The sequence below is a fragment of the Gossypium arboreum genome, chromosome 7 (assembly GCF_025698485.1).
Source record: "Gossypium arboreum isolate Shixiya-1 chromosome 7, ASM2569848v2, whole genome shotgun sequence".
NCBI lineage: Eukaryota > Viridiplantae > Streptophyta > Magnoliopsida > Malvales > Malvaceae > Gossypium > Gossypium arboreum.
In genome coordinates, this window is record NC_069076.1 from 103,273,872 (window position 1) to 103,335,915 (window position 62,044).

Sequence of the window (62,044 nt, forward strand, 5' to 3'; positions counted from 1 at the left end):
CAAGATAATTCTTCCAGAACCCGAGTAGTATTTTCTAACCAGAATTCAGCCCGTTCGGCGTCATCATCAACTCTGCTCGAAATTCTTCTACCCATATTTTCAATTTTATCTCTGGAGCTTTCCTTTTCTCGATGATTCAAGACACATACCTTGTGTGTAATACCCTACCCGTATTCATTGCTCGATATTAATAGGGTACAAGGCATTACCGAGTTTACAATTAAATTTTTTTTATATTCAATATAGCCCTTTTATAAATATCTAACCTTCCCTGTAATATTAAATCGAGACCAATCCACATCAACCAAATCAATTCAACATATTTTCATGATAGATTCATGCATTTATATAAGATAACGTCATCACATATCTATAACCAGGTTTGTTAACCATACTAATGGCTAACTTTACATTCATTTCACGTTAACATTTACTTTGTTAGCTTATACATGCCATTGATTTCCAAAATAAAGTTTCTTTATATACCGAAATCCACGAGGTTGATGATGTGATGTGTCTCCACCAAATCGACCTCCGAGCTCTTAACACTACAAAACAGGGAAAAAGGAAACGGGGTAAGCACTTTGTGCTTAGTAAGCTCATGTAACAAGAATTATACTTACCTAATATTTTCAATACAATACAATAAACATCCATATATCCATTCAATGCATTATTACCCTAATATGCACAAACTCAACATTCAAGTTAGTACAATAATTTCCATGTACCAATAATATATACTATGATTGATGAGCTTATCAATACCATGATTTCCATTTCCTTGTTATTTTTCCATATTTATCCCATTGAATTTATCGAAATTTCAATGGATTGTCAGAGGTACACATTTATTGTACAATTCCAGGTCCGTCAATTCATATTCATGTGCGCACATATCCATTTCAGAGAGCACACTCCCACGAACCTCAACCTTGCAATGGATTACCGGTCGAGCTAAATCCTTGCAATATAAACTCATAGAGTATTGTCGGGATTACCAATCCGAGCTAAATCCCGCAGCGACAATTACTCTAATGAGCTTGGATCTGAATTACCAGTCCAGGCTAAATTCAGACCCTAATTCGGATTACCCGTCCGGGCTAAATCCATTTTACACATATTCTTCGGGAGGGCTATATCAGGATAGGATCACCCGTCCGGGCTAGATCCTTTTTACCGTCAATTCCTTTTCAGAGATCCATCGAATTTTCCTTTCATTCAACCGGGATTTCTTCCCATTTTATCAAATATATCAATGTTTCATAAATTTCCATATAATGAACATTCAAATCATATTCATATCAAAACATACAATCTCAAGCATTTAAGAATATAATTCAAGTTACGAACTTACCTTGATACTTGTTTGTAAACAGTAAAATCTACTAATCCCGAACTTTTCCTTTCCTCGATCTAGCTTCAGTATTTGAATCTTCTGGATCTAAATAAATAAATTTAATTATCAATTTAATACATTTCATGTTCATATGCAACATTCTCTATAATTCAACTATTATTTATAGTTCATTCAAAGCTGTCTACTTGAGTCATAGTCACTAAATTATTTATAACTTGAGCTACGGAACTCCAAATTAAGATCCGTTAATTTTCCTGAAACTAGACTCATATATATTTTTACCATAAAATTTTCAGAATTTTGGTTTAGCCAATCAGTACAGTTTATTCTTCAAAGTCACCCCTGTTCTGTTGTCTAACAGTTCTGACCCTTCTTCACTAAAAATAAATTATCTCTTTATACAGAATTCAAATGATGTTCTCGTTTGTTTCTATTAAAATAGACTCATTCAGAATTCTATACATATAAATTTAAGTCCCTAATTATTTTTATTCAATTTTTATAATTTTTCAAAGTCAGAACAGGGAACCTGAATTCATTCTGACCTTGTCTCACAAAATTCATTATATCTCAAAATTTACAAATCCATTGCTTACAATATTTCTTCTATGAGAAACTAGACTCAATAAGCTTTAATTCCATATTTTTTCATCTTCTAATTCGATTCCTACAATTTTTGGTGATTTTTTAAAGTTAGTCTACTGCTGCTGTCCAAACTGTTTTAGTGCAAGCTGTTTATTACCATTTTTCCCCTAAGCTTTTAATAAATGATAATTTCGTCCCTACTCAATTAGCCTCTCAATTGAGCTGATTTTTCTCAATTAACATTTTATTCTATCACCTTAAACTAGTTTACAACCTTTAGGAATCAGAATTTCAGCAATAGACTTTAATTCCAAACATTTTCACAATTAGGTCCTAAAAATCAATTTCCATTGAAATTGCCTAATAAAATCATCTCATAAACAAATTAAAGCTTTAATTTCATTCTATTTCATCATAAACTTACAGCACTCAACCATGGTGACTTTCAATTTCATCCATGAAATCAAAAACTAATGAATTTAATAGTAGGACCTAGTTGTAAAAGTCTTAGAAACACAAAAATTACAAGAAAAAGGCAAGGATTAACTCACTTGGTGCAAAATTATGAAATACCAGCTTAGAGAACCCTCCTATGGCGTTTTTAGCTGCTGGAATTGAAGAGAAATGAAGAGAAATCTAGATATTTCCTATTTAGTCCTAGTTTTATTTAGTTAATTTTGCAATATTCCAATTTTACCCTTAATTTATCAATTTTTCTGCTGATTTCATACCCTTGCCGTCCAGCCCAAATAACTTTTGGGTCTAATTGCCTTTTAAATCCTTTCTCATTAGACTCTTAAGCTATTTAATCACTCTAGCAACTTTTACACCTATTACAATTTAGTCCTTTTCATTTAATTGACTACCCAAACATTAAAATTTCCTAACGAAATTTTAATACCACATTAATAACATTTCATAAATATTTATAAAATTATTTTTGACTCGGTTTTACGAGATAGAGGTCCCGATACCTTATTTTACCCAATTTCTTCAATAATTTCTTTTTCTAACTAATCACTAAATCGATAAAATTTTCCTATCAATATTTTCATACGATTTTCCTATCATATCAATTTTCAAGCAAAAATATTGAAATAAATTTCTCTTTAAATCGGATCTATGGTTACGAAACCATTGTTCCGATAACCTTGAATTTAGGCCATTACAACTCTCCCCCCCTTTTAAGGATTTTCGTCCTCGAAAATCTTACCAGTAAAGAGGTTTGGGTATTGTTTCCTCATTGCCTCCTCCGGTTCCCATGTTGCTTCCTCAATCCCGTGCTTTTGCCACAATACTTTCACCAAATTTATCTTTTTATTTCTAAGCTCTTTTGTCTCCCGTGCCAATATCTTGACCGGTTCTTCACTGTAAGTCATATCCGGTTGAATCTCTACTTCTATCGGAGAAATAACATGTGAAGGATCTGATCGATATCGTCGTAACATAGATACATGAAAAACATTATGGATTCTATCAAGTTCTGATGGTAATGCCAATCGATAAGCGACCGGTCCAATTCTTTCTATGATTTCATAGGGCCTGATAAATCTTGGACTCAATTTACCTTTTCAACCAAATCAAAGAACTTTCTTCCAAGGAGACACTTTCAGAAATACCTTGTCACCGACTTGAAATTCAATCTCTTTTCGCTTAAGGTCGGCATATGATTTTTGACGATCGGAAGCTGCTTTTAGACTATCTCGAATAACCTTTACTTTTTCTTCTGTTTCCCGGATCAAATCAACCCCATGTATCTTCCTTTCACTGAGCTCTGTCCAATATAACGGTGTTCTACATTTTCTACCATACAAAGCTTCATACGGAGCCATTTTAATACTAGACTGATAATTGTTATTGTAAGCAAATTCAATCAAAGGTAGATACCTCTCCCAATTACCTTCAAACTCTAGTATACAACATCGGAGCATATCTTCCAATACTTGAATTACACGCTCAGATTGACCATCCATGCGAGGATGAAATGCAGTGCTGAAATACAACTGAGTACCCAAGGCTTCTTGCAATTTGTCCCAGAAACGAGACGTAAATCGGGGATCTCTATCTGATATAATGGAGACAGACACTCCATGTAACCTGACAATCTCAGATATGTATAGTTCAGCTAGTTTATCTAAAGAATAATCCATACGTACCGGAATAAAGTGAGCTGACTTTGTTAATCGGTCAACAATCACCCAAATAGCATCTTTTTTCCTCGGAGACAAAGGTAGCCCCGATACAAAATCCATAGTGATTCTTTCCCATTTCCATTCCGGTATAGTAATTGGCTGAAGTAACCCCGAAGGTACCTGATGTTCAGCTTTAACTTGTTGACATATTAAACACCTTGATACAAACTCAGAGATATCACGTTTCATTCCCGACCACCAAGACATCTTTTTCATATCATTATACATTTTATTACTCCCGGATGTACGGACATAGTACTACGTGGGCCTCGCGTAGAATCTTCTCAGATGAGCTCAATTACGAGGTACACATACCCTACCTCGAATAATAAACAATCATCGAACCAATCAAATTCGAATCATTACCGACTCACACTTGTGTCCGTTTAACTCAGAACTTCTCATCATTCTTCTGAGCTTCACATATTTGTTGTAAAAATGTCGGTTTAGCTCTCAATTCAGCTAGGATTGAACCATCATCAGTCAATGATAACCGGGTATTCATAGCTCGTAAAGCAAACAGAGATTTTCGGCTCAAAGCATCAGCTACAACATTAGCCTTACCCGGATGGTAATCAATAATCAAATCATAGTCCTTTATCAGTTCAAGCCACCTGCGCTGTCTCAAATTCAAATCTTTCTATGTCATCAAATATTTCAAGCTTTTATGATCAATATAAATATGACATTTCTCACCGTACAAGTAATGCCGCCATATCTTGGTATAAATACAATAGCAGCTAATTCAAGATCATGTATTGGGTAATTTCTTTCATGTGGTTTAAGTTGTCTTGAAGCATAGGCTATTACTTTACCTTCTTGCATCAAAACACAACCTAAACCATTTAATGAGGCATCACTGTAAATAACAAATTCCTTACCCGGTTCAGGCTGCACTAATATAGGTGCTTTCGTTAATAGGTCTTTCAATCGGTTGAAACTTTGTTGACATTCATCAGTCTACTCGAACTTTACATCTTTCTGCAATAATCGAGTCATTGGAGAAGCTATCATAGAGAATCCCTGTACAAATCTCCGATAATAACCAAATAAACCCAAGAAACTTCTAACTTCGGATACATTCTTGGTGGACTCCAATTGACAATAGCTGAGTTTTTACTTGGATCTACCCTGATGCCTTCGGCAGATACAATGTGTCCAAGAAAACCCACTTCTCGAAGCCAAAATTCACATTTACTGAATTTAGCATACAACTGCTTCTCTCGTAGAATTTGCAACACAATTCTCAAATGTTCTGCATGTTCTTCTTCATCCCGAGAATAAACCAAAATATCATCAATGAATACTACTACAAATCTGTCTAAGTACGGTCTGAATATCCGGTTCATCAAATCCATGAATACTGCAGGTGCATTAGTTAGCCCAAACGGCATAACTAAAAACTCATAATACCCGTACCTAGTTCTAAAGGCTATTTTTGACACATCTGACTCCTTTACCCGTAACTGATAATAACCTGATCGAAGATCAATCTTTGAAAACATAGTAGCACCTTTCAGCTGATAAAATAAATCATCAATCCGGGGTAACGGATACTTATTCTTTATGGTTACTTTATTAAGTCGCGGTAGTCGATACACAATCTCAAAGACCCATCTTTCTTTTTCACAAATAGAACGGAGCACCCCAAGGTGAATGACTCGGTCGAACAAAACCCCACAACAAGCTCTTGCAACTGTGTCTTTAACTCTTTTAATTCTATAGGAGCCATCCGGTACGGAGCTATGGAGATCGGAGTAGTTCCCGGAATCAAATCTATAGAAAATTCCACTTCTCTTTCTGGTGGCAATCCTGGTAATTCTTCTGGAAACACATCGGAAAATTCACATACCACTGGAACTACCTGTATCTTTGACTCAGATACCTTGGTGTCGAGTACATAAGCCAAGTAAGCATCATACCCCTTTTTGACATACCTCATGCGCCATTATCGAAATCATATCAGATAACCCCTCTGTTTGATCAAATTTAACCCGGAGCAACTCACCATTCTGACATTTTAGCACAATATATTTTTGTTTACAATTTACTACCGCATCATGCTGGGTTAACCAATCCATACCCAATATCACGTCAAATTCATCAAATGGCAGTAACATCAAATCAGCCGGGAAACAATAACCTCTTACCATCAGTGGACAATTTTTACAAATTTTATCCACAACACAAACCGCCGGGGGTTCGAGACTTTAACCACAAATTCAATAGGTTCAACAGATAAATTTTAACAATTGCAAGTTTAACACATATATATGAATCGTAGAACCGGGATCAATCAATGCAGAATATCGAGATCAAGTAAAGAAAATGTACCATAATAACATCGGTCTTTGAAGCATCTTCTCTGGCACGAATGGCATATGTCCTAGCAGGTGCTCGTACCTCAGGCCTACCTATAGTATCTTTTGTAGCTCCTCGACTACCACTAACATTACCGGATGGTCGAGGTGGTCTGCCTCTCGAAACTAGATTACTCGGCTTCGATATATGTTCAACTTCTTTTTCAACCCTTTCTGGACAATCTCTGAGGAAATGGTCAAAAGAACCACATCGGTAACAAGCCCCACTCTTAAATCGGCATTCACCAAAATGAGCTTTATTACAGTACTGGCATCTCGGTTTAGGAGTGCCAACACTGCCAACACTGGTCACTGATGGAGTAGAAGGCCTTGGATTAGTGCGTTGAGAACCTCGCTCTTTGCCCGAATACCCAATGGCTGAAGTAGAACGATCCTGATATTTCTTCAATTTCTTTGAAGCAGAAAACTGGGATTTTCCCATCGGTCTTTTACTAAAAATTCGAGCTTCCCTCTCAGCCTGTTTCTTTTCTTTGCTCAATTCTTCTGCTTTATAAGCTCTCTCTGCCAATGTAGCAAACTCTCGAATTTCAAGAATTTCGATCAGTAACTTAATGTCTTCATTCAACCCTTCTTCGAATCGTTTGCACATTTCAGCTTCTGACTGTACCCATTCTCGAGCATATTTACTCAATCGAACAAATTCTCTTTCATATTCAGATACTGATCTATTGCCCTGTTTTAGCTCAAGAAATTCTTTTCTTTTCTGGTCAAGGAACCTCTGGCTGATATATTTTTTTCTGAACTCGGTCTGAAAGAATTCCCATGTAATTTCTTCTTTCGGAACAACTGAAGCTTTAGTATTCCACCAATGGTAAGCTGTATCTTTTAGCAGTGAGACGGCACATTTCAGACATTCTTCTGGTGTACAAGATAATTCTTCCAGAACCCGAGTAGTGTTTTCTAACCAGAATTCAGCCCGTTCGGAATCATCATCAACTGCTGCTCGAAATTCTTCTTTATATTTTTCAATTTTATCTCTTGGAGCTTTCCTTTTCGATGATTCAAGACTGTACCTTGTGGGATCTCGGGAACCGGTGGAGGAGCAGGAGGGAGAGCTTGAACTTGCTGCACTACAGGGTTAGTTCTTAAGTATTGATTAAACCATTCATTCATCATTTGAAAGAAGGCTATTTTTGCCTCCTCCCCTCGACCCTCTGTCTCGGGCCTTCTACTGCTAGTTTCTTCTCTTTGTACTGAAGCCGGAGCATGACTCCCAGCTTCCTCAGATTGAGCTCGGTCGGATGACATTACTATAAGAAAAACACATTTTAAATGGTCAGGAGATATCACACTATCAATAATAATTTAAATGGCATGTATAGCTAATCCCGTATTTGCTACATCGGTCCTAGAACCGGCTAAACCGTAGCTCTGATACCAATAAATGTAATACCCCTACCCGTATTCATTGCCGGAATAGGGTACGAGGCATTACTAGAGTTTACGAATTAATTTTTTTTATATTCAATATAGCCCTTTTATAAATATCTAACCTTCCCTGTAATATTAAATCGAGACCAATCCACATCAACCAAATCAATTCAACATATTTTCATGATAGATTCATGCATTTATATAAGATAACGTCATCACATATCTATAACCAAGTTTGTTAACCATACTAATGGCTAACTTTACATTCATTTCACGTTAACATTTACTTTGTTAGCTTATACATGCCATTGATTTCCAAAATAAAGTTTCTTTATATACCGAAATCCTGAGGTTGACAGTGTGATGTGTCTCCGACCAAATCCGACCTCCGAGCTCTTAACACTACAAAATAGGGAAAAAGGAAACGGGGTAAGCACTTTGTGCTTAGTAAGCTCATGTAACAAGAATTATACTTACCTAATATTTTCAATACAATACAATAAACATCCATATATCCATTCAATGCATTATTACCCTAATATGCACAAACTCAACATTCAAGTTAGTAAAATAATTTCCATGTACCAATAATATATACTATAATTGATGAGCTCATCAATACCATGATTTCCATTTCCTTGTTATTTTTCCATATTTATCCCGTTGAATTTATCGAAATTTCGATGGATTTTCAGAGGTACACATTTATTGTACAATTTGGTCCGTCAATTCATATTCATGTGCTTTATTTCCATTTCGAGAGAGCACACTCCATGAACCTCAACCTTGCGGCGGGATTACCATCGAGCTAAATCCCGCAATATAAACTCATAGAGTATTGTCGGGATTACCACCAGAGCTAAATCCTCAAACGACAATTACTCTAATGAGCTTGGATCTGAATTACCAGTCCAAGGCTAAATTCAGACCCTAATTGGATTACCCGTCCGGCTAAATCCATTTTACACATATTCTTCGGAGGGCTATATCAGGATAGGATCACCCGTCCGGCTAGATCCTTTTACCGTCAATTCCTTTTCGAGATCCATCGAATTTTCCTTTCATTCAACCGGATTTCTTCCCATTTTATCAAATATATCAATGTTTCATAAATTTCCATATAATGAACATCCAAATCATATTCATATAAAAAACATACAATCTCAAGCATTTAAGAATATAATTCAAGTTACACAAACTTACCTTGATACTTGTTTGTAAACAGTAAAATCTACAAATCCCGAACTTTTCCTTTCCTCGATCTAGCTTCAGTATTTGAATCTTCTGGATCTAAATAAATAAATTTAATTATCAATTTAATACATTTCATGTTCATATGCAACATTCTCTATAATTCAACTATTATTTATAGTTCATTCAAAGCTGTCTACTTGAGTCATAGTCACTAAATTATTTATAACTTGAGCTACGGAACTCCAAATTAAGATCCGTTAATTTTCCTGAAACTAGACTCATATATATTTTTACCATAAAATTTTCAGAATTTTTGGTTTAGCCAATCAGTACAGTTTATTCTTCAAAGTCACCCCTGTTCTGTTGTCTAACAGTTCTGACCCTTCTTCACTAAAAATAAATTATCTCTTTATACAGAATTCAAATGATGTTCTCGTTTATTTCTATTAAAAATAGACTCATTCAGAATTCTATACATATAAATTTAAGTCCCTAATTATTTTTATTCAATTTTTTATAATTTTTCAAAGTTAGAACAGGGGAACCCAAATTCATTCTGACCTTGTCTCACAAAATTCATTATATCTCAAAATTTACAAATCCATTGCTTACAATATTTCTTCTATGAGAAACTAGACTCAATAAGCTTTAATTAAATATTTTTTTCATCTTCTAATTCGATTCCTACAATTTTTGGTGATTTTTCAAAGTTAGTCTACTGCTGCTGTCCAAACTGTTTTAGTGCAAGCTGTTTATTACCATTTTTCCCCTAAGCTTTTAATAAATGATAATTTCGTCCCTACTCAATTAGCCTCTCAATTGAGCTGATTTTTCTCAATTAACATTTTATTCTATCACCTTAAACTAGTTTACAACCTTTAGGAATCAGAATTTCAGCAATAGACTTTAATTCCAAACATTTTCACAATTAGGTCCTAAAATCAATTTCCATTGAAATTGCCTAATAAAATCATCTCATAAACAAATTAAAGCTTTAATTTCATTCTATTTCATCATAAACTTACAGCACTCAACCATGGTGACTTTCAATTTCATCCATGAAATCAAAAACTAATGAATTTAATAGTAGGACCTAGTTGTAAAAGTCTTAGAAACACAAAATTACAAGAAAAGGCAAGGATTAACTCACTTGGTGCAAAATTATGAAATACCAGCTTAGAGAACCCTCCTATGGCGTTTTTAGCTGCTGGAATTGAAGAGAAATGAAGAGAAATCTAGATATTTCCTATTTAGTCCTAGTTTTATTTAGTTAATTTTGCAATATTCCAATTTTACCCTTAATTTATCAATTTTTCTGCTGATTTCATACCCTTGCCGTCCAGCCCAAATAACTTTTGGGTCTAATTACCTTTAAATCCTTTCTCATTAGACTCTTAAGCTATTTAATCACTCTAGCAACTTTTACACCTATTACAATTTAGTCCTTTTCATTTAATTGACTACCCAAACATTAAAATTTCCTAACGAAATTTTAATACCACATTAATAACATTTCATAAATATTTATAAAATTATTTTTGACTCGGTTTTACGAGATAGAGGTCCCGATACCTTATTTTACCCAATTTCTTCAATAATTTCTTTTTCTAACTAATCACTAAATCGATAAAATTTTCCTATCAATATTTTCATACGATTTTCCTATCATATCAATTTTCAAGCAAAAATATTAAAATAAATTTCTCTTTAAATCGGATCTATGGTTACTGAAACCATTGTTCCGATAACCTTGAATTTAGGCCATTACAATAAGACTTTCAAGGAAACCCTAATTTACGGTAAAGATAAACTCTCGTTCGAGGATATAAAGGGAAACTCAACAATGAGCTAGATTCGAATGGCAAGATAGATGGGCAAGCTTTGATTTTGGTTGTAAGAGGTAGACAACAGTCTAAGGATTCAAGTCAGAGCAGGTCTAGGTCAAAATCGAAGCCAAGGAATTGAGGAAAGACATGTGGTTATTGTAAGAAGTTGGATCATATTAAGGTAGAATGTTATAAGTTACAAAATAAAAACAGAAGGGCTACTGAGAGCAACGAGAAAGGAAAGTAAAAAAGTTGAGGTAGCTGATGCTAGTTTAGCTGAGGACAAGGATGATGGTCTGTTGTTAGTGTCTACAATCGAAAGGTCTAAGCTTACATCCGAGTGGATCTTGGATTCGGGGTGTTCTCACCATATATGTGTCCCAACAAGGACTGATTCTCTACATATAGTTAAGTTGAAGGTGGAGTTGTCTTCATGGGGAATAATTCACCCTGTAAGATAATCAATACCAGTATCATTCAGATCTAGAAGATGACGAGGTTATCAGGACATTGTCAAGTGTCAAGCATGTGCCTAATTTAAAGAAAAAGCTCATATTTCTGGGTATGTTAGTCTCAAACAATTATAGAATCACCATCGAGTTAAATGGCATTAAGGTATCTTATGAAGCTCTTGTTTTGATAAAAGGAAAAAAATTTCCTCGTCTATTACGGAGTTGGAGTCAACTTGGTTGTGGCATATGTGACTTGGTCTAGTGAATGAGAAATGTATGAGCGTTTTGAATAAGAGTCTTCCAATCTCGAAGTTCAAGCACCGTTTGGACTTGGTTAGTATCTTGCAAAGATCGAGTTAGGCCAATAATGGGGCTCGACAATGGAGGCATGTTAAAATACGAGTCAATGTGGAGATTTGTGGAGTGTGTCTCACATTTTTCGGTCAAACCAAAGTCAAAGTAGAGGCAATGTCATGATGACGAATCATACGACATCATAACGACACAACGATGTTCGAAATAGAGGCAAAGCAGATGTGACGCCACAATGAGGAGCCTGGGATGTCGCGACGACACGATAAATTTCAAACTTAAAGTAATTACGTATTAGACCCTCATAAGGGTTGCTTTTCCCAGTTAAACTTTAATTACACTAGAGATATTATAGTCATATTAGAACTCTAATCTTAGCCTATTTAAAGGGTCTTAGTAACCCTAAAGTAGGAGATAAATAACATACAACATTAGAGAGAAAAATCAAGAGAGAGTTTTAGATAACTTTAAGGAAATTTTGTGTTTTAACTAGAGAGTTTTGAGTTCGGAGTTAGGGTTTGTTTTAAATTTCTTTATTCTGTACTATTCATTTGTTTGCTCATTAGCGAAGTCTTCTTTACCTGTGTTTTATTATCCTCTTGATTGAAAGAGGAATTTTTTCACTTATATTGGTGTGCCCAATTTTCTCTATTTCTTATTTCCCGTTGTTTATACGGATCCTCAACAAATATAAAATTAACTTGGAAATTGTCACATGTCACTAATTGATTGATCCATCAGTTGATTTAACATGATCAAAGACTGAAATCATTAACGAAAGAATTTAATTAATTTTTTTAATTAACGTGAATCTTGTGGAAATAGTGAATTGATTTTTTAATTTTTTTTAAGTATCGATTTTGCCTTTAAAGTCTTCCAAAATTGTCTTTCTAGTTGCTGCCTCAAAGCCTTACTAGTGGCTAGCTAAGCCAACTATAAAAGCCATGTTGAGCTTCGGCTCAAGTCAAGCTGCCCATCTTAGTTGACTATTCAACCATGATTTTCACAAAAAGGCCCTGTGTTGAAACTAATTTACGAAGCTACCATTACCTACAATCGCAGGCTTCTCATGGTCGTACCATGGTGCACGTTGTTTCAAAGTCAAATTTGTAGTCAAAATTTCCGTGGAAAAAAAATGGTCAAACCTGAAAATCTATGTAATGAAGATTTATGTCAGAAGAAAAGGACTAAAATGTTAAAAATGCTTTTAAACAAATTCTTTATATATACTTTTGAAATTTGAAATTTAAAATTTTTATTATTGTCTTAAATAAGTTTTGATATATTTATATTAAGAATTTTGTTAAATATAAATTAAAGCTTTGGTTTATTTTAGCTACCAATAAAAGATTCTGAAAACAATTAAAACAATACCTACCTACAAATTAAAAATTCTAAAAAAATACAAGTAATTGATCAAAACTTCTTTACCTACAAATTAAAAATTAAAAAATTAATTACAAATTTTTAAAAATAAGAATATTACATTTTATTATTGTAATCAAAACTACTAGAAGCACTTAAAAAAAAAAAAAACTACTAGAAGCAATCATAGGCCATCGTTTAGAAAAATCAAAAACAAAAGAAAAAAAATATTCGTGTTACAACAGAACTCTTAGCACGTGACTTGACTTTTTTTTTCATATTTTTTTATCATTTTTGAGCACGTAGCAAAAGGAAAAATAATTCCATTATAATTTTTTTATCAATGGGTTGATTGTATAAATTAATAAGAAGAAAAATTCAGTGTATATTATAATTATGATTAATGTATTAAAATTATAAATCTACATTAAAATATAAAAACCGAAAACTATTTTAATATTAGGAACACTATTAATGTATAAAAATATTTTATTAATATGATCAAAATCAAAGTAGAAAAAAATTATTAAAATATCATTACATAAAAATACAAATAATATATACAAAAATTAAAATTCTAGTTTGTTTCAATTTTGAAATCTTTCCATTACGATGCTGAAATAAAAAAATATTAAAAACAACATAATGTAGAAAAAATGAAAAAATAAAAATATATATTATACCTCCAATGAAATTATTGTAATTGTGAGTAAGGACCTATTTGTAGGCTGAAGAGAATTAAATTACTCACAAAGCCATATAAATTAGGAAAATAAATATTTACAAGGACCTATTTTTAAGGGATAAATTAATTTAAATAATTTATAATCCATGTTAGTTGAGAATTTAAAATTTCAGGGTAAATTTTAATAAAACATTGTTTGATTTTTACTATTATTAATTTCAATAAATTTTTAGATAATAATATTTATAAGCGATAATAACAATAGTTTAAAATTTTAGAGAATTTTTTAAAGATTAAATCACTTTTAATTAATTTTATTTTAAAAATTGATGATATACATTATGATTTTATTACCCAATTAAAAATATAAAAATTAGATAAAACGGAGATCGTCACTTGTTGCAATATAAATGTTTATGTATCTTGTTATATATATGATTTAATTTTTATTTTTATTTTATTTTAATATAATTTCATCATATTATTATTAACGTTATATTTTTGTTTAAATAAATATTTTAAAATTTATCAATTGTGTTTTAATTCAGTTAGTATCGTTGCTATTGTTATAATAAGAGGATATAGTTTGAACACCATAAAACACGTTTTTCTTTTGATTTAAAACTTTAAAATATAAATAAAATTAGATACTATATTTTTTAAAAATTCAAAATTATTTATATAATTTCAAAATAAATTATATGATATTTAAGTAAAAATTATAAATTACAAATAAAAAGATTGAACAAGTGTTTAATAGGAATAAAATATTCATTATCATTTCATATATATTCATTATTGATAAAATTTTAAATAAATATTTTTTCACTAACATCGTAATTATACCAAAATTTAGTTTATTATAATAAAATATTAAATTATCTTATTTGGGTCAAGTAATAAAAACTCGATAATGATATGCAAAGTTTAAATTTTGTGTATTGTAAATAAAAAACAAAAAACATTAAAACAGCTTTACCCTACAACTAGGGGTACGAATCATAAGCAGCAGGGAATCGAGGTAATGGCAAAAACGTAAATAAAGATACATATACCAAACAAAGAGTCAAAAGACAAAACAAATCTAACTAAAAAAATTATAAATAAAAAAATATATCTCAAAACAAAATCAGTGACTCGCTCCCTCCAAACTCAGTCACAAATGAAACTTTGAAAACCCGCAACCGTTAAGAATAAACCCGATCAAATTCCCCGGCGAAACAGAACCAAACCGGAACAAATAAACGGCCTTAAAGTTCGGTTCCCATGTCTAAAACCCGGTTCACATTTCTCTTCTTCATCTTCTTCTTCATCACAGTGATTTATTCACAGTCCATAAACCACAATGAACGAACCCTTCTTCTCAACGTTAAGCAGCAACTGGGCAATCCACCGTCCATTTCTTCATGGAACTCATCATCTTCGCCGTGTGATTGGCCGGAGATAATCTGCACCGCCGGTTCCGTCACCGGACTCCACCTCCGTGACAAAAACATCATGACAACGATTCCGCCGTCGATATGTGACCTCAAAAACCTCACTTTCCTAGACCTTTCCTTGAATTTCATCCCCGGGGAATTCCCTAGTACGCTTTACAATTGTTCAAAGCTTCAATACCTAAACATTTCTCAAAACTATTTTGTCGGTGAAATCCCTGACGATATTCACCGATTATCAACTCTTGTTTCCCTTGATATTAATGGTAATAATTTTTCTGGGAATATTCCGCCCAGTATTGGGAGATTACCACTGTTGCAAACGTTATATTTACACCAAAACCTTTTCAATGGAACATTTCCTAAGGAAATTGGTGATTTGTCCAATCTTCAAACTCTGGGTCTGGCTTATAATGGCTTTTCCGCCATGGAAATACCTTGGGAATTTGGTTTCTTGAAGAAATTGGAGTATTTATGGATGAAGGAAGTCAATTTGATCGGTGAAATCCCGGAAAGTTTAAACAATCTTTCGAGTTTAGTGCATTTGGATTTGTCGAGAAACAATTTGGAAGGTCCAATTCCAAGTAATTTGTTTACTTTCGAGAATCTAACTTATGTGTATCTCTTCAAAAATCATCTTTCAGGTGAAATACCCAAAGCCATTGATGCTTTGAATTTGATTGAAGTTGATCTTTCCCAGAATAATTTGACCGGCGAAATTCCACAAGGGTTCGGCGAGTTGCAGTATTTGGATTTTTTTAACTTGTTTTCGAACCAGTTGACCGGAGAATTGCCGGAAAGTTTCGGTCGACTGTCTGCTTTGAGGGATTTTAAGGTGTTTGACAACAACTTGACTGGAGTTTTGCCGCCGGACTTCGGGCTTCATTCAAAGCTGGAAGCATTCGAGGTGTCGGAGAATCAATTCAGCGGCAGGTTACCGGAGAATTTATGCGCCGGTGGTGTTTTACAAGGAGTGGTGGCTCATACAAACAATCTCGAAGGTGAAATACCGAAATCACTCGGGAATTGTTCGAGTTTGCTCACTTTTCAACTTCAACACAACAAGTTTTCCGGCGAGATTCCGTTAGGGTTATGGAATACTTTCAATTTATCGTCTTTGATGTTAAGCAACAATTCGTTTACCGGCGAGTTACCGAGCGATGTTGCATGGAACATGTCGAGAGTCGAAATCAGCAACAACAATTTCTCCGGCGAAATCCCAGCTGGAATTTCATCATGGTCGAATTTGGTCGTCTTTAAAGCCAGCAACAATTTGTTTTCCGGTCAAATCCCCAAGGAGATAACCAATCTTACTCGACTCATCACATTACTTCTCGACGGCAATGATTTTTCCGGTGAACTACCGTCGGAAATCATCTCGTGGGAATCGTTGAATACATTGGATGTATCCAACAACAATCTATCGGGTCAAATCCCTGCTGCAATCGGATCCTTACCCGATTTAATCAACTTGGATTTATCCGAAAACCATTTTACTGGTGAAATCCCATATGCGATTGGCAACTTGAAGCTCACTTCCCTGAATTTATCATCAAATCAACTTTCCGGGAAAATCCCATATCAGTTGGAAAATCCTGCATATGAAAACAGCTTTTTGAACAATGTTGATCTATGCTCAGATGATCCAAAACTAAATCTTCCAAGCTGTAATTCCATGGTGAATGAGCCCAAGAGATTTTCATCTAAACATGTCGCCATGATTGTACCACTTGCAATCCTTGTTTCCTTGGTTATTGTTGTACTGGTGCTTTTCATTGTTAGAGACTACTATAAGAGGAAGAAGATTGGGCAATATTTAGAAACATGGAAGCTGACCTCATTTCAGAGATTGAACTTCAGTGAAATGAACATATTGTCCAATTTAGTAGATGATAATCTCATTGGTGTTGGCGGCTCGGGGATGGTTTATCGGGTTGAAATCAATCGTTCCGGGGAATTTGTTGCGGTGAAGAAAATAGGGAATTGTGAGAAACTTGATCGCAAGCTCGAACAAGAGTTTCTATCAGAAGTTGAAATACTGGGAAACATTCGCCATTGCAACATAGTGAAGCTATTGTGTTGTATTTCGAGTGAGGATTCGAAGCTTTTAGTGTACGAGTATATGGAGAATCAGAGCCTTGATAAATGGCTTCATGGGAATAAAAGGTCATTTCCCCGTGGTGTTTTGGATTGGCCGACGAGGTTGAAAATTGCTATTGGAGCCGCACAGGGATTGTGTTACATGCACCATGAATGTCCTACGCCGATCATCCACCGTGACGTGAAGTCGAGCAATATTCTGTTGGACAAGGAGTTCAAGGCCAAAATTGCAGACTTTGGACTTGCAAAAATGCTAATAAGGCATGCATCTCACACAATGTCAACGGTTGCAGGGTCTTTTGGTTACCTTGCCCCAGGTAAAAAGAAAAGTTCAAAACTTGATGCTTTAAACCTTTTAAATAACTAGCACATTTCTTTTAACACAAAAGTTATCATTTGTGTTGCAGAGTATGCGTACACAACGAAAGTCAATACAAAGGTCGATGTCTACAGCTTTGGAGTGGTACTACTCGAATTGGTAACCGGAAGAGAAGCGAATAGCGCGAATGAGAGCATGAGCCTAGTGCAAAAGGCATGGCAAAACTTCTCGGAGGGTGATAAATCCATAATTGAAATACTTGATCCAGAGGTAAAAGAATCATGTTGCTTGGAGGCAATGGTAATGGTATACAAGGTAGGGATCGTTTGTACACGCGCATCACCTTCAACCAGGCCTTCGATGAAGGAAGTTCTGCATGTACTCCAACGCTGGTGTCCTGAGGATGGCTGGAGTACCAAAAGAGTGGGAAGTGAGTTTGACATTGCTCCACTACTTGGCGGTGCCAGTGCCGGTGCCACATATTTTTCCAGCTACAAGAATAGTGAAGAGGGATCCGAGGAAAGAGTTTAGAATGCCTGGATTAGATTAGCAGTGGTGATTCTCAACACAAAAAAAAAAAAAAAAACTGTGGGAATCAGCTTTGCTCGTTATATCCACATTAACATGGGATTTCTCAGCTAAATATTCCACTGACCAAAAGCAACCATGGACTATCGTATAGCTGTAAGTGTGTGCACTTGTGCTACTGTCTTTTTAGAATCTTCCATATTCGTTTTAGACTTCATGTTAAACTCATCTCTTTCAACTTGAACTTAAAAGAGATTGTAATATATTTTATCTATCTTACTACTGTTGATTGTAAATATCAATATATACTATCCGATATATGTTTCTGTTTTCTTTCTAAATTTTTACTTTCTTCATGAAATTGAGAGGTTCTTGAGAGCTCAGATGCAAGTATTCTTCAAAACAGAATGTTTCCAAAGAGTAATAAATCTACATTTAATACACTGACACCTCGTTAAAAACTACTCAAATAATTCAACTTTTTAATACAATATACTACCCTAACTAATGATACAACTAATTTCTGAAAAAGTTAATATTTATATGTATAAATTTATATTTTATATTATTCTTTGTAAAATAAACAATCAAAATTTATTTTATAATAATAAAATATTTTGTAATTATCAATGTTATAATGCTTAATTAAAACTTAATTTAAATGACATATATTACATATATGACAGTACATATTGACACATTAGAGTTGTAAGTAATAAATGAAGTTGAGCATTATTTAAACAAATATTCATATTTATATAACTAAAATATTCATATTTTTATATTAGGTTAAAATATGTTATTAGTCTTTATACTCTTCAAATTTAAAATTTTGTATTTTTATTTTTAGATTATCCCTACTTTTTAGATATCAAAATTTAGGTTGAGTTATTAGCATTATTAAAATATTCTGTTAAATTCATATTCATTATAACCCCATTTTTTACTTACATGAATACTAAGTATTTTTATTTTTAAAAATGTGGCAACAAAAAATAATAATGTTAACAATTAAACTTTATTTTCAAATATGAAAAGTAGAAGGATTAAATTCTTGAAAATAAAAATATAACAACTAAATTTTAAATTTGTAAAAATACAGACTTATAACATATTTTATCCTTTATATTACAAAATATTTATTATTAATATATTTATAATTGTAATAAGTTTTATTAAAATATTAACATTGAATATTTTCAATAATATATGAAGAATATTATTCAAAACTATTATTTTAAATTTTATTATTAAAATAAAATAAAATTATTTATAAAAATAATAAGTTATATTAATAATATATTATATGACTAGATATAAATAATTAAATATGTATAATAATATTAAAATTATAATATTTTATATTAATATTTATTAATTTTAAATATTTTAAAAATAAAAATTATTGTAAATGTAAAATAAAAATTTATATAAAAATAAAATCATGACTTACGCTTTTTATAAAACTAATATAAGAAAATGCAAAAAAGTTATTAACATTGTTTAATTTGAAAATATAAAAAATTCAAACTCACTTGGATAATTGCCAAACCAAACTCAAACTATCAATCGAGCTAAATTTAAACTTACTAACACTTTAACTTGATAACTCGAACAGCTTGCGAACCTTAATAAAGTTTTTACATTTTCATATTATTAAATTACATTATTATCCTTATAATCTATTATTAACCTTAAATTATTGAATTCAAGCTTGAGCAAACTTCAATCGAGCTCGAAAGACTCAAATTATATCTTGAGCCAAAATCAAACTTCAAAATTGAGCTCAGGCACAAGCTCGGCAATATTCAGACTCGATTACACCCCTAATTACATGTATAAACCCACAACCTCTGGCACAATAACATCAACGTCAATTAGCTTACACTCAATTACCAAAATGGAAGTTTTTTAACAAAATTGGCTATCCAGTATCCAACTGTGGGCATCCATGCAGGGGCGTTCCTATAAGAGAGAGATGCATATACAGATAATGACTTGAAAGCACTGAAAAACTGTATCTCAAGTGTACATAGAATTACATAAGATTAAGAAAAAAAAAAGAAGGTCTAACTGTTACACGGCAACACTCCAGTTTGATTTACAATTTTCTTGATGAAGAGTTGTTCATTCTTGAATGGGAGGCAAGAAGCATGCGACAACACTTAAGTAGCAAATATATATATAAAAAAAACAGAGATGGCAAAGTCTTACAAAGAACCAGAGGCACTTTAGTAGCTTCTTGGCTCTCCTCCAAAGCTAAAAATAAAACCCAAAACACCACAACCAAACCTAAAAGTATAAGCCAAACAACGCAGCTCTCCACCGCACGGGTCGAACATGCTGCCAAGTCCACTCACACTCGGTATACCTGTAAAACCATAATGTAAGCCAGCAAATAATGGGACACTTACTGAGGTGTACTGGCCTTACTCCTTGGGGCAACAAATGTTTCTCCCGACGCCTCATCTACAACACATTATGCCGTTGACTTCAAACTCAACCTGCTATAAATAAATCAAAAAAAAAAAAAAAGAACAGCATAAAGAGATCATAATTTGCATAAAGAAAATAGAAGTTCCAAAAAACACATGCCTCATCACTGGCTTCTGCAAAGTTTCTGACCTAGCTCCATCTTGTGAATTTACAACCTTTCCAACTGAGATACTTGGCTATACAACAAAATACAGGTAAAAAAAAAGCTAGTTAGGTAAATAGGTCACCAAAAAAGTTTAAGTCATAAAAAATATAAGAAATAAGAGGAGGGTCAAGTATCTGAGCCTTAGACACAAAACACAGTCAAGGTCTTAAGCACAGTTACTGGAAAATAGCACGTATGATGGTGGAGCAGGACCTGCCACCACATATGCACCAGTTAGCATATTGGCTGATAATTACGGTGATAAGAACATTACGGAAGACAAAAAAAACTACAAAAAGAATTGCAATGATTACAAGAAAATCAATTAAGAGATTCCTAAAAACACGATAAGTAATGAGATTCTCTAATTCTAAATCATCAGATACCAAACTTTTGTTCCCACACCATCAAACATCAGGTCATGAACATTTTTGAAAATAGAACTCAAAAACCAGGATTGATAGCCACAATGACCCAACGATACAGGAAAAAAAAAAAAGGAACAAAAAAGCTAGCCTATATAGAAAGCAAACAGTAAGAGAACCGGCTCTAAAGTAGAAAAAAAATATGCAAGTAATTTATGTCCAAGTGTTAGATTCAAAACCTTTAATTCTTCAGACAAGCTGTTTTGGAAAACAGCACTAGCATTCAGGTGTCCTTTTTCCAGAAGCGAATCCAAATCAGCACCGCAGACACTGCCCTGCAAAGACCCCTGACTCTCACTATCTCCAGAACTTCCAGTATTCTCACTGCCATCTGCTACAATCTTTAACCCAAATACCTCAAACAAAGAAACTCACCTTGCAATTGAGGTTCTGCGCATTGGAACTTGACCCAAATACACTTTCAGCAATTTCTACCGCTGCTGTTTGATTACATGCTTTGACCACCTCTCGATCGACCTCGGCACCCACTCCTTTCCAGTTCAAAATTCTCCTAGAAGATCCAATTTCAGGATCATTGATGAAAGCTGATGTCGAATCTGCAGTTTTCTCTTGATTCAAGCCAGCCTTGCATGCTTCTCTTGTTTCAAAATCAGAAACTTCACATGGAGAAAGCAACTCCTGCCTAAACGGTAAGCCTATCTGCTCAGCTGACTCTACACTTCTAACTACTGATGAATCATCTACGTCTAAAGAAGTCTGCCCTCGTAAGCTATCAAGATCCCCAGTTCCTCGATGCTCTACTTTAACTGCTTGACCATTGCTATTATGAGATGTTCCACCAGACTTGCTTGTAATAATATCTGGAGAAACCGACTCCATTCTCAGGGGGCTAATTGAGGCTCGCTTCTCAGGCTTGTTCAATTTTTCATCAACTGTCTCATCATCACGTTTTCTCTTAATTTGTCTTTCCGTAGAGCCTGAGTGGGACCTCGTGACATCTTCACAAGTTTTTCCAGTCTGCTGGCTTGGATGCCTCAATGATCGAGGCCGTCTATATCCATCAGGGAAAACAAACACTGGGAGCTGCCTCCTACGAACATGAGAAACATAAATATCCATTCCTGGTTTCCAGTACATGTACATGCTTATCTCTTGTCTGAACTCATCAACTGTTCCACGTATGTCAAATTGTTGACCTTCTAGACCACTCACTCCCTCTTTCCTCTGCAAACCCATGAAAAAAGCACAATGTGGGAACTGCTTGGATGTATCAACATACTCGTTTGGGTAAGGGTGACACTGCAACATTCCATTTGTGTCCCGCTCTATCTGCAGAATGATATGGAAACATCATCTTCAAAGTTACCATAATGATTAAACGAAACATAGTAGCTTAAAGGTCAATAGACTACTCCCCCAACACAGCCAATTTTTTACCTTCAAGGTTAGCTGTCTAAGCCGAGACTCTACCCAGCCTTTCCATGCCAGTAAGTCATCAGCATCTGCCGAAACTATGTCAACTTGTAGATAGTTTTTGTATGCCTCAAAGAAAAGATGAGGCTCAAACAAAGCACTCCATTGAGCTTTGTTTAGATCAATCTCCTACATCAAGAAAAAGCAGCTAAATCATCAATAGTTCAAACTTCAACAAAGGCAGCTAAACCTTAACGAAAAGAACCATGTATTGTCTCACCTCACATATTCTATTACCAAATTGGAACTGTTCCATCATAACACGAAGTGTACTTAAAGAGACATTGTAACTGGAATTCATGCAAGGATATGCAGGAGTAATTATTGGCATATGATGGAAACGGTCCCGAGGATTCTTGCGCGGATCCCAGACTGGAAAGCCAAGTTCATCCTCTTCAATTGAACACAACATAACAGGGTTTGGCCACCTCCATTGAGTATACACTCTGAAAAATCGAGAAACCAGCATGCTAGGTACTGCATTGGGATAAAGTTGGCACACACGAGCAACTAGAAGAGCCCAATTTACACCTCCTAGGAATCCAGTAACCTAAGAGAGAACTCAGAAAATTAAGTACATAATATGAAAGCAAAGACGACAATGAAGAAAAAAGTTGAAACCAATAAATAGCAATCTTACATTAGAATAAACTCCACGCCTCTTTGCCCAGAACTTCAAACATCTAAGTGTCATGCGGAAGTGCTACAATAGAGTGATAGATTACAAGACTGCAAAATTAGACAAAAAATAGAACCAGTGCCAGTAACCATTCAAATTATTTACCTCGACATTTGGGACAAGTTTAAGGATTTGATCAGCAACCCTGCACCCATTAAGACTTCGAACAGTTTGCTCATCAACATTATGCAGCACGGATTCACGTGAGATGTCAAGGTCCTGTTGATTAGATCAAAACAAAATATATATCAAAGTAGACAACAACTAAACATATACTGCATTACTAGACTTCAAACAATACATTTTTCGTCATACATTTATTATACCATATGACCATATATTGCACAGCAAATTTTACATTATGAAAATTCTGTATTGGTGGTACCAACAGTAAAGGTAACATCTCTTGTCTCAAACAGAAATGCAGTTAAAATATTCCAAGAACCCTCCCAACTCCTGGTCAAATTCATTTTGAACAAACAAAACCATCAAAATATACTCTCTTTTATTTTATTTTATTTTTTTCTATGCTAGAAGTTAATTTACTTTTTGCAACTATTTGGAAAATACTAATTAAAAAGTACTGATACAGAATCTCACATACTATGATGTATCTATGAGTTGCAAAAGGTCATAGATGAAAATTAATTTTTTTCATCAGTTATGAAGGATGATAAGATATTGTATTCAAAAGAATACAACATTAGGATATCACTATATTTAAGATAGCTTATAAATTATTAAAAAACAAAAATGTTAGAAGGTCTAGTTGACAATGCATCAAAAAAACCAAGAAAAGAGAAAAAAGAGGCGATTTCTTTAGCATAAAATAGCTTGCAACACCCTGCACTATGAGAAGGAAATCATTTTTGACCTTCACGTGATTATAAGAGATGTAGAGTTGGCAAGAGTGTTGATTAAAAAAAAAAAAAAAAGAAAGGATTACAAACTTACATCTGGAACGACCAAAAGAGATATACTTGCATAAAGAAGATCAATAGATATCCCTTGGAACTTGAACCTCATTACTGGGACATGAGCATCTGGAACAGGTTGAAGTTCAGTGACTTCTTCCATCTCAGCCAAAATATCATGCAAAATGATGAAGAAATCTTCCTGGAGAAATTCAAATCAAATATAAATAAAACTCAAATTAAAGGACCACCAACTAATCTCAAGGTAAAACAAAGACTTAGCCAGATTAAACACACCTCTCGGTTCACATAAGATGGCCCAACACACAAAGTGTCTATGTCAGCCCCAGGTCCATGCACCTATCAAAACAGAACGTTTTTGCTTATTATCTAAGTATAAAAAGATGTCATTGACTAATGCTGAAGAAAAAATAAACACAACAAATTAAACAGAGTAAACATCTAAGGCAATTGGTACATTCCCAGGCACCAAGAGAAGTTATTAATTTTTCCAAAAAACAGAAAGAACAATGAAACCAAAGTATTGTAGCTAGATTTTCAACAACAACCAAATAACATAAAGAACTTTATAGAAGGTTTTTTTTTTTTTTTCAATTGCAAGCCTACCTTCCTATCCCTTAGGCCATTTTCTTATCAAACTCATAAATCCTAAAATACCAGGCAAAACGAGTTTGCTATATTTCAAACCAAATTTCTATGATTGCAAAGAAATGTCATGAAGGTTAGAACATAAGTTTATCAAACAGCAGTTACGATGAAGGAATTAGGTATTTATGCTTACCCCTAAACGGTATGATCCAAAAGTGAAAATGACAGCATTTGCTTCCTCCACCATCTGATCAGTGTAGCCTCTTTGACGAGTTAATTGCTTTACCCAACTTTTTACAATCTATAAGGAAAATAACTCACTAGTTTAGAACCACACCAAAAAATTGGTTTATCCTTTTACTGACAAATGAACATGGTAAAACCTTCCAAGTGCATTCCTCTTTTTTACCTGATTATTCTTTCAGATATTTTCTTATAAAAATACAACAAACAGTAAATAAAAATTCAAGATTTAGATCACCATGCAATTACCATAACATGCAAGCCAACTAGGTGCTTATAGTCAATTCATAAGTAAAACACGAACCAGTAGGTCCGAGAAACGCAATTTACCAAAAAATATTCACATTTTCTTCATTTACGGAGATGAGAAGGCAGCAAGTAAAACAAACTCAATTGTTTGCTAATTACCTCAGAGATATGGCCAAGAACCTCCTCTCTTTTCGCAGCCTCCTCTTTGCTCTCGTAAAGCCCCGACTCTATCAGAAACTACAGAAATAAACAAAAAAAAAAAAAGGTGAAATTAAATCAACATTAAAAATTCCTAAAAACAACAGACTAATATATTGCCTTCTCTAATTCCGTATTCCGCTGAATATCAGCCTCACTAGGCCCCGCGAGTGATATTGGTTTCGTGATTCCATAATTCTTCGGAGGCAGTGATTGTTTCTGCAAAGATCCGTTAGGGCTCTGAGTCTCCATAGGTTTCACCACTAACCAGACCCTCAAAAAAAACACGCAAGCTTGGATTTAACCCCAAATCCAATACAAAATCAAGCAATCGTAATGGAGATCGAACCGATATAGCAAATCATTAAGGTAATGAATTTCAGATTAGAACATAAATCTCAAGCAAAATCAAGGAAAATCGAAGACTCTCTCTCTTCTTTATTTTTCTTTTTTTGAAGATGAAATTTTGAGGCAAAAAAAGTTTTTTTTTTTAACGAACACAACAGGTAACAGATCGGAACCCTAATTTGTTTGATAGATTCAACGAAGAAGGGTCAAAGACGGAATCTTTCAAGGATGGGAGGAACGGATCTAAACACGATGTTGAAGAACAGAGAGAGAGAGAGAGAGAGGAAAGATCGAGAAAGCGAAGGAAAATTTGAGAGGAAAAAAAGAGAGGAGGCTCCGCCGTTTCGGTGGCGTAAGGGAGCGTTTGGTAGGGTGTTTTCCTTCTACCTTTTTTTCTTTTTTTTCCCCTTTTGATTAAGATGACTGACTAAAAATAATTAATTGCCAGATTTATTTATGATATTTATTTTAAGTTGTGGATCGGAACCGAAATAAAAATTACTTTGTTCTGGCAGGCGCCTTCTTTTTTCTCCGTTTTATTTTTTTCTTTATTCTCTCTTTTGTCTTAGACACTTATACTTTGGTTTTAAAAATATCTAAGAATTTCATATCTTAGTTTTATAAAAATTATAAAGTTAAATCTAATAATTTGGGAGCGGTCAAATCCAAAATTTTTAGAAGTAGATTATGGTGAAATCTAAATTATTGGTTCATTACTCTAATCAATTTGATTTATCTAAATGGATTAACTAAATAAATTATTAAAAATTTATAAAAATAAAAATATTAAAAATTCAGTTAAATTGATTTTTTGTCCAGTACCAATATCCGAGTTAATTGGTTCAATACTTTATTTTTTGAATCAACGTCCTTACAAGTTCCTGATTTAATCTATCTAACCAGTCGATCCAATTCAATTCGAATAACCTTGATCAAACCAATCAAACCATTTGTTTTTAGTTCGTCTACTTTAGATTAAATAATTTATTAAAATAATATAAAATATGGTTCAACCGATTCAATCTTCAGTTCAATTACTTTTTAAATTGATTCAACTAGTTCATAGCGGCTCACTAATCAATTAAAATTTTATCCCTATTTAAATCGACACCTTAACAAGTTCTTGATTAAACTGGTTCAGTACGATTCTGAAAACACAAATTAAATCTTTATTTTAATACAAAATTGAGAAGCAACTTTCATTATTGATAAACACGTAAATTTAAGCATTGATTTCTGCTAGTTTTTTCATATAAATTATTAAACTATTATTTTTATTAAAAATACTGAAATTTATCACTATCTGATTTAATTGTTGAACGGCAATTTTTTTATCAATTTCTTATATATTTATAAATTGCTAAATTGATTATTTTCAAATTAATGATTAAATTTTTAATTTAATTAATTTTTCAATTTTATAAAGCACTAGAGTAAAAATCTCAATAAATTAGAATAGAAGAATTAACCTTTTAATTTTCATAAAATTTAAAATTAGACCAAAATAAATAAATAAATAAAAGATAAAGACTTTAGATGCATGACTTGGAATATTAATGGCTAGTTTATAAGAGTAACTGTTAAATAGTTGGTGATGGTGGGTGGGGTTGTCGGTCCTTAATCATTAAAGTTATGCAATAAATTATCACTTTATTTCTTAATAAATCATTTATTAATGGTAGATTACTGGATTTTATCCACCTGACATAATATCTCATTACTTCAAAAGAATATTATTTTCTTAATATTTTCTTTATTATGATAATTTTAACTTTTCTTTTTAAATAATATTATTTTAAATTATTATTTGTAATAATAACGGATAAAATTAATTATTGATTATATATAAAAGATTAAAATATTAAGAAAATAATCCTTCTTGCTTTAAGTAACGGAAGCTTATATTAATTTGTCATCTAAGGTAAAGTAACGTACTTTTTCACTTACATTCATAATTTATTTATTATTTGAATAAAATATTTGGTTATATTACATTCCTTTAAAAATGCAATAAATTGTTTTACTTTTTAAGTAATTAAAAGGGGTTTCATTAATTGAGAGAGTATGAATAATTATTTTTACTAAAATTTATAATTATATCAACAATTATAGTTAGTATTTGTTACCGTAAGTAATGAATTAAATAATTAATTTAACAACTAATTTATAATTATAATTTTTAATACAATAAAATAATTAGATATTTAAATTTATACTATAATAAGTTTTATTGAATTTGGTATCGATTAAGACAATCACATTATTTTAATTAAAAATGTAAACTGAAATAATAGACTAATAGGGTACTTTAAATTATTTAATCTTTTAATACATAAAAATCATTTACTTTCTTCACTTAAAATATCAACATGTGCAATTATTCAACTATTTTTAATTTTTCTCCACACAATTTTTGGGTATATCATAATATAATATATATTCTTATCTTGTCGAAATCCATATAAATTTATGACAGAAAAAACAATACAAACATTGATAGCACGATTTTTATTAATATACTAAAATACAATATTATTTGTAATGAGATAATTAAAACAAAATTAGCATCTTAAATTTATTCAAGCATATAAACAAAATTGGAGTCATAAATAAATTGATATCACTTAACTCAATGAATTTATTAAAATAATATTATATATTTTAAATAAGTTTCTTTAATGCAAAAGTGATTTTGTCTTTTCCTTGATAAAAAGAAAAAAAATACAAATATCAAAATTTAAATTCATGCTATAAACATTTATAAAAGTCTTTTTTAATTACTTTAATTAAAGATTTATTTTAATATTTTTATAAATTTCAATTTTATTTCACAATTTATTTATTTTAAATATATAATTTTCACACGTATAAATATGTAATAAAATCTCTGGTACAATATTAATTGTAATGAGATGATTAAATGAAATTAGCATATTTTAATTTTTGGAGCATATAAATTATAAAACCATCTAGATAATTGAAAAAGAAAAATCAGACCAAGCCCTCGACAACCACCTATAGTTGGTTGTGTCAGAATGAACATAGACAATGCAAGGAAACTTCACATTGGACTTGCCTACTCAACTAGGATTGTTACAGACAACCATGGCAAATGAATATTTGGCTATGGTCGTAACATTGTGAAATGTAGTGTTGAACTTAAGTTGCTATGGTCTAAAAGGTGGAAATTGGTTGTATTGGAATGTAATTGTTTATCTGCAATTCAAGTAATCAATTGTGATTATAAAGGCATAGTGAACAGGGCATTGATATGCAAAATAAAAGAGTTTTGCGCTCGAGCATGGGTGGTTCATATCGAGCATATTTACAGGGAATCTAATGGAGCGACTAATGCCTTAGCTGGTATGATGTTTGACTATCAATTGGATATTTATGAGTTTGTTTCTTTTCCCCAATAAATTGATAATTTCGTTCTGAATAATTTACAAGGTGATATTGATGTAATTATTGTCTTGTAATTTGTTACTTTTTTTCTTACCAAAAAAAAAGAAAATCAAATTTGCAGCATTTATATGTATATTATTATTTTTGATTAAAGAAGATAATCAATATTTATAGTTTTTTATTTAAATATTTGGTTTTGAAATGGTCCATGGATTTGATTAAAAATCACGGAAATTATTTGGTATATTATTAGTGGAATTTTTAAGTTTCATAAGTAAAGTTTGAGGGGTGAGTGTCATATGTGACTATAGTATAATATCAAAAAATAAATTTTTAAAAAAGAGAGGCACATATCAAGCTTTCAAAACTGCTTGTGGAATAATAAAAAAATATATTCTTAGTGCACTAAATACTAACCCAAAAGTTATATATTTTTCTTTTTTGCAACTTTTGTTGTTGCCGGAACTATGTGGTATGGTTCAGCAACTACCCTCATCAAATTATTTGGTCTTACTTGTTATTTATGGGTTAGCTGAATATCAAAGTTTATCAGAAGCTTGGTCTAAAATTCCTGAAAAATTAGCTTTTTTATGATTATATTGACAATAATTTGACAAAAGGAGAATTATTCGGAGCGTGTTCAATGGACAACGAGGATACAAATTTTGAGTTATTAATATTTTTGTTGGTGAATCGTAAGAAGAGGGCAAAACCTTAATATCAATGTAACTAGCGTGACTCAAACTTAGGTCACACATTAGATAGTGAAACACCTTGACCATTAGGCCAATACTCTGGGTTTTTATTAATATTTTAACTTTATCATTTTAATTAAAATTTAATTTGTTTTTATATCAATTTTTTCTAAAATATATTTGTTAGATAATTATTTTCATCCACATCATGAGTGTCTCATAATACAGTGTGCATTATATATCTATCTTATATGTATACACTATCAAATTATAGTATTAATTAAATGGTTGAATGAATAATATCACGAGTTAACTGAACACCAACTCAATCAATAAAATCACTTAATAAATCAATCAACAAATATTAATATATTGATGTTTTTGCCTTCTTTATTCTTATTTTTATATGAAACGTAATAAAACAATCCTTAACTAAAATTGATAAAAATTAACTATAGATATTTTTCCACTTTATATATAATTCAATTAGGTAAAAATATCACAAAACCTCTTGTATCATATTTGGATTATATTTTAACTTCTTTATCGAAAAATTTGATAAATTAAAACAATGATATGATTTTCTGTTGTAAAAGATTTTATATGAAATTTCAACTTCAAGCGAGAATCCCTCTCTCGAGGCTAATCTTTTATTGTATATATGTAATCAAGGAGTTAGAAAATGTAGACTCTTCAACAAAAATAAAAGAAATGAAGTAATATTATGTTAGGAAGATCAAAAACGGACTGTAGCTCATCCGTACCATCAATGACATCAATGAAGCATTGCAGAACATTGTGAGCAGATGTAGATGGTCATTAAGAACACACCCCCCCCCCCCCCAACACAAAAAAAGGTTCCTTAAAATAAATCTCAATCATTCTTAAAAATTGCAGGCAGGTCATAATTCAATCAAAAAGAAAATATACCATCAACCCAATGTGCTGTACTTGTATTAATACATTTTGTTTGTGGACCGATGAGCAGCCATCACTTTGGAAGATTTGATCCTACATGAGCAACGCTCAAGGATTTAGACCCAAATGGAGCATTTACTCCTTTTCTATAAATGTTTTTTGACCTTTTCAATTAAGAAATGCATTAAATATATGTGATACAACTTACACACCATTGATAAGAGCAAATCATTATCCCACATCACTAATAGGTAATTCTTGCTATTTGAACTTACATTGTTGATATGAGATCAACACCCTAAAGTAGTGGGCCAAACGCTAGGGATCAACTGCTTTGTTAAATACATACAATAAACAACATACAATCGAACCCAAAAACTGCAAACCAGCTTAAATTCTAGAATATAAAATCAACATTTGAACATAAAACTCAGGAAGAAAAATAATTGCATTATGTGACCAACATCATTAAACTGTAACACATATAGTAAAGTTGCTCTCAGGCCATTTTGCATTACCTTCGGATGAGGTATTCAAGCAGTTTTGTTGTCAAACTGAGCTCGAGAATTCTTCCTAGCGCTTTCCAACACGGTTTTATCAACAGTAATGAAGTAAGCGGCAATCGATGCTGTTTAACCGATACACAGATAAGGCATATTACGACGAGCAAAACTATTATAATCAAATGTCTTAATTGGATTCATACATTAATAATACATAGAAATAATGCATATCACAAGTTAGGACTAGTGAGAATATGATTGCTTTTGAGTAACACTAATAAATTTTAAGGAGTATAGGTTTCAGAAAATACCTCCACTTATGATAAGAGCTTGAGCAGTATGGTTGAGGTTTGCCTTTGCCCAAACAACCTTACGAACTGCAATCAACTGAGAAAAACACACAAGGGTTGCCAATTAATGCATGGAGATTAAATTCCTAAAATTTCTAAAAATAAAAGCAAGAGGATTAGATGCCAGGTGTAGTGAAAGTATTGTGAGTTCAAGCATATTTTAAACGATCTTGAAACTGTAATTACATATTCTCTACCACTTGCACAGACAATCAGTAACCAAAGAAAAACTTTGCAGGAAAATCTTGTAAAATGAAAACACAGACAGGAAGGAATAATTAATATTGGTATTAATAAAAGAACAACCAATAAGAGAAAGGTTAAGGTTTAACTTACTGTAGGCACAGCGGTAAAAACGCCGGTAATGGCAGCAGCCTTGAGACCGGCACGAATACCTTCTGCATTAGTTTCCTAAAATATTAATATCTGATATATACATATGTATATACTCAAATTTAATATAAAAAAAATTAAAGCGAATTACAAGGGGAAAATGCAACATGATTTCATGGGATGCTAGCTTTGATCACCGAAAATTAAGGAAATGAAAGATTCAAAGCCAAAAAAAAACCTTGGGAGGATTGCTGGGCTCTCAATTTCTTCTGGTCTTCAGCGGGAGAAGGAATTATGAAGAACTTTGCTCTTCTCTGTACCCAAACATCCCTCATTTCTGACGGAATTCCCATTTTTTAAAATAAAGATTTGATTCAACAAGATGGGGGAGAATGATGATCGAAGATCGAAGATAGTTTAAAGAACAAAGAGAGAAGAGGCGTAATTTGATTTGGCAGGCTGCCTGCCAATGCCATCACCTTTTTAATATATTTTATTCATCCGACACCTCGTAGCCGCCGCAACAGGTGTACCTGATTATGGGTCGGGGTTTTTTTGTTAAAGCTTGAAAGTCCATCCAATAAAATAAAAGGGTTTACCTAAAAATATTAATTAATAAAAATTGTCATTAATAATAACATTCCTTTTGAAAAAATATTACTTGGACATGTTAACTAGATTTTTAACACTTAATTTGAAATAAAATTTTAAATAATCAAATATTATCAAACAATAAGCATAAAATTAAAATTTGCTAAGTAAATATGATATCAATTTAGCGTTATAATTAAAGATAAACATCAAATTCATAAATTAATTTTGGTTTTATGTATAATTTAATACATAAATTTTAATTTAATTTTATATATTTAAATCAAATTAGATTAAAAATTATTTTCAAAAGCAAAATATCAATATAAAATTATGTTAATTTTACAAGGTTATTAATGATTTATAAAAATCGAGTTAAACTAAAAATCTATATATAAAATCGTATAAAATCAAATTTCATGCATGATATTACACACATTAAATTAAATTTATTATATAATTTAAATACTAATCCTTTATGACGACAACTTTGGGAAGAATTTATGCAGAGACTTGTAGTATATATAACATATTATATAGAGTCTCGCATTATCCCTTTGAGAATAAAAGTTATAAATCTGAAAATTTAATCGAAATATCCCTAGACATGAATGAACAAAAAGAAAATGAAGACAGCACCAAACAAACAAACGAAAATGTTCAAAATGGAAATCCTTTACGCAGTATTTTTTTCGATGATTCGGCCAATGGCTTGAGACCTTTGGCATGTTTATAGAACTCCAACAGTTCATTTGCCACATCTTGTGGATGGCATTTAATAAACACATTCAAGAATCGATTTTCTGTCATCCTCAATGCCCTCAACATGATCGATCCTTTAATCTGCGGATCAAGCTCCATTTCCTTTAGTTTCCGAGCCAACGATATCCGCGGTTTCAATACGGCTTCGAGGTTGCTGAACAACAAAAACGGGTGCTCAAGCACCACTCTTGGAGACAGCTTCATGGTTCCCAAAACAAATGTCATATTCCTTTGAACCTTATCAACCGAGAGTGTCAAAATAAGAGGAGAACGTCCCAACAGACTCCAAATCTCTTCCTCCGAACACCCAAATTTCCCCAAGTTAGTCACCTTTTCACGTATAGTCTCAATCCGCGATATTCCGATGAGTGAAACTACGTACTTGTACATTTTGGAACCTTTTAAAACCCCTGTTTTCTTTATGTATTCCATCTTCTCCTCGTTGAAAGAAGTCCTTGGGATTAATGTGGGACGTGAGATGAGCATAGCAATCAAATCATGTCCGCTAATGCCAATCTCTTCGTACAATGCAATGACTGGTTTCATGGTATTGTGAAAATCATAGGTCAAGAGTGAAGGGTTCCTAACAAGTGCTTTACGAAGCATTTCTCGCGAACCGAACAGGTTAACGAGGAACTCAATCCGCTCGTCGAAGCAATTATTGATACGAGAACAAAAGAAACGAGGACGACAATTGATCATCTTGACAATGTCGGAACCGGTGAGTCCCAAGCTACTCAGCAAGTTGAGTTTGGATAAAAGGGGAGTAGCTTGAGCGTTGCGCAAAGAAGGTTGGCGTGAAAAGATCGTCAACAAGTCGTTTTCACAGCAACCCCATTGCTTGAAAATCTCGGTGGAGTCTCTCGGATGCTCTATAGCTTCTTCATTCGGGCTTTCAACTTGGTTTGGGCATATCGTCGAATAGGTGGCGGTAATTCGAAAAACAGAGTTTGATCGTGTAAAGTGGCGGTTCGATGCGAAGACAAGGAATCGAAACTTGAGTAATAGATGAAGTTTGGGAAACATGTGAGCTTTTTCAGTGTAATTTTAAGGGAAAATGTCAGGGAACAGAGTAAGCTGTAGGTGAGGTTTTTAGAGAAAAAAATGGGCCAAAAGAAGAAGAGGAAGCGGAAAAAGCACACACAGATGTATTGATGTAATAAGGGCTTTACTTTAGGTAAGCTGGTGTAATCGGTGAGTTGAGCCAAAGCTTCAAACCGAATGGAATTTCAATTTTTAAGTTTGAGTTTAACTAGATACATAATTGAATTATTGAATAAATTTTTTTTTAAGTAAGCTAACATAAAATTATTCTCTTATTCTTGTAAAAAATTATGTTTATTATAACATCCTCATATCCAATCTGAATATCGGGTCAAAATCTCGAAATGTTACATTCTTCACTTATTAAATATTTTCTTATAAATTTTCATAAATTTTAATTTAGTTAATTTTATCATTAAAGTTTAATATTCACTAATTAATCATATTAAATCAATTTTCTTTCTTGTCACACCTTAACCACATAATTTATCTTAATATATTATTTCACATATTAAATTTCTATATATTTCATCCACATATTTTTCTCAAGTTTAACAATTTAGTCATCGTCATTATAAAAATTTCATATTTATCCACAATTTCACTTTTACAATACTTTATGCATATTTTATCATCTCATAACACATTCATTGAACTTTGATCATGATTTCCTTATTTACATATTAAATTGTTTCACACTTAAACTTATGTACAATTTTCAATTTAATCCCTATTGTCATGTAATTTATTTTCACCATATAAACACTTTAATCAAATAATTCATTATAATATCTTACTTCACACAATAAATTTTCATGCATATATCACTTCTCTTGTTTCAATTATAAATTTCACAAAGTTTACAATTTAATCCTTAACATCATGAAGATTCATCATTTACTATAATTTCACCTTAACATCACTTTGTAATCAATTCACTACTTATCATAAATCTCAAAGTTATGTTTGTTTCATTAAAATAACTTTTATGAAATGTTTTCAGAAATCAGTGAAACAATAGAAAATATTTTATACAAAACATTAAATTATATCATGTAAAATATTACGTGTCATTTAATGGTTAAATTAACAATTTCAATAATGAATAGACTTAATTGATATTACATCGATAATTTGAAGATTTAATTAAAACATTTAAAAATTTAAAATCAATTTAAAGTTAGAGACATAATTTATGAATATTTAATACAATTAACTCTTGTATCTTATTTCTATATTTTCCTAAAAAATCTCTTTTCAACAAGGGCGAAGCCGAAAAATTGTTAGGGAGGCCGGATAAAATTTTAATTTTTATAGTTTATATATTTATAATTTGTAAAGGATTAAATCAAAATTTTATAATTTTAAGAGGGCCAAAGTATAATTTTACCTTTACTAATTAAATTTTTTAAAAATTAAGGGACAAAAGAGTAAATTTACATTTTAAGGGGGTCGAGGCCCATGCCAACCTCTGGCTTCGCCCCTGCTTTTCAATCACCATACTTTGGTATGGATATATTTTCAGAATAATATCCGTTAAAGAGATGCAGATACTACTTTGGCTTTTCAAAGTTAATTTTTTTAAGTAAAAATATATATTTTTGTATCATATTTAAAATTTGGTAATGTTTTTTTTAATGGATAATAGTTGCAAGCTTAGAATTAATCTCCATAACCATAGCGACATATCTAATTATTCAAGTAATGTGAATTCAAATATTTGTAAATATTAGATTTGATTGTTGCGGATACAAATATTGTAGGTTTATGTTTTTTTTTTTTTTTAAACAAAACATCTTCTAACCTTCATTAGATGCTCGGGATCAGAATTTATGCCCATCAGCTCACAATCGTTGTTTGTTGCTAACATTGTTACCAAAGCTTGAAAGTGTTCGAAAAATTGTTGTTGACCCATAAAAGCAAAGAACTATATTTGAAATTATCTTCCTTTCATCATCGATACCCATGAGGTTACAGCAGAAGAAAAAATGGCAGAGATTTGTTCCCACTTTAACTAACATTATTATCTCCAATTATATGTCTGTTTCATGAATCAATTTCCTTTCATTTTCGATTTCAACAATACCGGAATTTGGCCCCTAAAAGGAAAAGATGTGACAAACAGCTTTGTCTATATCCCACAAAGTTGGGATACAAACAGACGAGGGGAGGAGCAGCCTATAAATAAAGCGGGCTTTATCTGAACAAATCATACCTTTCTCGGCCTTTTGGCTAAGATCAAGTGTAGTATCTGTTCTTATCAGTTTAATATCTGATACGTGGGCCATTGGCCCACATGATATTAAATTAATTTTTCGAGGGGGAGAGCCTACACGGTAGCTTGCTACTCTGGCTCTCGAGGGTCGCCCAAGCGTTGCATTATTGCTCGGGCCTGGCCTACCCCACCTAATTCCAGTTTCAATATTTTCGTAGTAGTCCTTGTAGTTATACCGGAATTGGAGTTTATAATGCAGCGGTCTAGTGGTTGTTGGCACAACAGATGTAGTTTTTGATAAAATGTTTTTGTGAGATTTCCTCTTTTTTATCTGTGGACCTTTTTTTATTATTTAGTAAATCGATAGAAAGTTATTACAATTATAAAAATGTGTCAAAAATGAAATTTTGGAGTAGGGACATTTACCAATTTTTGAAATGATCATAAATATTTTCATTCAAATTTTTGTATATTAATTAAATTTAGATCATATTTTTCATATTTTTGTGTATTACTTTAGACACGAGTGATAAAAATTTCAGTATTAATAAGATTAGTTTAGTGTCATAAATTAAGTTGACACCTACTCAAGATTGATGACAAAATAATGATAAATAATTATATTCATTTAATATTCTTTGATCTAATGTGTTTTCGTGTCTAAATCTAGTTTTACTCATAATTTTTTTAATATCGTATATATTTCATGTGTTACTATTAATTAACTCCAAAGTATAATTTTTATTATTTATTATATGTTATTTTTAAACACTTGTTATTAATACGTGATTTCTATACATATACATATATACTAAGATTTCTATTTTTCAATTGTAAATTTCTTTAATTTATTGATTCCAATTATTCCATCTGTGGTCTTACACTGGAAATTCCTTTTCTAATTGTGATCTATAAATTCATTTTTAAGTTGTGGTTTCTAAAGTTTTGAGTTAATTAAATTTTTTGTAAGAATTATTATTCACTGTAATTACTTTCAAGTGGGGAATTATCAATTTGAATGATATATAACTATTTTAATTTTCACATACATTATGTAACAATTGGATTTAATTTTTAGGTAATCATTTTGTTGATGTCTAACTAAAGAAAATTAGGTTCTTTCAAATCAAACCGGTTATTTTACCTAAAACATTTTCAAATTGGATTTCTAAACCAAACATAAAAGATTAAAAATTCTACAACTTTTTAATTGTGTCAAAACATTTGTACTAAATTTCTAATTTAGCTTCATTTTTAAATTAGTATATGGTATCTGAATTTTAATATTTAATTATTAAGATTTTTGACACGTGACCTAATCATGATTTGCTACATGACACCACAAGTCAAAGAAAAGTTCAATTAGTCAAAAAGAAAAGGATTTTAAGTCAATTTTTTCTTTTTATTTTTAAGCCCAAAAGTAATAAAAATATAATTGAATTTTAATTGATTTATTTTTCTTTTATGTCATCTGATCTTTCTCTTCTCTCCCCAACCAAAATTAAAGAAAAAAAATTCAGTTTTTCTATTTCTTTCTCACTCAATTTCTTCACTTTCTCTTCTATTAAAACTTATTTTTTTTTCTCCCAAAGGTTTGTTTGTTCTTTTATTCGGCTTAAATGGGGATTGCCAACACCAGTTCATGGTGAGAAGAAGAGATTTTGACTGGAGAAGAGCCAACATACCCTAATTCTAAAGAGATTTAAAGGATATATGACTGTTTCATGAATCTTCTTTTTCATTTTCGATTTCAACAAAACAAGTTGCTGAATTATTGGTGTATCCCACATCATTGCGATACAAACGGATGAGGGGAGAAGCAGCTTATAAAAGAAGCGGGCTTCAACCAAGCAACGCATACCTTTCTCGGCCTTTTGGCTAAGATCAAGTGTAGTATCTGTTCTTATCAGTTTAATATCTGATACGTGGGCCATTGGCCCACATGATATTAAATTTATTTTTTGAGGGGGAGGGTCCACAACAGTAGCTTGCTACTGGGACTCTCAAGCGTAGCCCAGGCGTTGCACTAGTGCCCGGGCCTGGCGCACCCGACCCAAGTCGAGTGCAAATATTTTGTAGGTGCAGGTTTTAATATGATCACTATTTTAGTTATATAATTTACTCCATAGCCTATTCATTACCTTAGTTTTGCAAATGTATCTACAAATATCTGCTGTAATTTCGCAACGATATGAAATATTGTTGTTTAGCTTCTATTTTTTAGACCTTTATTTTTCTTGTATGCCTAACTGACCAAACTGCAATCGAATTAGATTCCATTTTGATTGGATCTGTTTTCTTTTCACAAATTTAAAGCTAAAATTAGAAATTTGATTGGATCTGCATTATATAAACTCGATACATTAAAATCTTCTAAACTTAATTTACTATTTTAACTAAACCCTAGAAATATAATTTACTATTTTAACTAAACCCTAGAAATATAATTTTACATAAAAATTTCCCATAATGTAGTATCTAATAATTTAGTCCCAGAGCTAAAATCAGTGAAAGTTCCATCTTTTCTCTTCTTTTTTTTTTTAAAACACCTAAACTAATTAACGAGTTAATCTATGAAAAGTGACCGCTAATAACAAATTTAAGTGAGTTCTTAATAAAAATGAAAGAAAACATTTGTAAATTAGTTTTATATAAAATTAACATCAATAGCATATAAGCAGATAACAGAAAATCATTCAGTATAGTTCGACAATTCCCTTTCAAATAAAAATTCCCAACATAAACATAACACAATTCCCAACAAAAAATGCTTTAATTATAAAAACATAACACATCAATAGCATATAAGCAGATAACAGAAAATCATTCAGTATAGTTCGACAATTCCCTTTCAAATAAAAATTCCCAACATAAACATAACACAATTCCCAACAAAAAATGCTTTAATTATAAAAACATTAAAAAAAAATTCATACAACATACTAAAAAACCATTTCGTCTTCACACCCAACTCTCCATTATAATCTTTTATCAAAAATAAAGGAAATGGGACAAGATGGAAGGAACATTACCAATGACCAAAAAGAAAACTAACTAAAGACCCTGATCAATTAGATAATCCCCAAGCCTTTCCACAATCATGTTGCATTGACCAGGTGTTACAGGCTCATCATATATCCCGATTATCAGTGCTTGGTTGGTCTTTTTCACGGTCGCACCGCCGGCACCCTGCATCAGTGATATACTTAAATCAAAACTATGCTACTAATATAGGTTCAATTAAGAAGGTATTTTACTATAAAAACATTACCTTCTTTCCTCTTATTACAGCACCCGGTTCACCTTGGATCACCATGTACTTTACACCACCGAGGAATAATCCGGTTGGTGCCAGAGAACCGGGTTCAGCAAAGTCATTCATGATTGCACTTATTTCTTCAGGGGTAAACTACAAACACCATAAAGCACACAAAAAAAGAACTTTAAGAACCCTTTTTCTCTAATCAACTGATAACGCAAAATTGAAACATTATAAGAGGAAGAGAACCGGAGGGAAAGTGGAGCTCTGGGCCCAAACGTTGCCGTCGTGGCCGATAATTGCAGCAGCAGTAAGATGGATGGGTTGACCATCTATATCGCACATCAAGTGCTCGTCAACGTACTGTTGCCAAGACATAACTTTCTTTTGAACTTGTTTTGGGTTTTGCTAATGGGATTGCATCGGGATTTTAAAGAGAAAGAGAGGGAAAGAGAAAATCTGTATTTGGCGAGGAAGAAAGTTATGCAAAGGCAGATTGCGTGAAAAATAAAGCTGCGCTGGACATTGTCCAACGTTTATTGTATTAGATTTGCTGCCGCTCTGGGATTTTTTACTTTTTATTATTTCTCTATATATGAGTAAATTAAGTAATTAATCTTTTGTATTCTTTAGATCCATTAAAAGATAAATACTAGTCACGAGTTTTAAAATTATTTTATATTCAAGATTAAAGATTAAACTCTCGACCACTGATTAAGGTAGGTTTAATGGTTGTATTATTTCGATCCATGTTTTGGTGGTAATATTGGTGAGGTTATAGGTTTAAAAATAATCAATTGAATTGATTCATCAAATTCAATTTTAAAAAATATTAAAATAAAAGTTATTTAAAAATATAAAATTTTATTCAATTTGCTAATCAATCAAACTTTTATCTTATCCTAGATAGATGTATCCATTAGTTCAATTCGATTTCAATAATTTTAATTTTTATATGATAATTTATCTTTTAACAAAAGTTGAGATAAATTCTACTTAATTGACTAAAATAATTGATATTAGTCATTCAATTACACTCGAACATACATGTTCTCTTAATTATTATAAATAGTAACGATGTTAATTGAATTAAGATTTAATTTTTTATCATGAATTATTTAGCCTTAAATCTTCCTGCAATTATGTTATATACATTTAATATGTTAAATTTGTGTAAATTAATACGTTATTAATGACTAATGCTCCTATTTTGAATGCAATTTATATATACTTTTGCAAAATCAATGTTTGAACAATATCATTAATTTTCCTTTATAAAAATATTTATATCTATATTTATAAACAACGAATTTATTTATATTTATGAAAAATAATGAGTAAAACCATCTTCCCATTCATGCTCGCCACTTTGTTGTCGTCATAAGCTGTAAGACGTGGCCCATGTTGTAAGATAGTTGGTCTATTGCCTGGCATGTCTAATGGACCAATGATACTCTAGAATGCAAATCTATGTTTCGAATTGACTCAAAATTTGATCAGACCGGTGTAACTTGATGTAAGAAAACGAGTGTCTTTTATATGCCAAAAAATTCTACCTTCTAATAAGAAATAAATTGAAATCTTGAGAGGGTTTAAGCACAATTCGTGAAATTTAATATCACTAACACAATTATAAAATTACGAAACAACTATTTATTTACTCGTTTTTTACTCTGCACGCTTGACATACCATTTTGGATTAAAGTTAATTGTATGTCTCTATGTTATGTCAAAAAGTTTCTGTATACTACTAGAAGGAATATTTTAATCTTTGTACATTTAAAAAGCTGACATTTTAGTTTCTATATGGTGATTGTCATTAATAGAATGCCATGGATAATGATAACTAACATTACATTAAATCGAATTAAAAAGATTAGTCATCTTGAAAATAAATGAAAGTAAGTGATTTAATAGTGACTGATGTAAACGGATACTCAATTTAAAGTGAGTAAACAGAATTCCATACTCGATCTCATAGATACATTTGGAATTCTGTGGAAAACCGTATTCGATGAAAGTCGTATGTACGGCTTGGAGGGAGATCTTTCATATCTTTAGACTAAACTACAGATAATTTAAACACATCACTTACGTAAAAATAAAAAATAAAATCTAAAACAATTTGGGGTAAAAGCAATGTAAACTCCATGAATATCTTTTGGTGCTGAATTCTCTCTGGGTTGGAACATTTTCTCACGCTTGAAGGCCTTACAATCTTTTAAAATATTCAATCATATTAAATATATATAGTTTAATCCACTACCAAAACAAAAAGTTAAATCTCTCTAAATTGTCAGAATTTAATCCTTGATTTTTTTAAAAGAAATTGAGAGTTTAATCCAATTAATAATAAATTAAAATTTTTTTATTATTTTATTACATATAAGTTATTGAATTTCGTGCATAAAATTAATATCCAAGTAAACAATATAACAATAAATCTAGACAATATTTACCCAATTAAACAAACTTAAAAATTTTCTTAAAAGTAAAATCATGTGATTATGATAAATTAGAACTAATTTTTCAAATTTCAGAAAATAGAAAGATAAAATTAAAATTAAACCATATATACACATTAGTTGTATCTCATACATATTCTACAGATTTGGTAATGAGTTAAGAAAAAAAGCTTCGAAATGGGATTTAATTACGGCAAAATTAGGTGAAATATATGAAGAAAATCGTTAGATGGGTTATATAAATAATTAAAATGATATAATAAACCAATATAATTATATATAAACACTAATACTACACCCACTCAAATTTTAGAAATTCCTGCTTGGGGATTATAAATAAGCTCAGTGTGTTTATGAACCAGTCAAAAGGTAACATCTCAAGGGTTTTAGAATTCCTTTTTGAAAAAACCAGTTTGGTTTATAAGATAATTGTAATACTTTACTATAAAGAGATCCTCGACTGCATATTCAAAAATTTATACTTGCAAAAATTAGATAATTAAAGAAAATATTAAGACGATTATTATAAGTGATGATTTAATAACTTCAATAAAATTAATCACAGAAAGAATCAAACTGTCAAAAGAAAGAAAAATATTTAAAGTAGTCATTATAATATTTAAGATAATTACCTTTAAATACAAATAGAAATCATAGGAAAAATGAATTACACTAGAATTGGGCGGAGTGCGCCAGGCCCGAGCAACAGTGCAACACTTGGGCGACGCTGGAGAGTCCCAGTAGCAAGCTACTGTGATGGACCCTCCTCCTCAAAAAATAAATTTAATATCGTGTGGGCCATTGGCCCACGTATCAGATATTAAACTGATAAGAACAGATACTACACTTGATCTTAGCCAAAAGGCCGAGAAAGGTATGCTTTTGTTCGTCTAACCCCGCTTGTTTTATAAGCTGCTTTTCTCCTAGTCTGTTTGTACCCGAGTGATGTGGGATATAGACCAATGTATTCAGGCCTAACCAGGGAAGCTTCTACACAAAACTAACAAAATTCTCTCTTATAAAAGTCCTGATTATAACTTCATGAAACAGTCAGTCATTATAGGAGAAAATGTTTGTTGAAGTGGGGACAAATCTATGCTAATTTTGCTTCTGTTTTAACTTTCGTGGGGGAGACGATGAAGAAAAGTTGAAGCTAAGAAAGAAACATAATTCTTTACTTTTATTATTCACACTTTTTCATACACTTGGGCTTTGAGTACAACTTCATCGTAATTGTACATGAAATGGAAGCTACTATCATATTAGCAGTAGGTGAGAAAAGTGACGTACAATGCTAAAAGTAGCCTCTGCTCCATCCATTTAAGTCATAACATTTGCAAATCAATTTAGGTTCCAACATAGCATAATTCAACAGTTATAATGCATAAACCTTATGTAATACCCCATACCCGTACCTGAGATCGGGATAGGATACGAGGCATTACCGAGATTTTCAGAATAATTTCAATTAATTTATATTATTTAGTATTCATTTTCATGTTTCATGTAACATTCTTTTCATATATTCAATTCAAAATATCATATAAAATACGATACAATACTTAAATTTTCATATTTACATGCTCATGCAGGATATACGAACCTGTCTGACTAAATTGCAGAAATACCAAGATTTAGGGGCATATTGGTGATTTACCATATTCCCAAATTTCACCCAATCTTAAATTGATAACTTCATTCAATTTATTAATTTAGATAATAAAACAATTCATTCCTTTCAATTTAGTCATTTTCGATATTTTTACAAAATTACCCATAACGTTTTACTTTTATTCAATTTAGTTCCTAAGCCAAAAACATACAAATTAGCCATGCTAGCTGAATATTCATACATATTTTCCTCCTCTGCATTCCACATCCTTAGTATAAACAACACACTTGTAGGTAACATTATCCATAATTTTCACTATCTACTTATGTGAATATTCAAGCTGTCCATCTGTATCATAGTCATTAAATTATTTTTATCTTGAGCTACAGAACTCCAAATTAAGATCCTCTAATTTTCTCTGAAACTAGACTCATATACCTTCTTACCATAAAAATTTCATAATTTTTGGTTGGGCCAATTAATACAGTTTATTCATTAAAGTCTCCCCTGTTCTGCTGTCTGACAGTTCCGACCCTTCTTCACTAAAAATTAATTATCTTCTTGTACAGGATTCGAATGATGTCCTCGTTTATTTCTCTTGAAAATAGACTCATTCAGGATCTAAAAATATAAATTTAAGCCCATAATTATTTTTATCCAATTTTTGATGATTTTCTAAAGTCAGAACAGGGAAACTCGAAATCATTCTGACCTTGTCTCACAAACGTTATTGTATCTCATGATTTACAATTCCATTGCTTACATAATTTCTTTTATAAGAAACTAGACTCAATAAGCTTTAATTTCATATTTTATTCATCCTCTAATTCGATTTCTATAATTTTTAGTGATTTTTCAAAGTTAGACTACTGCTGCTGTCTAAAACAGTTTTAGTGCAAAATGTTGATTTCCATTTTGCCCCAAATTTCATAATTCATACAATTCAGTCCTTGCTCAATTAACCCCTCAATTAAGATAATTTTCTCAATTAATACTTTTTCTAGACATTATAAGTTATTTCATAACTATTGAAATTCAGAATTTCCATATGAAACTCTAACTTCAAACTCTTTTACAATTAGGTCCCAAACATTCACTTTCTATTCAATTCTTTCAATAAAATCAGCATATAAATAATTTAAAGCTCTAATTCCATGCCAAATCATCATATACTTCCAGCACATATTCATAACAACTTTCAATTTCTTTCATAGAATCAAAAACTAATGAATTCAACAAGTGGACCTAGTTGTAAAAGTCACAAAAATATAAAAATTTCAAGGAGAAAGCAAGAATTAAAACTTACATGAAGCTAGAGTATGAAAACCAGTTTGAACCCTCCTCCATGGCTGTTTTTCAGCTGATGAATATGAAGAGCAATGAAGAGAATTCTAGATATTCCAATTTAGTCCCATTTTTATTTAGCCAATTTTGGCAATTTTCTAATTTTGCCCTTATTTTATCCATTTCCTGATTTTTCTCAGCTATTGCAGCCCAAAATATCTCCTTTAGGACTATTTTCACTTTAGGTCCTTTCTCATTTGACAATTGAGTTATTTAATCCTTCTAGCAACTTTTACACCCTTTTCAATTTAGTCCTTTTTATTTAATTAACCACCCAAACGTCAAAATTTTCTGACTAAATTTTAATACTACCTCACCAACACTCCATAAATATTTCTAAAAATATTTATGGCTCGATTTATGAAGTCGAGGTCTCGATACCTGATTCTCGACTCAATTTACCTAATTAATTCTTTTAAATCACCAAATTCACTAATTCAAAAATGCTTTTATATTCGCATTTGACTCATAAGTATTAATTTATTAAATTTTTAACTCTCCGTTAAATTTGGCGTTAAATTTGGTGATCTCAAATCTGTTCCATTTTTACATAAGCCCAGAAATGTTTTGTGATGAATTCAACGAGAAAATCATTTTGGGAGTGAAAAGGCAAAGTTAAATATAGTATCTTTTATGGCTGATATGGCAAAAGAATGGAAGGGTAGTGACTGAGCCAATTAACAGTAGCACAGTATAGCCCGGAATCCATTAGAAAATTTTGGCCGGAAATACTGATCAAAAAGCTGGCAGGTTTAAATTCAGAAGGCAATAACGAGAAACGGTCAGATTTTAAACTATTATTGGTTGGTGTGCGCCAGGCCCGAGCAATAGTGCAACACTTGGGCGACGCTTGAGAGTCCCAGTAGCAAGCTACTGCGATGGACCCTCCACCTCAAAAAATAAATTTAATATCATGTGAGCCAATGGCCCACGTATCAGATATTAAACTGATAAGAACAGATACTACACTTGATCTTAGCCAAAAGGCCGAGAAAGGTATGCTTTGAATAATACAAGCCCGCTTATTTTATAAGCTGCTTCTCCCCTCGTCTGTTTGTATCCCAATGATGTGGGATATACACCAATATACTCAACAACTTGTTTGTAAGCAAGAAGCTTCTCACAAGTATTATTATTAGGGGCAAAATTCAGGTATTGTTGAAATCGAAAATGTAAGGAAGTTGATTCATGAAAGAATCATATAATTGCAGATAGTGTTTGTTGAAGAGGAACAAACCTCTGCCATTTTTTCTTCTGCTATAACTTCATGGGTAGATGTGATGATGAAGAAAAGAAGAGAATTTCAAATATAGTTCTTCGCTTTTATGGGTCAACAACACTTCATCAAAGTATCAAATCCTTAGCTTTGGTAACATCATCATCGTAAGCGTGCATCATGTTAGGAAATGGTGAAAGCCTTACAATGCTAAAAATAGAAACGGCTTCATCTATTTAAGTGATAATAATTTTATTTTTATTTTTAAATATATTTATATAAAAATTTAAAATTATATATTATAATATATAGACATTAAACACAGATAGTAAAACAGGCATAAAGAATATAAAAATACATATATAATTTATAAAACTAAGCTTAACATTAATTGGCTTAAACCAATAAATTAATCTAATGATTCAAATTTAGTTAACTCGGTCTGACTTAATTAATTTTAAAATAATTAATTTGAAAATTAATTTATTTGTTGAATTCAATTGGATAATCAAATAAATCTTACTAACTAATAAATTTATTTATAATAACCGATAAATTTATTTCTATTTATATAATAATTTAAAATAGTTTATACAATATAATATATCATTTATAAAACCGAATCAACCAAATGCTTACCCTAATTACTTTGCATGAAAGATGGTTTATAAGTTAAAAGATAATTTGAACCATATAATTTGGAAATATAAAAGGAGTTGATAGACATATGTAAAAATATGACGCACAGCTTACGTTATTTTCCTTTCTCTTTGATTTGGGTTTGTTGTTTACTATCTGATTTTCTTTCACTAATTTTTAGTTATTTATGTAAAAAAAATATAGATAATTTTTCATCCTATTGTAAAAAATCAATCATTTCAAATTAGAATGATGAGATAAAAGAAAACGATAAAAATGTATATGTTAATTCAAAATTATGTATTTTTAAATATTTTATTTTATTTTATTTTATTTTCTTTCATTTTTCAACTTTACCGAGCATCAATGGACGAAAAAAAAAATTCTTTCCATTTTTTCACCTCCTACCAAGTAACATATGGAAAGAAAATTATATTTTCCATACTTCTAGTTTCCTACCCAGTCATTTTTTTATCATTCCAATTTTCTTTTCAATCTACCAAGTAAAGCTTAAAAGTCTGTTTGAGTTTGAAAATCAATACTAATAAAGAAAAGGGGAGATTTCCGAGCAATCATAGTGAGTTGACGAGCATGAATTCCAAACGGGAGATATGATAAACCAAATAAGCAAGTAATAATGTGAGATTAGACCAACAAGATTTCCCGTATAAACCTAAGATAGTAAGATTCTTTAACTCAATATCATAAAGTGGAGAAAGAGTATTTATGAATTGAGTCAAGACTTACTTCCAAATAAAATTTTTAAATTCAAGTCAGACTTACTTAGGGTGTGTTCTCCATTGCTTTTGGGATGAACTTTTTTAAAAAAAAAATACTTTTCTCTTAAAAGCAATGAAGAACAAATATCATTAGGGCAATTTTTTTAACTTTTGGGATGAGCTTTTTTAGAGATGAAAAGCAGTAAATTTTAGCTTTTTCAGCCAAAAAATACTTTTGGCTGTTATTTTACCTTTTTAACCTTACTTTTTTACTTAAAATGTGTTTAATACTATTATTTTGTGTTCTCTTTCTTGATTATTTAATATGAGTTTTACAAATATGTTAAAAGCATTAAGTAAAAATAAAAATATTTTTAAAATAATATAATCGTGTCAATATCTAATTACAAATATTTAATTATTATATTTAAATATTTAAATATAGTTTATATATTCTAATTAAATTTAATAAATAATTAATATTAATTACTTAGAAATATTTAAAATTAATATTATATATTAAAATATTAACAATAAGTTATAATAAATTATTTTTTATATTTTTACTAAAATATCATAATATTAATTAATTTAAACATTATTTAAATACATATTTTACTTTATAATATCATGTCTAAAATAGATATTTTACTTTTCAAAAGACTTTTTGACAAAGAATATCAAACACTTAAAATTTTCCAAAGACTTGTCAAAAGATTTCTCAAAAGACTTTTCAAAAGAATGAAGAATCAATTCTTAGACTTACCTAAAAATTCATTTTACCGTTTGAAAGCAATAAAAATATTATTTATTTATATTTAACCATAACATATATATATATATATATATATAAACAGTTTGATGGAACACTCAACTTATGAACATTTCCACACAATTTTAACCGGGTTGCATGATCAAATTTTTATATTTAAAAATGTCATAAAGTTGATTTAATACTTTTTATGATGTTATTAATTGAACTTCAATTATTAAATCAAAATAGAAGAAAAATAAATTCATAAAATTAAAATTAAAAATTTTTTTTTTTTAAGTTTTACTAGTATAAAGACAATACAATTACAACTACAACACACGTACAAATATAAATATATGTTCGATAAATTACAATGTAAAACCCAACCAATACAATACATAGCAGATGAAAAATGGGACAAAAGTTGAATTAATCCAGAAAAAATTGAACGAAACTTACACATAGTTGGAACTCAACGAAACTCAAACCTGAGCCTTCAAAGTCGAATATCTAAACCTTTGTTAACAATACCAAAGTCCCGTTAGCTAAAAATATTAAGAGTGTGTTTATTAACTATATTATCTTTTCACTTAATATAAAAATTAAAAAAATGTTGAACATAATGAATGGATAACTATTTATCACTTAATATTGAAAATATTAAATTAATTTTATTATTAAAAATAAATTAAAAATCTTATTTTTGAAATAAATTATTTATTCATTTTATTAAAAGCTAAAAATTCAAAACTTTCTTTAATTTTGGATAAAAATAATTCAAAATAAAATAAAAATAATAAAATTAAAATTATGAAATAAAGGTTGAGGTATACGTTAAGTCTTTATACCCTTCATAAATTTAGAATTTAGTCTCTTTACTTTTTAGATTTTTAAATTCAGGTACTGTTAAAAGTGTTAAAAATATTTTGTTGAATTCAAGTTAATTAATTACATGACTACCAAATGAGTATCTATCGATGAATATTTATTTTTTATTTCAAATGTTAGATCAATAAAATTAATAACATTAAATTTTGATATCTAAAATAAATAATTTAAATTCTTAAAATTTAAAACATAAAAATTAAATTCTAAATTTACTAAAAATACAAGCTTATAATAAAATCCGTAATTACCCTTACAATTAAATTCAGGGAAAACATAAAATGCGGCGCCTCCAGTATTTGAACCAACAGAAAAAAGAAGAAACCTGGGATAAGGATCCATTTCGAAAAATTGTCGTGGGCTACATGCATATTGACGTGGGCGATCCAACTCGGATAAGCATCCACCACCTGTTTTTCTCTCTCAGCTCTGATGGGCACTCTCAATCTCTATTTTCAAATACAAACCCGCTATATATCACCATCCTCACCCTCTTTCAATACCTTCACAATTTCTTTAACCACAAACAGAAAAAAATTCAACTGTTCACGTATTTCTTTGTCGATGGGAAATCCCAATGATACCCATACCAAGTTAGTTCCCGGTGCTGCCGGTTTCCTGCTCCAAGACGTTCCTCACTTTACCGATTACCTTGATCATCTCCCCGTACTTCCTCTTTCTGTTTGTATATTTAATGATTCATTAAATGGGGATATTGGAACTTTGAGTGAACTGAGTTTGTTTTGTACTTAAAGGGGTGAAATTGCATTTGCAGCCTTTATTATCTTTTGATCAGCTTTGGGTTTCATTGGTTTGTTGGGTATTAATGAACCCAGATTATTATTATTATTTTTTTTTTGGGGGGGGGGGTATGTTAATGAGTTACTGAACTTTACTTAATATGTGCTTTCTTTTATTTCTCATTTATTTGTGTTTTATTCATGTGACAAGAGTTATCCAAATCCATTACAAAATAATCCAGCTTATTCAGTTGTCGAGTGAGTAAACCAAACCAAACCTTAATTAAGTTTTTTTTCATCAGCTAATCAAGATGAGTAATTTATTTGCATGCCTTTTTGTTTCACAGGCAATACTTTGTTGATGAGGATGATACCGTCACTGAGAAGGTGAATCCTTCTCTTAGCGCTTGAACTTTTCTATTTTATGAGAAATTTATTTAGGAATAAAATGGAATTACATGGAGTCTTCTCTATTTAAAAAAAAAAAAGCAAATTAATCCCTATTCATAAGATCAAATAAGAAATTGTTTTCTTTTTGTTAAAAATTTCATTCTGTTTGTAGAGTTAAAAACTGGTGTGGTTGATATATAGCCAGTTTTCAATAGTATAAGTGGATGTTGTTTTTAATTGAAAGACCAGTTTGCTCTTTAACATAATGTATAAGGACTATTTTGTTCATTTTTTAAGTAAAAGGGACAAATTGCAATATGACTCTTAGTACAGGGGCCTCTATTACATTTTTTACCTTTATTTAGAGTATGTATATATATATCTATATTCCGTTAGAAACTTTGTTTTATGAAGGAATGCACTGAAATTTTGATTGTTTTCATTTTTGTACGTTCTTAATCAGTAGTATGGTTAACTGACACACTAGATTTTTAATCATAGATTGTTGTGCACAAGGAAAGTGCAAGAGGGGTGCATTTTCGACGCGCAGGACCTCGCCAAAAGGTACAATTGGTCATCTTGGTTCAATGCTATCGGGTTCAAAGTTATAAAATGATAAGCAATGGACAATTCACTGTCACATGCTGTGTGCTTCTCAGGTGTATTTTAAATCAGATGATGTTAATGCATGCATTGTAACATGTGGTGGTCTATGTCCTGGGCTCAACACGGTCATCAGGGAAATAGTGTGTGGCCTCTATCACATGTATGGTGTCCGAAAAGTTCTTGGAATCGATGTAAGTAATTTCGATCTTTAGGCATTCAAACCTATAATAACTTGGTTTAGCATCATGTAGTAATCTCACTAGCACATATACATGATCCATATTTAGGGAGGATATAAGGGTTTTTATGCAAAGAACACTATCACCTTAACACCTAAGTTTGTCGATGATATCCATAAACGTGGAGGTACGATTCTTGGAACCTCGAGAGGAGGTCATGATTCTGTCAAGATTGTTGACCGCATTCAGGATCGTGGGATCAATCAGGTGCGTTAAGGCGCTAGAGTAGAGGCTTTCATCGGAGCCTCCTCTCTGTTTTATTTGAATACATGCTAACTACATTTTGTTGGTTCTAATTGTATCCTTTAGCGGTTCAGGTCTATATAATCGGAGGTGACGGGACACATAAAGGAGCAGCTGTGATTTTTGAGGTATTACCATTAGCTATTTTCTATAAATGTCAAATCATGTATGTTTTAGCTTAACTAATTTTGCTCCGGGCAGGAAATAAGGCGACGTGGTTTGAAAGTAGCTGTTGCTGGAATTCCCAAAACCATTGACAATGACATTCCGGTACTGATCATATCTATAAACTTTGTCCTTGTTACTTGATCGACAAGTTAGTTAATCCGTGAATGGCGTATTGTGCGTGGTTGCTGATTTTGTTTAGGTTATTGACAAATCATTTGGTTTCGATACTGCGGTTGAGGAGGCTCAACGTGCCATTAAAGCAGCACATGTTGAATCTGAAAGTATTGGGAACGGCATTGGACTTGTAAAGCTAATGGGACGCTACTGCGGTATGAAATCGTGACCAACTGTTGCTAATAATGCTAGGTGTTTCTTAGCTTCATTTGTTCTTCGATCCTCTGCAGGTTTCATCGCGATGTATGCTACTCTCGCCAGCCGTGATGTCGATTGTTGCTTGATTCCAGAGTCACCATTCTATCTCGAAGGAAAAGGTGGACTTTATGAATATATAGGAAAACAACTCAAACAAAATGGACATATGGTCATTGTAATAGCTGAAGGAGCCGGACAGGAACTTCTTTCCGAAAGCTTGCAGTCCGTGGACCAGCAAGATGCTTCTGGTAACAAGCTTCTTCAAGATGTTGGGCTGTGGATATCTCACAAGATAAAGGTGCTACCTTCAATCGACTGACCTCTGCTTTTGTTCTATACATGGCTACTGATTCGATATACATCTTAGACTAAAATACTTCCTTACACATATTATAGGAGCATTTTGCAAAGAAGAAAATGCCCATTAATCTTAAATATATAGGTTAGTATCCTGGTCACTTTATTTTGTTTTCTTCCTCTTAAATATATGTGTGCAATATATTTGAGTTGAGAAATTTGGTTTGCAGATCCTACATACATGATCCGGGCTATTCCTAGCATTGCTTCAGATAATGTCTACTGCACCCTACTTGCTCATGGTGCAGTTCATGGAGCAATGGCAGGGTATACAGGCTTCACCGTTGGTCCTGTCAATGGCAGACATGCTTACATTCCGTTCAATGTACGTTTATTAACTTCTCTGTTAGTGAACACAGTTTAATGTTAGAAACCATTAACCTCAATCCAGTGGTCAGTCCGATTATGTTTAATCGTTGATTTTGTTTGGACTACTTTTTCCTTACCAAATTTTTTCACCAACAGCGAATCATCGAGAAACAGAACAAGGTTGTGATTACCGACAGGATGTGGGCAAGGCTGCTCTCTTCAACAAACCAGCCAAGCTTCTTGAAACCTAGAGATATAGCTGAAGCCAAGAAAGAGAAATATCCTGCGAATGGCATCTTGGATGGGAAGATTGTAAAGACAATGTCAATGAATTGACCAAAGACATGCCCTTGTAAGTTCCATCGCATAGTATACCATCACTAGATATGTACATATTTGGCTACCATTAATGGTTCAGAAACTTTGGAGTTCCTTTGCTGTAAGACAGGCCACTGATACAAATCATAGTAATTTAACAGTGGATTACAGAAGAAATGCATTGTGATTTAACAAATATATGTTATTCCTACAAAGCTTGGAGACACAAGCAAAGTAAGGATTCATGGAATTTAAGTAACAGAACATTCTTTGCATAATCAATATTCATCAAGAAAAGAATATAGAGGAACAAATGTATCTTAAGCTTTATATATGCCAGATGGATCAGCATTCTGAACAATCCATGGATGCTCAAGAAGCTTATGTAGTGGGAGGCGCTGGGAGGAATCTTTGACAAGCATCTGTAAATAATGTTGAAATGTGTTCAGTATATGCCAATGATGGAGCATTGTCGTTATATTTATGTATTTGCAAGTAATAAAAGCAACAAAAGATACCTGACTAATGAGGTCCTTGGCTGAAGATGAAACTATTGGTTTTGGAGGGAACTTCAAATCCACTTGCACAATCCTATGAATGGAGAAAAGAGTGAATAAGTTACGATAGATACTCAAAAAGACGTACCCTAGTGAACTAGTTATGAAAAAGGAAACTTAAGTTTCAATCACGTTCTCTTTGTTTCAGAGCTCGGATTAATATTCTAAGAGTGTTCCTGGTCCCAAAAGAGGTACTCTTAGCTCAAACTGAAACAGAACTTGAACCTTTCTAAAATGCATCTCTTAACTCAGAATTGAAAATTAACCAAAAGCTCTAATCATGTTCTCTAGCCTCCGCAGCTCGGATATACCTTCTAAGAGTGTTACTCGGTCTCAAATGAGGTACTCTTAGCTCAAAACTGAAAACAGAACTTGAAACTTTCTAAAATGCATTTCTTACTCAAAATTGAAAATTAACCAAAAGCTCTAGTGTCGGCAGCTCGAGTTTACCTTCTATAAGTGTCTGAATGTTCTTTGGCCTCAAAAGGCGGGACTCCATAAAGAAACTCATAGCACAACACACCAAGGCTCCAGATATCTACACTGGCATCATGCTCTACACTTTCGACTGTGGAGAATAGAAAATATAAGGTGAAACTTAGTTCAATGAGATGACAAACAGTGCAACATTACAGTGTACCACTTAGTTCTATGGTTTACTACATACCCATTTCAGGAGGGAGATAATCAAGTGTACCGCACATAGTCCGCCTTCGGTTAAATGTATGCACAGACCATCCAAAATCTGCAATCTTTAGTTCACCCTGACAAGGAATCCGAATTGACTAGATAAGCACAATGAGACTTTCATTGAATAACCAAACGAGTACTAGGCATAGGTTAGGAATCACCTGTGCGCCGATTAACAGGTTTTCAGGTTTGATATCTCTGTGTATGACATGCTTTCCATGACAATAAATGAGTGCCCGAGCCAAAGAGGCAACATACTGCAGCAAAAAACATAAGCAACATATAAATCCATCGAACACAATACAAGCGCAACAATCCAATCGGGAAATGATAAAGAACAAACTCACGGTAGCAGCTCGTCGTTCGCTAAAGTATTTACATTTTTGCAGTTCTTTGTAAAGTTCACCCTTGGCTGCATATTCCAGAATCAGATAAACACGTTTCTGCAAAAAGGTTGTATTCAGAAAACCAAATGTTAATTCATACATAACATTTTCAATTACATACATACATCGTTGAATCATCAATATAGGCTCATACCTGATCATAGAAATATCCATAAAGCCTCAATATATTGGGATGGCGCAGGTGACTCTGTATTTCCACTTCTCGACGTAGTTGATGTTCAACTTGAGATTGTTGTAGTTGGCTTTTAAAAAGAACTTTGAGGGCCACAATATGATTGCTCTGTTGGAAAAATACACAAGAATCAGCCTAGTAATATCATTACAATGGGTGAGCATTTGATTTTTCCGGTCTATTCTGTCTGTTTTTCGAACTTACCACCGACCGAATCCTTCAAATTTCTTCATAGTTAATGAAAAAAAAAGGAGAAATGAACGAAAAAGGAAGAAATAATTGAAAAAAAGAAGAAGAAACAGACCCTTTTTTCTCTGGCTAAATAAACGTGGCCAAACTTCCCCCGTCCAAGAGGCTTCCCAATGTCAAAATCGCCAAGGGTCCATCTTTTCTTTTCAGCTGCCGGAACCTCCGAAGAAACCTATAATGGATATCAACAAATTAAAAATACATACATAAAAGAAAATCCCTAACATTGTCTCAAAAAAACCCAAATTTTCAAAACCCGCTAATCCTAGATCTCAAAGGGCACAAAACTGGACGCAAATTTGTCAAAATTCTAAACTTTGAACCTAGAACCCTAAATCAACCCTATTGCAGAATTGAAACTTTCCATACGAAGACAACCCTTATCGGAACTGTTCTCCATAAAAAACCCTGAAATTTTGGGCTTTCTTCGGTTATTGAATGATTAAAAACAAAACACACACACACACACACAAAAAAAAAAAAAAAAACTTCACCTTCTCTTGTTGTTGAGCCTCAGCAATCGCCATTTTTTTTTTTTTTGAAAGAAAATCTTGGGGGAGGCCTACAGAGTTAAAGGAAAAAAGGAAATAAAAGAGGGGTTATGGAGGGATCTGGGAGGAAGCCCCCATTGCAACGGTCGAATTAGGAAAATGTGCCACGTGGGAGGGAACGGTTGTTTTTTAAAATTGTCTTCTTTTGAGATCTGAAGAGGGGAGCGTCTCTATTATGAGAGAGAAGAGACTAACGTCACATGGCTGTCATGTTAGCTAGTTAACGTCCTACGGCTATGATCCTATTTATTTCCTATCGTGGGCCAAACAAGGTCGTAAGTGAAAAAAAAAAAACAATTGGACTCGTCTCAAAATATTACGTATTTTTTTAAGGATAAAACTACTTATTTAATCACTAGAGTTTACTCGTGTTCCTATTTTGATCACTTACTTTTTAAGTTTTGTTATTTTAGTCACTTTTGTTAGATAAGTTATCGATTTTAGTTACTCTCGCTAGTTAAATTATTAATTTCAATCACTTTATCGTTAGAGTAGGATGGATCACCAAACATAATGTTGGCGTGCAGGGGCATATCTAGGGGGCTGATAGGGGCCCGACCCCTTAAAATGAAAAAAAAATTCATTTAAGCTCTTTATAATTTATAAAATTTTAAATTAGAAATGATAAAATTACACTTTGGCATCCAAAAATGATAAAAACTTTATTTAATCATCTAAATATTATAGAGATATAAGAAATTAAAATGATGAAATTATATTTTCACTATCATAAGAATATATAATTTAATTTCGTACCCCAAATCTTTTTGACTTTGCCTCTGCCCCTAAGTCATATTTATTGATCTGCCACTATTGGCGTGGCCTAATATAATAATAAAATTAACCCTCAATGTTTATTTATTTTATTAATTTGATCTTGATTTTGAAAAAATAACAAATTTAACTATTAATATTTGCACATTATAACAATTTTGTCATGATTTTAGAAAATAAGAAAATAAAATTTTAATTTTAATTTAAAAATAGAAATTCAAAATTATTGAAACTTATAAAAATATATACTCAATAAATTATAAAAGTAGGTTTAACCCTTGAGCAACGCCATGAAAGGTTCCTTTTTCTCTTTCTTTTCTCTTTTTCTTTATTTATCGTGTGAATTTTGCATCTTCGTTTTTACTTGTGATTTTGCAAATTGTGTTCGATGAGCAGAGATGCAAAGATATTGCAAGAGAAATTGGTGAAAAAGGCGACACAAGAGATGAGAGGAGAAAACCATCAGAGCAAAAAAGCGGTAAGTAAAAATAATAAATATCAGAAGAAATTGGATTGTATGAGATGATTTTTTTCTATTGTTGATTTGACCAGACAATCAACGTCACGATTATATATCTAATCATAAAAAGTCAATTACTAGTAGTTAAATTATTTATCACAAAGTAAAATGATCTGTGACTATGTTTTACTTTTCATCTATTATGTAATACTGATAAGAGAACATCATTTTATTTGGGCTATGAATTATTGTTGTAAAATGATATACATACACAAAAGTCGTATGCTCAACGTACCAACTTTTAGTTACTTATCTATTAGAACTCAGGCTTTCATTTACATCAAAGTATACGAGTCACGCTGTAATACCCTGAAAATTTTTACAGTAAGATATCATAATAAGGAAATAAAGTGACAAAAAGGGAAATTTTGAGTTATGTCAATATTGAGAAGTATATTATGATATATTAATTCAAGAAAGGACTAAATTGTAAAAGCGAGAAAAGTTTTGTTGCACAAGAGTAAATATTCATAATTTGAGGGGTTAAAGTGTAAATATGAAAAAGTTGAAGGACCAATAGTGTAAATAATTTAAGAGTGGAATGATCTAGAAACTAAGGAAAATGGATGAATTAGGACCAAATTGAATAGATGAAGAACTATGAGGGACTAAATTGCAATTTTACCAAATTAAATGATGACTCAATGATGGAATTTTAAAAGATAATGAAGAGAAAATGGTCAATTGGAAGAGAGAAATCTAGAAAGTAATAATGATGCTAGAGATATTTTGATATTTTATAATTATTTAATTAGATAAATATTATTTTATTAATACTTTAATAATATATTTTATTATTATTTTATTAGTATATAAAGAAAGAAAGATGAGAAATTCTCATCCATATTTTCCCATGCACTAACGTGAGAGAAAGAGAGGAAGAAAGAAAGTTTTGCTTTCTTTACAATTTGGTATTTTTACCAAAAATTTACCATTTTCACCCAAAAATCAAATGAATTTCCATAGCTACCAAAAGACAAAAATGTTAAGGAGAGCATGGGGAGTTAGAATAACAAGTTGGATTCAAGAAATAGAAGCTGGAGGAGAGAGAAAATCAAGTTAAAGATTAGTATCAATAGAACAAGGTAAGTATATCAAGATTTCAATATGTTTTTAAGTTTGTTATTATTGACAAAGCATGGAAATAATGTTATAGTAGAGTTTTCTTACATAAGGTCCTATGTTTTTGATATGTTAGTGAAGAGAAGATAAGAGAAAGTGATGAGAAATGGTGTAGAAAAAGAAAATAAGGGTGTTATAACATGGTAATTAATAGATTGCACAAAAATAGTTTGGACAGCACCAGTAGACTAACTTTGAAAAATCACCATAAATTTTAGAAATCGAATTAGAAGATGGAAAAAATATGGAATTAAAGCTTATTGAGTATAGTTTCTCATAAAAGAAATAGTGTAAGCAATGGATTTGTAAATTTTGAGATATAATGAATTTTGTGAGACAAGGTCAGAATGAATTTGGGTTCCCCTGTTCTGACTTTGAAAAATCATAAACAACTGAATAAAAATAATTAGGGGCTTAAATTTATATTTCTAAAATCCTGAATGAGTCTATTTTTAAGAGAAACAAACAAGAACATCATTTGAATCCTGTATGAGGATATAATTAATTTTTGGTGAAGAGGGTCGAACTATCGATAGCGAAGCAGGGTAACTTTAAAGAATAAATCAGTACTTATTGGCTAAACCAAAATTCTGAAATTTTTATGGTAAGAATATATATGAGTCTAGATTCATGGAAAATTATTGGATATTAATTTGGAGTTCTATAGATCCAGATATAAATAATTTAGTAACTATGATGCAGATAGACAGCTTGAATATTCATAAAAGTAAATAATAAAAATTATGGATAATGTTACTTACAAGTGTGTTATCTACATTAAGGATGTGGAATGGAAAGGAGGATGAGGAAAAATATGTATGAATATTCATCTAGCATGGCTAATTTGCATATTTTAGGCTCAAGGACAAAATTGAATAAAAGTAAAACTGTAATACCCCATACCCGTACCTGAGACCGGGATAGGATATGAGGCATTACTAAAATTTTCAGAATAATTTCAATTAATTTATATTATTTAGTATTCATTTTCATGCTTCATGTAACATCCTTTTCATATATTCAATTCAAAATATCATATAAAATACGATACAATACTTAAATTTTCATATTTACATGCTCATTCAAGGTATCCGAACCTACCTGACTAAATTGCAGAAATACCAAGATTTAGGGGCATATTGGTAATTTACCATTTTCCCAAATTTCACCCAATCTTAAATTGATAATTTCATTCAATTTATTAATTTAGATAATAAAACAATTTATTCCCTTCAATTTAGTCATTTTTGACATTTTTACAAAATTGCCCCCTAAAGTTTTACTTTTATTCAATTTAGTCCATGAGCTTAAAACATGCAAATTAGCCATGCTAACTGAATATTCATATATATTTTTCCTCCTCCTCCTCTCCATTCCACATCCTTAATGTATATAACATTCTTGTAAGTACGAATTCACAATTTACTTATTAATGCTCACATCAATCTGTTCACACGAGTCATAGTCACTCAATTATTTATAATTCGAGCTACAGAGCTCAAAATTAAGATCCGTAAATTTTCCCTAAAACTAGACTCACATATAATTCCACCATAAAATTTTAAGAATTTTTGGTTTAGCCAATTAGTACAGTTTATTCATTTAAGTTTCCTCTATTTCACTATCCAACAGTTCTAACCTCTCTTCACTAAAAATTAATTATATCACAGTACAAAACTCGGATAATGTTTCCATTGATTTATATTGAAAATAGACTCATTAAGGATTCTAAGTATATAAATTTGAGACTCTAATTAATTTTTTCCAATTTTTGGTGATTTTCCAAAGTCAAAACAAGGGAACCCGAATTCATTCTAACATTGTCTCACAAAATTCATTATATCTCATAATTTACAAATCCATTGCTTACACCGTTTCTTCTATGAAAAACTAGACTCAATAAGCTTTAATTTCATATTTTATTCATCTTCTAATTCGATTTCTACAATTTATGGTGATTTTTCAAATTTAGTCTACTTCTGCTGTCCAATATTGTTTTAGTTCAAGATGTTTATTACCATTTTCCTCTAAATTTCAAAGGTCATACAATTCAGTCCTTGCTCAATTAGCCCATCTATTAAGCTAATTTTTCTCAATTAACATTTTATTCCATCATTCTAAACTATTACACAATCTTTAAAAATCAGAATTTTAACACTAAACCTTAATTCACAAATTTTTCACAATTAGGTCCTAAAATCAATTTCTATTGAAATTACTTGATAAAATCATCAAACAACAAAATCAAAGCTTAAAATTCATTTTATTTCATCATAAACAGCTAAAAATTATCAATGATAGCTTTTAATTTTGTTCATAAAATCAAAAACTAATGAATTAAACACTTGGACCTAATTGTAAAAGTCACACAAACATAAAAATCTCAAAGAAAAGGGTAAGAATTGAACTCACATATGTCAAAGTATGAAAAACCAGCAGCTTTCAGACCTCCCATGGCATTTTTGCTGAAGAAAAATGATGATATCTCTAGATTTTTCAAATTTGTCTTGTTTTATATGTTTAATTTGCAAAATTTCCCATTTTGCCCTTGTTTCTCCTTGTCTTTTTTGCTGATTTTCTTGCCCAACCGTCCAGCCCATACAATTTGGGTCCAATTGCCTTTTAAATCTCTCCTTTTTAATCACTTAAACTATTTAATCACAATTTAATAAATTTTGTACTATTTTCAATTTAGTCCTTTTTAATTAATTGACTAACCAAACGTTAAAATTTTCTAACGAAACTTTAATACTAACTTAATAACACTCCATAAATATTTATAAAAATATTTATGGCTCGGTTTATAAATCCTAGGTCTCGATACCTCGTTTTCAACCAAATTTACTCGATTAATTCTTTTAAAATCGCAAAATTCACTAATTAAAATAATTATTTTAAGTTCGCGCTTGGCCTATAATTATTATTTATTAAAATTTCTAAACTTACTCGTCGAATTTAGTGATCTCGAATCACTGTTTCCGACACCACTGAAAAATTTGGCTGTTACAAAAACTTTATGGGCAATTTTGTAAACATTTCAGAAATGACCAAATTGCATGAAATGGATTATTTTATTATTTAAATTACAAAATTGAATGAAATTATTAATTTAGTTCAAGATCGGGGGAAAACATGTTTTAGGGATTAAATTGAAAAAGTGTTGAAATTATGAAAAATTCTGATATTTTATAGAATTCATGGATTTTTATCAATATATATGAGAATAATAGCTGGAAATGAGGATTAAATTGCAAGAATTTTATTTTCCGACCCTAAGGATGAAATTGTCATTAATTAAAGTTTAGGGCAAAATGGTAATTTTGCCTAGAGCATTAATTAAATGCATTAGAATATGAAATGAATGAAAATGATGATCAAATTTATTTATAAAGATCTGGACGACTCAAATATGAGACTTGATCGTGGAAAAGAAAAGATATCGATTAATGAAATTATAAACACAAACAAGCAATGAGGTAAGTTCGTAACTTGAATTGTATTCTTAAATGCTTGACATTGTATGTTATTTATGTGAATATGATTTGAATGTTCATTGTATGAAAATTTATGAAACAATGATAAATTTGATAAAAGGAGAAGAAATCCCGGTTGAATGAAAGGAAAATTTGATAGATCTCTGAAAAGGAATTGATGGTAAAAAGGATCTAGCTCGGACGGGTGATCCTATCCTCGATATAGCCC

At 31.5% G+C, this 62,044-nt stretch overlaps 8 protein-coding genes and 4 non-coding genes across 33 annotated transcripts; 4 read left to right on the plus strand and 8 right to left on the minus strand.

Moving 5' to 3' along the window:
• Positions 1-3,021: 3,021 nt before the first annotated feature.
• Positions 3,022-8,296, minus strand: LOC128295481 (uncharacterized). The gene is made up of 2 exons (XM_053031085.1): positions 8,232-8,296; positions 3,022-7,768 (listed from the first exon to the last, which is right to left on the minus strand). The coding sequence occupies exon 2, from the start codon at positions 7,105-7,107 to the stop codon at positions 6,430-6,432; it is 678 nt and encodes a 225-aa protein (XP_052887045.1). The 5' UTR covers positions 7,108-7,768; positions 8,232-8,296; the 3' UTR covers positions 3,022-6,429.
• A 6,508-nt stretch (positions 8,297-14,804) lies between these two features.
• On the plus strand, positions 14,805-18,450 carry LOC108456541 (receptor-like protein kinase HSL1). The gene is made up of 2 exons (XM_017755093.2): positions 14,805-17,579; positions 17,670-18,450. Exons 1-2 carry the CDS (start codon positions 14,993-14,995, stop codon positions 18,110-18,112), a joined length of 3,030 nt encoding a protein of 1,009 aa, XP_017610582.1. The 5' UTR covers positions 14,805-14,992; the 3' UTR covers positions 18,113-18,450.
• Positions 18,451-20,094: 1,644 nt separating this feature from the next.
• LOC108450597 (nuclear poly(A) polymerase 4-like) lies at positions 20,095-26,431 on the minus strand. 20 transcript variants are annotated; one of them, XR_008285769.1, is made up of 14 exons: positions 25,622-26,335; positions 25,463-25,540; positions 25,005-25,112; positions 24,500-24,562; positions 24,243-24,404; positions 23,394-23,507; positions 23,250-23,312; positions 22,830-23,159; positions 22,574-22,738; positions 21,551-22,465; positions 21,355-21,462; positions 20,735-20,781; positions 20,538-20,613; positions 20,095-20,480 (listed from the first exon to the last, which is right to left on the minus strand). XR_008285769.1 is itself a non-coding variant. In XM_017748325.2 (14 exons), the coding sequence occupies exons 1-13, from the start codon at positions 25,751-25,753 to the stop codon at positions 20,589-20,591; spliced, it is 2,328 nt and encodes a 775-aa protein (XP_017603814.1). In that variant the 5' UTR covers positions 25,754-26,407; the 3' UTR covers positions 20,095-20,480; positions 20,543-20,588. The 20 variants fall into 20 exon arrangements, 15 of the variants coding, with proteins under 15 accessions (XP_017603814.1, XP_052886741.1, XP_052886739.1 ...); XR_008285767.1 differs by having other exon boundaries at positions 20,705-20,781; XR_008285766.1 differs by having other exon boundaries at positions 20,538-20,616; positions 20,705-20,781.
• Positions 26,432-30,876: 4,445 nt separating this feature from the next.
• Positions 30,877-32,625, minus strand: LOC108483418 (early nodulin-93-like). 2 transcript variants are annotated; one of them, XM_017786808.2, is made up of 5 exons: positions 32,292-32,625; positions 32,057-32,118; positions 31,682-31,757; positions 31,386-31,495; positions 30,877-30,960 (listed from the first exon to the last, which is right to left on the minus strand). In XM_017786808.2, exons 1-4 carry the CDS (start codon positions 32,404-32,406, stop codon positions 31,401-31,403), a joined length of 348 nt encoding a protein of 115 aa, XP_017642297.1. In that variant the 5' UTR covers positions 32,407-32,625; the 3' UTR covers positions 30,877-30,960; positions 31,386-31,400. The 2 variants fall into 2 exon arrangements, with proteins under 2 accessions (XP_017642297.1, XP_017642292.1); XM_017786803.2 differs by having other exon boundaries at positions 30,877-31,495; positions 32,292-32,622.
• Positions 32,626-33,073: 448 nt separating this feature from the next.
• On the minus strand, positions 33,074-34,714 carry LOC108483530 (transcription termination factor MTERF9, chloroplastic-like). Its single transcript, XM_017786983.2, has one exon. The coding sequence runs from the start codon at positions 34,430-34,432 to the stop codon at positions 33,305-33,307; it is 1,128 nt and encodes a 375-aa protein (XP_017642472.1). The 5' UTR covers positions 34,433-34,714; the 3' UTR covers positions 33,074-33,304.
• Positions 34,715-36,661: 1,947 nt separating this feature from the next.
• LOC128295853 (U2 spliceosomal RNA) lies at positions 36,662-36,856 on the plus strand. The gene has a single exon (XR_008286402.1). It is a non-coding gene; the product is annotated as a U2 spliceosomal RNA (small nuclear RNA).
• A 1,666-nt stretch (positions 36,857-38,522) lies between these two features.
• LOC128295842 (U2 spliceosomal RNA) lies at positions 38,523-38,718 on the plus strand. Its single transcript, XR_008286391.1, has one exon. It is a non-coding gene; the product is annotated as a U2 spliceosomal RNA (small nuclear RNA).
• An 832-nt stretch (positions 38,719-39,550) lies between these two features.
• LOC108483630 (profilin-1-like) lies at positions 39,551-40,460 on the minus strand. The gene is made up of 3 exons (XM_017787131.2): positions 40,174-40,460; positions 39,937-40,074; positions 39,551-39,854 (listed from the first exon to the last, which is right to left on the minus strand). Exons 1-3 carry the CDS (start codon positions 40,300-40,302, stop codon positions 39,720-39,722), a joined length of 402 nt encoding a protein of 133 aa, XP_017642620.1. The 5' UTR covers positions 40,303-40,460; the 3' UTR covers positions 39,551-39,719.
• A 2,611-nt stretch (positions 40,461-43,071) lies between these two features.
• On the minus strand, positions 43,072-43,267 carry LOC128295864 (U2 spliceosomal RNA). Its single transcript, XR_008286413.1, has one exon. It is a non-coding gene; the product is annotated as a U2 spliceosomal RNA (small nuclear RNA).
• Positions 43,268-46,149: 2,882 nt separating this feature from the next.
• LOC128295831 (U2 spliceosomal RNA) lies at positions 46,150-46,345 on the minus strand. The gene has a single exon (XR_008286380.1). It is a non-coding gene; the product is annotated as a U2 spliceosomal RNA (small nuclear RNA).
• A 3,489-nt stretch (positions 46,346-49,834) lies between these two features.
• LOC108459956 (ATP-dependent 6-phosphofructokinase 6) lies at positions 49,835-53,826 on the plus strand. Of its 2 annotated transcripts, XM_053031163.1 has the most exons (14): positions 49,835-50,224; positions 50,510-50,556; positions 50,646-50,685; positions 51,190-51,252; positions 51,348-51,485; positions 51,582-51,740; positions 51,851-51,904; positions 51,978-52,046; positions 52,144-52,273; positions 52,349-52,614; positions 52,713-52,758; positions 52,844-52,998; positions 53,139-53,334; positions 53,641-53,826. In XM_053031163.1, the coding sequence occupies exons 1-13, from the start codon at positions 49,991-49,993 to the stop codon at positions 53,316-53,318; spliced, it is 1,581 nt and encodes a 526-aa protein (XP_052887123.1). In that variant the 5' UTR covers positions 49,835-49,990; the 3' UTR covers positions 53,319-53,334; positions 53,641-53,826. The 2 variants fall into 2 exon arrangements, with proteins under 2 accessions (XP_052887123.1, XP_017614842.1); XM_017759353.2 differs by lacking the exon at positions 53,641-53,826 and having other exon boundaries at positions 49,839-50,224; positions 53,139-53,496.
• Positions 53,412-56,132, minus strand: LOC108459966 (serine/threonine-protein kinase Aurora-1). The gene is made up of 9 exons (XM_017759363.2): positions 55,870-56,132; positions 55,431-55,547; positions 55,088-55,234; positions 54,895-54,990; positions 54,709-54,804; positions 54,525-54,621; positions 54,308-54,425; positions 53,819-53,891; positions 53,412-53,722 (listed from the first exon to the last, which is right to left on the minus strand). Exons 1-9 carry the CDS (start codon positions 55,900-55,902, stop codon positions 53,621-53,623), a joined length of 879 nt encoding a protein of 292 aa, XP_017614852.1. The 5' UTR covers positions 55,903-56,132; the 3' UTR covers positions 53,412-53,620.
• Positions 56,133-62,044: the final 5,912 nt, after the last annotated feature.

Coding starts and splice junctions, on each gene's coding strand:
- LOC128295481 (XM_053031085.1), bottom strand. CDS start 7,107: ATGTGCAAACGATTCGAAGAAGGGTTGAATGAAGACATTAAGTTACTG.
- LOC108456541 (XM_017755093.2), top strand. CDS start 14,993: ATGTCTAAAACCCGGTTCACATTTCTCTTCTTCATCTTCTTCTTCATC. Junction 17,580..17,669: donor TTTTGGTTACCTTGCCCCAG/GTAAAAAGAAAA, acceptor TTTGTGTTGCAG/AGTATGCGTACACAACGAAA.
- LOC108450597 (XM_053030774.1), bottom strand. CDS start 25,753: ATGGAGACTCAGAGCCCTAACGGATCTTTGCAGAAACAATCACTGCCT. Junction 22,739..22,829: donor TTGGTAATAGAATATGTGAG/GTGAGACAATAC, acceptor TTCTTGATGTAG/GAGATTGATCTAAACAAAGC. Junction 20,782..21,354: donor GCTTGTCTGAAGAATTAAAG/GTTTTGAATCTA, acceptor TTTGTTGTATAG/CCAAGTATCTCAGTTGGAAA.
- LOC108483418 (XM_017786808.2), bottom strand. CDS start 32,406: ATGGGAATTCCGTCAGAAATGAGGGATGTTTGGGTACAGAGAAGAGCA. Junction 32,119..32,291: donor AGCCCAGCAATCCTCCCAAG/GTTTTTTTTTGG, acceptor AAACTAATGCAG/AAGGTATTCGTGCCGGTCTC. Junction 31,758..32,056: donor TTTTTACCGCTGTGCCTACA/GTAAGTTAAACC, acceptor TGTTTTTCTCAG/TTGATTGCAGTTCGTAAGGT.
- LOC108483530 (XM_017786983.2), bottom strand. CDS start 34,432: ATGTTTCCCAAACTTCATCTATTACTCAAGTTTCGATTCCTTGTCTTC.
- LOC108483630 (XM_017787131.2), bottom strand. CDS start 40,302: ATGTCTTGGCAACAGTACGTTGACGAGCACTTGATGTGCGATATAGAT. Junction 40,075..40,173: donor AGAGCTCCACTTTCCCTCCG/GTTCTCTTCCTC, acceptor TGGTGTTTGTAG/TTTACCCCTGAAGAAATAAG. Junction 39,855..39,936: donor CTGTAATAAGAGGAAAGAAG/GTAATGTTTTTA, acceptor TCACTGATGCAG/GGTGCCGGCGGTGCGACCGT.
- LOC108459956 (XM_053031163.1), top strand. CDS start 49,991: ATGGGCACTCTCAATCTCTATTTTCAAATACAAACCCGCTATATATCA. Junction 52,047..52,143: donor CCATTGACAATGACATTCCG/GTACTGATCATA, acceptor GATTTTGTTTAG/GTTATTGACAAATCATTTGG. Junction 52,274..52,348: donor GCTAATGGGACGCTACTGCG/GTATGAAATCGT, acceptor GATCCTCTGCAG/GTTTCATCGCGATGTATGCT.
- LOC108459966 (XM_017759363.2), bottom strand. CDS start 55,902: ATGGCGATTGCTGAGGCTCAACAACAAGAGAAG. Junction 55,548..55,869: donor AGGCTCAACAACAAGAGAAG/GTGAAGTTTTTT, acceptor TATCCATTATAG/GTTTCTTCGGAGGTTCCGGC. Junction 54,426..54,524: donor TTATCTCCCTCCTGAAATGG/GTATGTAGTAAA, acceptor TATTCTCCACAG/TCGAAAGTGTAGAGCATGAT.